This window comes from Leucoraja erinacea, chromosome 36 (assembly GCF_028641065.1).
Source record: "Leucoraja erinacea ecotype New England chromosome 36, Leri_hhj_1, whole genome shotgun sequence".
In the NCBI taxonomy this organism is placed as follows: domain Eukaryota; kingdom Metazoa; phylum Chordata; class Chondrichthyes; order Rajiformes; family Rajidae; genus Leucoraja; species Leucoraja erinaceus.
The window spans coordinates 3,164,519-3,236,607 of NC_073412.1; positions in this window are offsets into that span (position 1 = coordinate 3,164,519).

Below are 72,089 nucleotides of genomic sequence, written 5' to 3' on the forward strand. Positions count from 1 at the left end.
AAACTTGACTTGACTTGACTTGACTTGACTTGACACACCAGGGACATCCGCTGCTCTAGATGCCAGCTGATTTACATCGGTGAGACTAAGCGGAGGTTGGGCGATCGTTTCACCGAACACCTCCGCTCAGTCCGCAATAACCAACCTGAACTCCCGGTGGCTCAGCACTTCAACTCCTCCTCCCATTCCCAATCCGACCTCTCTGTCCTGGGTCTCCTCCATTGCCAGAGTGAGCAACACCGGAAATTGGAGGAACAGCATCTCATATTCCACCTGGGTTGCTTGCGTCCGGATGGCATGAACGTTGAATTCTCCCAATTTTGCTAGCCCTTGCTGTCTCCTCCCCTTCCTTAACCCTCGAGCTGTCTCCTCCCATCCCCCAGCCCTCGGGCTCCTCCTCCTCCCTTTTTCCTTCCATCTCCCCCCCACCCCCCATCAGTCTGAAGAAGGGTTTCGGCCCGAAACGTCGCCTATTTCCTTCAGGGTTTCGGCCCGAAACGTTGCCTATTTCCTTCGCTCCATAGATGCTGCTGCACCCGCTGAGTTTCTCCAGCACTTTTGTGTACCCACACCAGGGACAAGTCTGAAGAAGGGTCTCGACACGAAACATCACCTATTCCTTTTCTCCAGAGATGCTGCCTGTCCCGCTGAATTACTTTGTGTTCCATCCTCACTGTAGTCTTGCAAACATTGTTTTCAAGATTGTTATCCAATTCCCTTCATTTGATGCTCATTTTGTGTGGAGAGGAAAATATCTATCTATTTTTTTCACACAGAGAGTGGTGAATCTCTGGAACTCTCTGCCACAGAGGGTAGTTGAGGCCAGTTCATTGGCTATATTTAAGAGGGAGTTAGATGTGGCCCTTGTGGCTAAGGGGATCAGGGGGTATGGAGAGAAGGCAGGTACGGGATACTGAGTTGGATGATCAGCCATGATCATATTGAATGGCGGTGCAGGCTCGAAGGGCCGAATGGCCTACTCCTGCACCTAATTTCTATGTTTCTATGTTTCTATCTATCACTAAGTACTGCTGTTCCCAATCAAGAGGGTGGTGAATCTGTGGAATTCATTGTCACAGATGGTTGCAGGGGGCAAGTCAGCGGATATTTTTGATAGATTCAGATAAGGTTTGCTTGCTGAAGATAAAAGAATGTTCCTTTAGGATGGAAGGTGGACAAAAATGCTGGAGAAACTCAGCTGGGTGAGGCAGCATCTATGGAGCGAAGGAATAGGCGACGTTTCGGGTCGAGACCCGGAAGGGTCTCGACCCGAAACGTCACCTATTCCTTCGCTCCATAGATGCTTCCTGGTCTCGACCTGAAACGTCACCTATTCCTTCGCTCCATAGATGCTTCTGAAGACTGGTCTCGACCTGAAATGTCACCTATTCCTTCGCTCCATAGATGCTTCCTGGTCTCGGCCCGAAACGTCACCTATTCCTTCGCTCCATAGATGCTGCCTCACCCGCTGAGTTTCTCCAGCATTTTTGTCCACCTTCGATTCTTCCACCATCTGCAGTTCCTTCTGAAACGTTTCCTTGAGGAAGGAGATGAGCAGGAATTTCTTTAGTCAGAGGGTGGTGAATCTGTGGGATTCATTGTCACAGATGGCCGCGGGGGGCAAGTCAGCGGATATTTTTAACGGGAGAGATAGATAGATTCTTGATTAGTACAAGTATCAGAGGTTATGGGGAGAAGGCAGGAGAATTTTGGGGTTAAGGGGGGAGAGATATGTCAGCCATGATTGAATGGCGGAGTTGACTTGATGGGCCCTTCTCTTCAGCAAGCAAACCTTATCCCTACTCTGAGGTGACAGAGACATGGATGTGTGGAGGAAGGAACTGCAGATGCTGGTTTACACAAAAGATAGAGACAAAACGCTGGAGTAACTCAGCGGGACAGGCAGCGTCTCTGGAGGGAAGGAGTGGGTGACCAGAAGGAACGAGTGTGCAGAAAAAAATACTTCGATTTCTTAACAGTAACAGTTGCGGCACACCGCTGTTCCCAATCAAGATTCACATTGACACAGACAGCAGTGGAGGCCAAGTCAATGGATATTTCTATGGCAGAGATGGATAGATTCTTGATTAGTACGGGTGTCAGGGGTTATGGGGAGAAGGCAGGAGAATGGGGTTAGGATAGATTGAAATGGTGGAGTAGACATGATGGGCCGAATGGCCTAATTCTGTCCCTAGGACGACACAGTGGTGCAGCAGTAGAGTTCTTGCCTGACAGCGCTTCGATCCCGACTACGGGCGCTGTCTGTACGGAGTTTGCACGTTCCTCCCGTGACCACGTGGGTTTTCTCCGAGATCTTCGGTTTCCTCCCACACTCCAAAGACGTGCAGGTTTGTAGGTCAATTGGCTTGGTAGAAATGTAACGTGTCGCTAGTGTGTGTAGGATAGTGTTAGTGCGCGGGGATCGCTGGTCGGCGCGGACTCGGTGGGCCGAAGGGCCTGTTTCCGCGCTGCATCTCTAAACTAAACATAACCGGAACTTCTGAAATAGAGGGTACACAAAACAGCTGGAGAAACTCAGCGGGTGCAGCAGCATCTATGGAGCGAAGGAAATAGGCAACGTTTCGGCCCGAAACCCTTCCGGGTTTCGACCCGAAACGTTGCCTATTTCCTTCAGGGTTTCGGCCCGAAACGTCGCCTATTTCCTTCAGGGTTTCGGCCCGAAACGTTGCCTATTTCCTTCCGGGTTTCGGCCCGAAACGTTGCCTATTTCCTTCAGGGTTTCGACCCGAAACGTTGCCTATTTCCTTCAGGGTTTCGGCCCGAAACGTTGCCTATTTCCTTCATTTCTACCCGAAACGTTTCCTCTTTCCTTCAGGGTTTCGACCCGAAACGTTGCCTATTTCCTTCCGGGTTTCGGCCCGAAACGTCGCCTATTTCCTTCAGGGTTTCGACCCGAAACGTTGCCTATTTCCTTCAGCGTTTCGGCCCGAAACGTTGCCTTTTTCCTTCGCTCCATAGATGCTGCTGCACCCGCTGAGTTCTCCCAGCTTTTTTGTCCACCTTCGATTTTCCAGCATCTGCAGTTCCTTCTTAAACACTTCTGAAATAGAGATTTATTCTTCCTCTTTCCCAGTTTTCTGCAGTGGATTGTTCCCTGGGATTTTGATTCCAGGTTTTACTATTTATTTTTCGTGTAAACCGAGTTTCCCAGATCTTGCGCCTTGTTAGATGAGCAGATAATGGTTGGATCTTGTCAGTTCCTACATGGAACCTTGTCATTTCTAACATGCAGTTTCTTTAAGCACAGCTTACGATAAGACATTTCAGAGAAGCTGTTCCTGCCAACAGTTTTCTGAATTAATTGCATTTTTTACACAACTGTGTGCACGGTGTTTCATCACCACCAGTCTCCCGATCGAGTCGTGCTTGGGAACAGCCGCATTTGGTAATAATTCCCCCTTCTACATTACGCAGATGTCGCATGCTGTCTGTGTGGAGTTTGCATGTTCTACCCATGTCCTTTGTTTCTTATAGAAACATATCAAATTATAAAAGGACTGGACAAGCTGGATGCAGGAAAAAAATGTTTCCCAATGTTGGGCGAGCCCAGAACCAGGGGCCACACACAGTCTTAGAATAAAAGGGAGGTCATTTAAGACTGAGGTGAGAAAAAACTTTTTCACCCAGAGAGTTGTGAATTTGTGGAATTCCCTGCCACAGAGGCCAAATCACTGGATGGGTTTAAGAGAGAGTTAGATAGAACTCTAGGGGCTAGTGGAGTCAAGGGATATGGGGAGAAGGTTATTGATAGGGGATGATCAGCCATGATCACAATGAATGGTGGCGCTGGCTCGAAGGGCCGAATGGCCTCCTCCTGCACCTATTTTCACTGTTTCTATGTTTCTAAAAGGGAATTCGATTTTACTTTAGACGTTCAGAGATAGCATGTGGAAACAGGAACTTTGGCCCACCAAGTCTGCACTGACCAGTGATCACAAGGGGATATCATTGGGGTGGTGCAGCGGTAGAGTTGCTGCCTTACAGCGCCAGAGACCAGGGTTCGATCCTGACTACGGGTGCTGTTTGCACGGACTTTGCACGTTCTCCCCGTGACCTGCGCGGGTTTTCTCCGGGTGCTCCGGTTTCCTCCCACATTCCAAAGGCGTGCAGGTTTGTAGGCTAATTGGCTTGGTGCGAATGTAAAAAAATTGTCCCTAGTTTGTGTGTGTGTGTAGGGTAGTGTTAGTGTGCGGGGATCGCTGGTCGGCAGGGACACGGTGGGCTGAAGGGCCTGTTTCCGTGCTGTATCTCTAAACTAAACTAAACTAAACTCCACTGATGTACAGTCTTGTAGGTTAATTGGCTTGGCATTTTTCACACACAGAGAGAGTGGTGAATCTCTGGAATTCTTTGGTAGTTGAGGCCACAGTTCATTGGCTATATTTAAGAGGGAGTTAGATGTGGCCCTTGTGGCGAAAGGGATCAGGGGGTATGGAGAGAAGGCAGGTACAGGATACTGAGTTGGATGATCAGCCATGATCATATTGAATGGCGGTGCAGGCTCGAAGGGCCGAATGGCCTCTACTCCTGCACCTATTGTGTATGTTTCTATGTTTCTATAAATGTAAATTGTCCCCAGTATGTGTGTGTGTAGATAAGATTGTGTAAATGTGCGGGGATCGCTGGTCGGCGCGGACCCGGTGGGCTGAAGGGCCTGTTTCCGCGCTGTATCTCTAAACTAGACTAAACTAAACTAAACATCAAAGAGTTATGCTTGTGATGAGCAAGCAGTCAATAGTTCGTGATGGATGTTGGCAGTCCATTGTGATGTTAGATACTATTTATCCTAATTGAAAAAGCATTAAATTAGCTAACCTTCCTGACTTGCTCAACTCTGACCACTTAATCATCACTCTACACACCATTAGCTTACTATTAAAAGGGCTAAGCTTTGTATCAGTGGACATTCCTGGGGGGATTGTAGACTTTTCGGCAAATGATCGGGTGAAACGGCTTTCAGTGTCCTTGGATACTTTGGGCTGAAAACTTTCTTCTCATAGACTCCTGTTGAAAATCAAAGTCTACGAGAATGATCAAAGGCTCATCATAAGTTAGATAGGGCTCTTAAAGATAGCGGAGTCAGGGGATATGGGGAGAAGGCAGGAACGGGGTACTGATTGGGTCCGATCAGCCATGATCCCATTGAATGGCGGTGCTGGCTCGAAGGGCCGAATGGCCTCCTCCTGCACCTATTGTCTATTGTCTACTGTATATTCAATGATTGAGTTATAGACAATAGACAATAGACAATAGACAATAGGTGCAGGAATAGGCAACGTTTCGGGCCGAAACCCTGAAGGAAATAGGCAATGTTTCGGGTCGAAACACGGAAGGGTTTCGGGTAGAAACGTTGCCTATTTCCTTCGCTCCATAGATGCTGCTGCACCCAGCTGAGTTTCTCCAGCTTTTTTGTGTACCCTCTATTTCAGAAGTTCCGGTTACGTTTAGTTTAGAGATGCAGCGCGGACAATAGGTGCAGGAGTAGGCCATTCGGCCCTTCGAGCCAGCACCGCCATTCACTGCGATCATGGCTGATCATCCACATTCAGCACCCCCTTTCTCCCCATATCCCCTGACTCCGCTATCTTTAAGAGCTCTATCTAACACATGATGAGCCTTTGACGGCACTGGGGCCTGTACTCGCTGGGGTTTAGAAGGACGAGGGGGGGATCTCAATGAAACTTACCCAATAGTGAAAGGACTGGATAGAGTGGATGTGGAGAGGATGTTTTCTACCAGTGGGAGAGTCTAGGACCAGAGGCCACAGCCTCAGAATAAAAGGACGTTCCTTCAGAAAGATTTCTTTAGCCAGAGGGTGGTGAATCTGTGGAATTCAGTGTATTATCTCCACTCCCACCCTCAATAATATGGGTCAAACTGATATCAGTTTATCATCAATCTCCTTGTCTTTACTATAGAAACATAGAAACATAGAAATTAGGTGCAGGAGTAGGCCATTCGGCCCTTCGAGCCTGCACCGCCATTCAATATGATCATGGCTGATCATCCAACTCAGTATCCCGTACCTGCCTTCTCTCCATACCCCCTGATCCCCTTAGCCACAAGGGCCACATCTAACTCCCTCTTAAATATAGCCAATGAACTGTGGCCTCAACTACCCTCTGCGGCAGAGAGTTCCAGAGATTCACCGCTCTCTGTGTGAAAAAAGTTCTTCTCATCTCGGTTTTAAAGGATTTCCCCCTTATCCTTAAGCTGTGACCCTTTGCCCTGGACTTCCCCAACATCGGGAGCAATCTTCCTGCATCTAGCCTGTCCAACCCCTTAAGAATTTTGTAAGTTTCTATAAGATCCCCTCTCAAATCTCCTAAATCCTAGAGAGTATAAACCAAGTCTATCCAGTCTTTCTTCATAAGACAGTCCTGACATCCCAGGAATTAGTCTGGTGAACCTTCTCTGCACTCCCTCTATGGCAATAATGTCCTTCCTCAGATTTGGAGACCAAAACTGTACGCAATACTCCAGGTGTGGTCTCACCAAGACCCTGTACAACTGCAGTAGAACCTCCCTGCTCCTATACTCAAATCCTTTTGCTATGAAAGCTAACATACCATTCGCTTTCTTCACTGCCTGCTGCACTTGCATGCCTACTTTCAATGACTGGTGTACCATGACACCCAGGTCTCGCTGCATCTCCCCTTTTCCTAGTCGGCCATTATTATGTTTACTTCAATAACTGTGTCTATCTGTGATTCCACACCGCTGCTTTGAAGTATGCCGCGCATGCCTGCTGAGGCGGGCTCTTCACGTAATCCCTCATCGTAACTCCTCGTAAAATACAGATCAAACTTCAAACTGGTAAGTTTTCGTTTAATCTTACCATTAAATCATATTGATTTTATTACTCAAACTCCAGCTACTTGTCTCAACCAAGATACTACATCGATACTACAAGGGGCAAAGCAGAACCTTACCTGTTCCATTCCAGCACGGAGGTGCAGCGGGTAGTACTGCTGGCCCGTGATGCTTCCCGTTGTACTGTTCTCTGTGGAATCCAACACAGACACGTCTTGTTATCAGGAGTCAGAGCTGAGTGCTGTGCTCTGCACGCTCAAGCCTCAAGGAAGCCACATTAAAAGTCTTTGGGGCCTGATGGTTTGAACATAAGCCGAGAGGATTAATACCCAAATAGACCTCTGGACATTTTTAACATCAGTTGGTTCTTTAAAAAAAAAAACACTCTAAAGATTAATTATGGCTATTTGCTTTCCCAATGTTGCCCATAGATTACATTCAATTACAACTGAAGTGCCTGCAGAGGGTAAGTGATCACTTATGCCCCTGTCCCACTTAGGAAACCTGAACGGAAATCTCTGGAGACTTTGCGCCCCACCCAAGGTTTCCGTGCGGTTCCCGGAGGTTTTTGTCAGTCTCCCTACCTGCTTCCACGGCCTGCAACCTCCGGCAACCACCTGCAACCTCCGGGAACCGCACGGAAACCTTGGGCGGGGCGCAAAGTCTCCAGAGGTTTCCGTTCAGGTTTCCTAAGTGGGACAGGGGCATTAGTGTGCTCGCCACCATGACAACCGTATCGTGCCCTTCTGTGGCACTGCCTTAAGAACAATTGGACACATACAATGCTGAAGAAGGGTTTCGAATCTATGGAGCGAAGGAAATAGGCAACGTTTCGGGTCGAAACCCTGAAGGAAATAGGTAACGTTTCGGGTCGAAACCCACAAGGGTTTCGGCCCGAAACGTTGCCTATTTCCTTCGCTCCATAGATGCTGCCGCACCCGCTGAGTTTCTCCAGCATTTTTGTCTACGTACAAGTTTAGATAATGAGTTTACAAATCAAAAATGGTGGAAATTTAAACTTAGACTTGGCTTGATGGAAAAACAAGAACTTTTTGTTAAAATATGGTCTCCATTCATTAACTATTTGAAGGGATAGATTGGCTTGGCATGGAAACCTAACTGAGGCTTGAACTCAGGATTAGATGAAACTTTCATCCAAGATTAAGTTATACTTTATAATTTACGAACCTATCTCCAATGACGTGTTATTAGTAAATCATTCCCCTAGTGTTTCTTTTTTGACATTTGTATTTTTTTCTCTCTCTTTCTCTCTTATTTAAAGAAAATTTTTTTTTTTTTTTAAATGGTGGAAATTTATTGAAGTGTAAGTAAGGCAAAAGTTGATCACATTTCTGTTAGGAGAACTGAAGAAGGGTCTCGACCCGAAATGAGACCCTCCTTCACTCTAAACTTGTAAGGCTTATTTTTTAACAAACAAGTCCGATCCTTCAACAGCGGAGTTTTCATTAATAGTCTTCGTGAAGGGTTAGTTGAAGATTTGGATTGGAAGGAGAAGCTGTTTCTTGTAAATAGAAACATAGAAACATAGAAATTAGGTGCAGGAGTAGGCCATTCGGCCCTTCGAGCCTGCACCGCCATTCAATATGATCATGGCTGATCATCCAACTCAGTATCCCGTACCTGCCTTCTCTCCATACCCCCTGATCCCCTTAGCCACAAGGGCCACATCTAACTCCCTCTTAAATATAGCCAATGAACTGTGGCCTCAACTACCCTCTGTGGCAGAGAGTTCCAGAGATTCACCACTCTCTGTGTGAAAAAAAATGTGTAGGAAGGAACTGCAGATGCTGGTTTAACCCGAAGACAGACACACAAAAAGCTGGAGTATCTCAGTGGGACAGGCAGCATCTCTGGGGAAAAAGGAATGGGTGATTTTCAGGTCGAGATCCTTCTTCAGAGTGACGAAGGGTCTCGACTCTGAAACGCCACCTATTCCTTTTCTCCAGAGATGCTGCCTGACCCCCAATGTAACTTGAAAGTTCTCAAAGAGAAGGGAAAGGAAATGCAGCCAGTTTAACGTGAAAATGTGTTAGATCATAGGATTGGTATAAAAGGTACTGTATATTTTATAATGGAACAGTTTAGAGCACACACACACACACACACGCACGGCTGAGAATATTTCCCAAGTCTTCATCCGCTGTGCTATCCTTGGGGAATGTCGGAAGCCACTTTGATTCTCGTTTCCTCCCTGGAGAGACACCAGGAGGCAAAGGCTTTGGAACAATCTCTATGGTATTTCATTATGAATAAATGATTTATTTATGAATATTACAAGGATTCTGATGAGAAGTTTCACCCGAATGACACAGACAGAGGAGAGAGAATGGAAACGACAGAGGGATGAAAAGGCCATGGGTTTTTTTTTGCTGGAACTTGTCTACATTCTTCACGATGTCCTCTTGCAACTTTCAAACCTGTTGCAAACCTGAGGATTTGTGGAGCGATTCAGATACACCAGAGTTTATTTGCATTAATCAAGGCTCTTGTCTGGGGTTTTTTTCACACAGTGAGGAGGACTATTGCCTTGGAGATGCGGTGAAACAGCTGCGATCCTGACTTTGGGTGCTGCCTGTGTTACCACGAGTTTGATTTATTTTTAACTCGGGATCCCTCGTGGGTGGATCGCACCGTGAGACAGGGGTTTAAGGAAGTGTAAGGTGTGAAAACAGGGCAAAGGGAATGTGAAGGAAAATGTGGAATAGGCACTAGACACAAAATGCTGGAGTAACTCAGCGGGACAGGCGGCATCTCTGGAGAGAAGCAATGAGTGAAGGTTCGGGTCGACACTGAAACATCACCCATCCCTTCTCTCCAGAGATGCTCCCTGTCCCGCTGAGTTACTCCAGCATTTTTTGTCTACCTTCGATTTAAACCAACATCTGCAGTTCCTTCACACACTAAATAAAGATACTTAAACTGTGTCATCTTTATTTTGAAAGCACTAATATACTGCCCTCTAAAGTTACTTCCTGTGCTTATACTTGCATTTGAAAATGTATGTTTAATTCATTAAGAGGGTAGCTTCGATTTGCAACATTCGCCGTCTGCCAAGCAGTGACCATTAACTTGCTCATGTTGATGGTTCTCAGCTGTAATTGAAAGGCCGTTGCAAAATAAATTTGCTGCCTGATCTTTTGGATTGCCAGATACATCTGTAATTATTCCACTTGACACTTACATCGTTATCCAGAGCAGTTTTCTTCGCCCAAGTTTAACGCGTTAAAAGGCGTTTAAATAAAAAGTGCGTTCTGCTTCAGTGAGGAGAAACCGACGGAACGGTAGCTGGCGGCACGGTGGCGCAGCGGCAGAGTTGCTGCCTTACAAGCACTTACAGCGCCAGAGACCCGGGTCAAGTCAAGTCAAGTTTATTTGTCACATACGCATACGAGATGTGCAGTGAAATGAAAAGTGGCGATGCTCGCGGACTTTGTGCAAAAAGGCAAACAAACCAACAACCAAACAAACTACAAACAGAGTCACGTATTCTTTTACATATTGTGGGCAGAAGGAAAAAGGTTCAGTAAAGTCAGTCGCTGGTGAGATAGGAGTTTACAGTCCAAATGGCCTCTGGGAAGAAACTCCTTCTCAACCTCTCCGTTCTCACAGCATGGCAACGGAGGCGTTTGCCTGGCCGTAACTGCTGGAACAGTCCGTTGCAGGGGTGGAAGGGGTCTCTTTAAGAGGGAGTTAGATGCGTCCCTTGTGGCTAAAGGGATCAGGGGGTTTGGAGAGAAGGCAGGTACAGGATAATGAGTTGGATGATCAGCCATGATCATATGGAATGGCGGTGCAGGCTCGAAGGGCCGAATGGCCTACTCCTGCACCTATTTTCTATGTTTCTATGTAAATACATCCACTGACTTGTGGCCTCCACAGCCTCCTGTGGCAAAGAATTCTACAGATTCACCACCCTCTGACGAAGGAAATTCCTCCTCGTCTCCTTCCTGAAGGAACATCCTTTAATTCTGAGGCTGTGCCCTCTGGTCCTCGACTCTCCCACTAGTGGAAACATCTTCCCCACATCCACTCGACCCAAGTCTGCTCTCAATTCTTTCAGCACTGGCTGAATCTGTATGTGTATATATATATGATATATATATATATATATATATATATCTCCAGCATTTGCTAGTTTCCCTTCATCTTGATTCATACCCTGTCTGGCATAAGCAGCCAAAGTAAATGATAGGAGAAAATAACCACTTTATTAAAATTTAAATGGTCACAAAATCCATTTAGTATCATTCCCACATGCACAAATTTTCTGATTGTCACTCACGGCTAGAAGGCAGAAAATATCTTAAACCTAATTTATGGCAGTCAACTTTACGGAGTCTGCATTCTACAGCCTAAATATAATCTGACTATATGCATTAAGAATTGCCTTGGTTGACTATATAATACTGAGTCATGCATTGAATTGTATCTCTGGCGGACCGAGATTTTATTGCTTCTGCAGAGGGATTTTCATTGACTTATTGCTAAATAATGCAAAGATATTATTCTTTCCACATTTTTATTTAGCACGAGGAGGATAAATTCTAGGACGAGCAGTGTTTGCAAATGGGACTGATTCTACCTTGCTGGGAATTAGTGTCAAATGCAATGCAGAGCAAAAAGTGATTTGGAGTTGTAACCCTATTTCCGATGCTTAATTCTCGAGATAGAATGGCTCCCCACTCCTTGCAACTGCTCTCTTAATCTAATCAAGTCCAACTGCAGATTATCTGCCCACGTTACTCATGAAACTCATTTAAAGAGCTCGAGAACAAGAACAAGAATCTGCTGGAGAAAGAGTCGCAGATGCTGGAAAAATCGGTGGGCGAAAATGCTGGAGAAACTCAGCGGGTGAGGCAGCATCTATGGAGCGAAGGAATAGGTGACGTTTCAGGTCGAGACCAGGAAGCATCTATGGAGCGAAGGAATAGGTGACGTTTCGGGTCGAGACCAGGAATCATCTATGGAGCGAAGGAATAGGTGACGTTTCAGGTCGAGACCAGGAAGCATCTATGGAGCGAAGGAATAGGTGACGTTTCGGGTTGAGACCCTTTCGGAGTTTGGGAGATTGAGGGAGGGATCTTATAGAAACTTACAAAATTCTTAAGGGGCTGGACAGGCTAGATGCAGGAAGATTGTTCCCGATGTTGGTGAAGTCCAGGACAAGGGGTCACACAGCTTAAGGATAAGGGGGAAATCCTTTAAGACCGAGATGAGAAAAACATTTTTCACACAGAGAGTGGTGAATCTCTGGAACTCTCTGCCACAGAAGGTAGTTGAGGCCACACAGTTCATTGGCTATATTTAAGAGGGAGTTAGATGTGGCCCTTGTGGCTAAAGGGATCAGGGGGTATGGAGAGAAGGCAGTTACAGGATACTGAGTTGGATGATCAGCCAAAAACTCAGCGGGTGCAGCAGCATCTATGGAGCGAAGGAAATAGGCAACGTTTCGGGTCGAAACCCGAAGGGTTTCGACCCGAAACGTTGCCTATTTCCTTTGGGTTTCGGCCCTATTTGAAGCCAGTTGAGGCCACAGTTCATTGGCTATATTTAAGAGGGAGTTAGATGTGGCCCTTGTGGCTAAAGGGATCAGGGGGTATGGAGAGAAGGCAGTTACAGGATGACTGAGTTGGACGACTCACGACCGTACAGGCGACATGGGTGAGTAGTCGCCTAGAGAGTCGTACCTTGATCCGGTGACCTTCAACGACCTATGACAGGTGCCAGCAGTCACCGAAAAAGTTGCGTAACTGGGACAGGCCCTTAAGAATCTGCTTGAGCTCACTGTAAGATTGTGTCTCATTCTAAGCCGTTGCATTCCCTTGTCCCTTCGATCCCTTACTGTCCAAAGATGCAGACTACAAGCAACAGGCCCTTCGGCCCAACTTGCCCAGACCGACCCACCACCCACATCTTACCCTCTGTTATCATTTCAATAGACAATAGGTGCAGGAGGAGTAGGCCATTCGGCCCTTCGAGCCAGCACCGCCATTCAATGTGATCATGGCTGATCATCCCCAATCAGTACCCCGTTCCTGCCTTCTCCCCATATCCCCTGACTCCGCTATCTTTAAGACCCCCTATCTTGAAAGCATCCAGAGAACCCGCCTCCACCGCCCTCTGAGGCTGAGAATTCCACAGACTCACCACTCTCTGTGAGAAAAAGTGTTTCCTCGTCTCCGTTCTAAATGGCCTACTCCTTATTCTTAAACTGTGCGTGTGTGTGGTCCCTGGTTCTGGACTCCCCCCCAATTTAATATTGAATTTCATTTAAAAAAAAATGTGGATCTGAATTTATTTCAGTTCTAGGAAGTTCACACCACCCAGTAGGCGTGGTAACTAATTCTATCCTGGATAATGTGGTAATTATATATTTGGTCCCTCAGGGCATAACAGTCATTACCCGCCAATTCTTTGCATACTCAAGAATTACATGCATTCTATCCAAAAGAGTCTGGCAAATCTGTAATGTCAGTTTAAAGAAATTAATTCAATTCAATTCCTGAGTATCTCCCTCATGGTTATAGAAACATAGAAACATAGAAATTAGGTGCAGGAGTAGGCCATTCGGCCCTTCGAGCCTGCACCGCCATTCAATATGATCATGGCTGATCATCCAACTCAGTATCCCATACCTGCCTTCTCTCCATACCCCCTGATCCCTTTAGCCACAAGGGCCACATCTAACTCCCTCTTAAATATAGCCAATTAAGAACTGTGGCCTCAACTACCTTCTGTGGCAGAGAATGCCCTCAGATTCACCACTCTCTGTGTGAGAAAATGTTTTTTCTCATCTTTGTAGAGGAGATGGAGAAGATTTAGGAGATGTTTGCTCTGTTGCCACCTTCCCCGAGCTAGCAATGATCTATTCGACATCTTCCTCGTGCTTTGTCTCTGTTGATGTCTTGTTTTCACACCTTGCCCTTCCTTATCTCTGTGGCTCTCAGCCTGAAGATGGCTCTTGACGTGAAACGTCGCCCATTCCTTCTCTCCTGAGATGCTGCCTGTCCCGCTGAGTTTCCTCCAGCATTTCGTGTCCATCTTAGTTTAGGTTGGTTTAGCTTAGAGATACAGCGCAGACAAACAGAGTCTGGAGATCCCCGTACACTAGTACTATCCTACACACGGGAGATACAATGTGGAGACAGGCCCTTCAGCCCACTGGCTCCATGCCGACCCGTACACTAGTTCTCTCCTACACACACTAGGGACAATTTACAGAGGCCAATTAACCTACAAACCTGCACGTCTTTGGAAGGGTGGGAGGAAACCGAAACACCCGGAGAAAAGCCGTGCAGGTCACGGGGAGAACGTGCAAACTCTGTACAGACAGCGCCCATAGTCGGGATCGAACCCGGGTCTCTGGCGCTGCGAGGCCACTATCTAGAATGCAAGTTCACTTTAATGCCTGGGCGTGGTGAAGTACCTCGCTGAAGAATGGTCGTGGGTCTGCAATAGTTGGTGAGTTGGTGCCGACCAACCATTGAGGACTGTCTTATGAAGAAAGACTGGATAGACTTGGTTTATACTCTCTAGAGTTTAGGAGATTGAGAGGGGATCTTATCGAAACTTACAAAATTCTTAAGGGGATGGCCAGGCTAGATGCAGGAAGCATTGTTTCCATCTGTTGGGGAAGGTTAGTCCAGGACAAGGGGTCACAGCTTAAGGATAAGGGGGACAATCCTTTAAAACCGAGATACAATGAGAAGACACTTTTTTCACACAGAGAGTGGCCGACCCTCTGGAACGCTCTGCCGCAGAGGGTAGTTGAGGCCAGTTCATTGGCTATATTTAAGAGGGAGCTAGATGTGGCCCTTGTGGCCAAGGGGATCAGAGGGGGATGGAGAGAAGGCAGGTACGGGATACTGAGTTGGATGATCAGCCATGATCATATTGAATGGCGGTGCAGGCTCGAAGGGCCGAATGGCCTACTCCTGCACCTAATTTCTATGTTTCTATGTTTCTATTCCTTTCACAAGGCAAATTTCAGCGTTGATTCGAACCTTTCTGGCGCTGATATCCGCGCTGGAATACCGACCCTGACAATCCACCTCCCACTCCCACTCCCACCCCCACCACCGTACCATGTCTCAATGAACTCACCACTCGTTCGTTCCAGTTACACTGGGCGTAGACCAATATTCCACAACCTCTCCTCATAGATTAGCCTCGGAGACAATGGCTAACGGATGGAATCTCCCAGTCACTGTAGCACATTTGAAAAATATGACCAGATTAATAATTTTACTGTTACATTAAAGTAATACATTGCAATGCGATGATTCTCCCTCAATCACCATCTCTTCATAAGATTTGCAAAGACAATTTGAATATTCAGTTGATATGATTTTAATTAGGATGAGATTCATTGCTTGTCCATATCCAATTGAACAAACACCATTTGCCAAGTTAAATACACTTTCGAAGAGTATTTTCATAAAACTCTCAGCCATTACCAGAGCATTTTTCCTCTCAGCTGTGCTTGTCATTAATTTTTCTTGATAAATTAAGAATCAGTAAATTGCTATATTAATTACAGTTTGATTTATAAATATTTTCAGTCTGTTCAACATGTTCATAAATTATGTACAAACATTATTAAACATAATAATGAAAAGGTATAATCAGGATTTATGAGAACCTCAAGTAATTTTCTGGTCGTAGAATTTTGCAGATTGATCACCTGAAAATGATCTTCCCGCTAATTGAAGAAATCAATTATATTTTTGTATCCGCTGCGTCATAAACGCACGTGGATGTACAGACGATGTAATCTTTCATGATGACAGTTCCGACTTTGTTAACAGATTGTCTAATGAAGCTTTGTAAGGACACAGACACAGAATGCTGGAGTAGGCGTCATCTCTCGAGAGAAGGAATGGGCGATGTTTAAGTAAGTAAGTAAGTAAGTAAGTAAGTTTGCGGGTGCAGCAGCATGTATGGAGCGAAGGAAAAAGGCAACGTTTCGGCCCGAAACCCTGAAGGAAATAGGCAACGTTTCGGGTCGAAACCCTGAAGGAAATAGGCAACGTTTCGGGTCGAAACCCTGAAGGAAATAGGCAACGTTTCGGGTCGAAACCCTGAAGGAAATAGGTAATGTTTCGGGTCGAAACCCGGAAGGGTTTCGTCCCGAAACGTTGCCTATTTCCTTCGCTCCATAGTTACTGCTGCACCCGCTGAGTTTCTCCAGCATTTTTGTCTACCTTCGATTTTCCAGCATCTGCAGTTCCTTCTTAAACACAAGTAAGTAAGTTTATTGGCCAAGTATTCACATACAAGGAATTTGCCTTGGTGCTCAGCCCACAAGTAACAACATGACATACAGTGACAGTTACGAATGACTCAGAGAACACTAAACATTAATAATAATAAAACATTCATGATAAAACACCATTGATCAAGCATGTGAACCAACAAAATACCAGATCAAACAAAGGGAGGCTACAGATTTTTGGCTGTTGAGTGGAGCTTCTACTCGTGGATAAAAACAGTTTTTATGTCTGGCTGTGGCAGCTTTGACAGTCCGGAGTTGCCTTCCAGAGGGAAGTGATTCAAAGAGTTTGTGGCCTGGGTGAGAGGGGTCAGAGATGATCTTGCCCGCTCGCTTCCCGGCCCTTGCAGTGTACAGTTCATCAATGGAGGGCAGGTTGCAGCCAATAACCTTCTCTGCTGATCGGACGATTCGCTGCAGCCTCCGGGTGTCGTGCTTGGTGGCTGAGACAAACCAGACCATGATGGAGAAGGTGAGGACAGACTCTATGATGGCCGTGTAGAATTGGACCATCATTGCCTGTGGCAGATTGTGTTTCCTCAGCTGCCGCAGGAAGTACATCCTCTGTTGTGCCTTTTTGACTGTGGAGTCGATGGTAGCCCCCCACTTAAGGTCCTTGGAGATGATGGTTCCCAGGAACTTAATAGACTCCACGGATGTGACTGTGGTGTTGTTGATGGTGAGCGGGGTGAGGAGAGGGAGAGCTCTCCTAAAGTCTACAATCAATTCCACTGTCTTAATTCCATTGAGCTCTAGGTTGTTGCACACCAGGACTGTAGGCAGATTCCTCCCCATCCTGGATCAGTCCAATCAGGACAGGGTGACAAAACAGGACAAAGGGGATAGAGATCAAGGGAAATGTAAAATAGATAATCTTGATCTCCATTCCCTTTGTCCGGTTATCACACCTTGCACTTCCTTATCTATGTATCTCTCTCTCCCCCCTGACATCTCTCTCTCTCTGACGTTTCCACTCTGTATCTCTAAACTAAACTGCTTTTGTTTAGTTTGAGACACAGTGTCCTGCAGTAACAGGTCCTTTAATCCAACTGATCCATGCCAACCAGGATGCCCATCTAAGCTTGTTCCATTTGGCTGCGTTGGGCCTCTATCCCTTTATAGACCATTCCAATACAAGTACCTGCCCAAGTCCTTAGTTTAGTTTAGAGATACAACGAGGAAACAGGCCTTTCGGTCCTCAGGGTCCGCGCCGACCAGCGATCCCCGCACACTAACACTATCCTACACACACTAGGGACAATTTACAAATTGTAGAAGCCAATTAACCTACAAACCTTTGCACGTCTTTGGAGCGTGGGAGGAAACCGGAGCACCCGGAGGAAACCCACGCAGGTGACGGGGGAGAACGTGCAAACTCCGCACCGACAGCACCCGCAGTCAGGATCGAACCCGGGTCTCCGGCGCTGTGAGGCAGCAACTCTACCGCTGCGCCGCCCATTAGTTGGACAACAGACGAGTTACTTCACTGGAGAGCCGTGTGCGTTTGCAAGCAGTGAGCTAAGCAAGGGGGCTCAGAGGATATTGAAAATGGCTGTAAGCAAATCCCTGCTTTGATTCCCCTCTTCCTCACGCTCTGAGCCTTGAGTGCACTGTTTTGTTGATCTCAATCAAAAAACTAGTCTGCAATGGAGACCCTCGTTCTTTGGGTGGCTTACAGCTGTAAATCTGCTTGGGGATTTTTTTCCTTAAAGCCGTAAGAATACACTTGAGCTTGCTTATTGAATCTCACATTTAGTTTACCTTAGTTTAGTTTAGAGGTACAGCGCAGAGACAGACCTTTCGGCCCATCGAGTCCGCACTGACCAGCGATCCCCGCACACTAACACTCCCATACACGCACCAGGGACAGTTTTACATTTATACAAGCCATTTAAAGGGCCTGTCCGACTGTCCCAAATTTTTATTACTCGGGGACATTTTTCATCGGGATGAAAAAAACGTCCTGACTTACCTGATGCCCTGAGTACCTACAGCTGGCATAACGAGCCGCTACGAAACATCCACGGACTCCAACGGACTCGTTACGAACATTCTGCGTGTTCGAATCAGGGGAAAACTCGGGAGAATTTGTGAATTACCTCGTACAGTGGGACAGGCCCTTAAACCTGTACAATAGGCAATCGGTGCCATTCGGAGTAGGCCATTCGGCCCTTTGATCCAGCACCACCATTCAATGTGATCATGGCTGATCATCCCCAATCAGTACCCCGTTCCTGCCTTCCCCCCCATATCCCCTGACTCCGCTATCTTTAAGAGCCTTTATCTTTAGCTCTCCCTTGAAAGTAACCAGAGAACCCGCCTCCACCGCCCTCTGAAGCAGAGAATTCCACAAACGCACAGGTCTCTGTGTGAAAAAGAGAGTCTTTGGAGTGTGGGAGGAAACCGAAGATCCTGGAGAAAACCCACGCAGGTCACGGGGAGAACGTACAAACTCCGTACAGACAGCGCCCGTAGTCAGGATCGGACCTGGGCCTCTGGCGCTGTGAGGCAGCAACTCTACCGCTGTGCCACCGTCCCGCCCTTGGTTAAGTCTTCAGTTTATTCCATCCTTATATTTGCCCTTCTTACATTTTATTTGATCTTTCAATCATATTAACTGCATTATCTAAACATTGTGGGTAATGGCTGGACTGTTTTTATTCCATTAACCTGATTTAAGTCTCAGCTTTCATTTCATACTTGGTATTTGAATGACACACATTTAGTTGCCTAATATGCAATTTTTAACGTCTGTCTATATTAATTTAATTTACCATTTGCTTAATCAGCTGGGTAATTTTTGCTTGTGTGTATGCATTCCTGGGGCTTTGCGAGCATGTATTGGTCTTCCTTGAAATGGTGCCAACTTCAAAAGGGTAGATATACGCCAGCTTCCCTCATGCAAGGCATATTTTGGGCACATTTTGCCTTTACTGGGTAAACATGGCCAACTCCATTCCCATGGGATTACTAAACTAAATTGTGAAGGGGGTGTCCCACTGCGGTGAAGTAATCCGCAAGTTCAGAAGAGTTTGCCCTCGACTCGTACTCGCAGCATGGTCGACACGAGGTCTTTGTAACTCTCCTTCGTGCTCGAGAGTAGTCCCCGCGTACTCGAGGTCTCGGCTAGGTCGCGGAGTATTGTTCAACTTTGAAAAATGCCCGCGAGTAAAAAAAGGTCGCCATGGAAAAAAAACTATTTTTATTTTTACTCGTAGATTTAGTCGAAGTAGATTGTAGTAGGTCGGCATGTCAGTCGTAGGGTAGTCGAGGGTAGTCGTAGATAGTCTTCAACATAGTCGAAGGGAGGTCGAAGGAGATCGAAGGAGGTCTTCACTCTCCACTATTCGGTGTCCAATTTTCCCGAAGTTAGTTGTAGCTAGTCTTCAACATAGTTGAAGGAGGTCTTCAACATGACACTTTTTCAAACTCTCCTAAACTCTTCTAAACTCGCCAATTAGATCACCGCAGTGGGACAGCCCCTTAACCTTTGTGACAATCCAGTGGTTTAATGGCCCTTATTAATGCTACCTGTATTTTATTGCAGAATACTTTTCATCAATTTACTCTTGGGCGCGAGGCATAGAGCGTGAAGTCCCACACTATGAGAGGCAGGAGAACCTAGGGGCATTGCTCTGGTGCAGCGGTAGAGCTGCTGCCTTACCTTGAGACCCTGGTTCGATCCTGTACAGAGTTTGCTGGTTCTCCCTGTGATCACGTGGGTTTTCTCCGGGTGCTCCGGTTTCCTCCCACACCCCAAAGACGTGGAGGTTTGTAGGTTAATTGGCTTTGGTAAATTGGCAGTTCCTTCTAAAACATCTCTAAACACTTACTTTCCAACCAGTTTAGTTTAGAAATACAGCGCGGAAACAAGCCCTTTGGCCCACCGAGTCCGCGCCGACCAGCGATCCCCGCACACTAACACTATTCTACACACACTGGGGACAATTTACAATTATACCAAGCCAATTAACGTACCGACCTGTACGTCTTTGGAGTGTGGGAGGAAACCGAAGATCTTGGAGAAAACCCACGCAGGTCACGGGGAGAACGTGCAAACTCCGTACGGACAGCACCTGTGGTCGGGACCCGGATCTCTGACGCTGTGAGGCAGCAACTCTACCGCTGCGCCACCTTGCCGCACAGTTGGGTGACAGAAAGCCACTTAACTTTGGCCCCGCTTAAGGGCCTGTCCCACTTGGACGTCATTTGCGCTGGGGTGGGGAGATTGCAACCTTCACGTGGCCCGCCCTGTTTCGACGAATGCATTCAACCTGGCGTGCACAATCAAGTAAGATCAAATAGAACAAATTGACAGTCCGGAGTTGCCTTCCATAGGGAAGTGATTCAAAGAGTTTGTGGCCAAGGTGAGAGGGGTCAGAGATGATCTTGCCCGCTCGCTTCCTGGCCCTTGCAGTGTACAGTTCATCAACGGAGGGAAGGTTGCAGCCAATAATCTTCTCTGCTGATCGGACAAACAGATGGGATGAGTGAAGGTGAGTGTCCTACAACTTTAGGCTGTGCACGCCATTCGCAAGAAGACAAAGTCATTTGCACGTTACGCAGATGGTGCGCGAAGATTTTGAACATCACAAAATCCAGGGGCGCCGCGCCGACTGCGTGTCACTGCCTACGTCCCCACGCGTCGTGACACGTAAATGATGACGCGTAAATTACGCCCAAGTGGGACGGGCCAAAATTAAGTGTCAAAGTTAACGCGAAACTCCTCACCTCTTCAGTTTCGTCAATCTCCCGATTGGAATTACTCCCTGGGAGAACTGTTGACGGCAACATCTGCCTCTTCTGAGATGGCTGCTTCCTATTAAGCTGACGCGTTGAAGTAACTCCTTAAAAATGTTGCCATTAGCTTGCTCCCTGGGGAACGATAAAATAATCAGCCTGCGCTTTTCTGAGCTGGGTCAGTGGTACCAATTTAAACAATGTTCTCCTCCTTCCAATTTTGGAAAACCTCTACCTAAAAAAAGAACTAATTGGCAATTAATTTCACTGCAGTTGGGTGGATCCCTGTGTAAATTACGTACCAGCCATGCGTTGTGGATTTCTTTGGAAGGTCTATCGTAGCTGTTTCAATGGATGTTCCTTCACTCTGTGCTGTTCTCATCGTTGACTCATGTTAGGTGGAGTCATGGAGTGACACAGCTCAGAAACAGGCCCTTCGGTCCATCGTGTCCACACCGATCCTCAAGAACTCACCTTCACTCATCCCATCTGTTCGTCCGATCAGCAGAGAAGGTTATTGGCTGCAACATTCCCTCCGTTGATGAACTGTACACTGCAAGGGCCAGGAAGCGAGCGGGCAAGATCATCTCTGACCCCTCTCACCTTGGCCACAAACTCTTTGAATCACTTCCCTCTGGAAGGCAACTCCGGACTGTCAAAGCTGCCACAGCCAGACATAAAAACTGTTTTTATCCACGAGTAGTAGCTCTACTCAACAGCCAAAAATCTGTAGCCTCCCTTTGATCTGGTATTTTGTTGGTTCACATGCTTGATCAATGGTGTTTTATCATCAGTGTTTTATTATTATTAATGTTTAGTGTTTTCTGAGTCAGTCGTAACTGTCACTGTATGTCATGTTGTTACATGTGGGCGGGCGGAGCACCAAGGCAAATTCCTTGTATGTGAATACTTGGCCAATAAACTTACTTACTTACTTACTTACTTCTCTCTATACCTTAACATCGGGAGAAGAATAAAGAACAGGGGAGAGACAAGACTTTGTCTTCCATCACAGTGAGGAGGTGTTTGGAGATTCACTATGATGGATGTTTGTGTAGATTGTGTTAATTGTGTGTCTTGGTTTTTTTTCTTGTTCGTATGCCTGCAGAAACTAAATCTCTTCTGAACTTAGTTTCAAATGACAATAAATGGTATTCTGATTCTGATTCTGATTCTGATTATACACCATAAATAGATTGCTTGTAATCATGTGTAAGGGAGGAACTGCAGATGCTGGTTTAAACTGAAGAAAGAGACAAAAAGCTGGAGTAACTCAGCGGGACAGGCAGCATCGCTGGAGGGAAGGAATGGGTGACGTTTCTGGTCGAGAGCCACTGAAGAGACAGATTCTGAAGAAGGGTCTCGACCTGAAACGTCACCCATTCCGTCTCTCCAGAGACGCTGCCAGTCCCGCTGAGTTACTCCAGCTTTTTGTGCCTGTCTTCGACTGCAATCATGTGTTGTCTTTCTGCTAACTGGTTCACACGCAACAAAAAGCTTTTCACACACGGCAGCGAGGGTGGCTTTACCTCATCAATGCACGCTGCATCAATTTAGACCGAAGGATTTTCTCCGTGTTTGAGAAAAATGCATTCAAAGTGACAAGCCACGGGGGACCCGTGTCAGTTTAATTCCAAGTCACGGGCAAACTTCTAACATGCATGACATGCAATGTGTCATGCGTGTTAAAATAACAAAATCTGCGCCTCTGGCATATAATTGTAAGATAAAACAGCCACAAGCAGCGAGGCTAAACAAGGGGGGAAACATTTGCAGTTAGTATTTGGCGTACAGAGTCTCTCGCCCAGATTAGGGGAACCGAGGACCAGAGGGCATAGGTTTAAGGTGAGGGAGGGAAAGATTTAATAGGGACCCGAGGAGTAACTTTTTCACACAAAGGGTGGTGGGTGTATGGAACGGGCTGCTGGAGGAGGTAGGGACTAGTTGAGGCTGGTGATTGTTGCAGCAGTTGAGAATCATTTAGGCTGGTAGATAGACCCAAAATGCTGGACCTATATCTCTCGATTCCCTTTTCCTTAAACAGTCTGAAGGAAGGGTCTCGACCCAAAACTTCACCCCAGAGATGCTGCCTGTCCCACTGAGTTACTCCAGAGTCTATTTTCAATGTAAACCTGAGAAGCCGATTGCCGGCCAGGGATGGTGAGATCCCAAGAGAGAGCCAACATATAGCCAACGTTGAGCCTATCAGGGTAACCAGTGTTTCAGAAGGAACTGCAGATGCTGGAGAATCGAAGATACACAAAAAAGCTGGAGAAACTCAGCGGGTGCAGCCATCTATGGAGCGAAGGAAATAGGCAACGTCAGTCCTGCCATCAATCTGAAAGAAGGGTTTCGGCCCGAAACGTACCATTTCCTTCGGACCCATAGATGCTGCTGCACCCGCACTCATCTCCAGCTTTTTTTGCCTACCCTATCAGGGTACCACCCTGCCTCCGTTGCCTGCGGTGAACGTCCAGGTTGAGAAATAGTTTTCTTCCCAGAGGCCATTCGGACTGTAAAACTCCTATCAAACAAAACTCTGAACTCTAATGAACCCATTTTTCTTCCATTATTTATTATGTAAAAGAATATGTGTGTTATGATTGTGTTTATAATTTGTTTGGTTGTTTTGTTGTTTGTCTTTTGCACAAAAGTCCGCGAGCATTGCCACTTTCATTTCACTGCACATCTCGTATGTGTATGTGACAAATAAACTTGACTTGACTTGACTTGACTTTTTCTGACTGCCTAAGATCACCAGTTGCAGGTCCTGACCGGCTCCATGCTCTCCAGAGAGGGGATCTAAGAACGCAGTCGCTGCCTCAAAAAGGCGGCAGCATCATCAAGGACACTAAAATTCCCGGCCACACACTCAGTTGTCGAGTCCTTCCATCAGTAGAAGGTAGAGGAGCCTGAAATAAACGTCAACATCCTTCTCTCCAGGAATGCTGCCTGTCCCCTGAGTCACTCTGCCATTTTTAGTGGCTATCTTTGGTACAACCCGCCAATTCCTTGGTTATTATCGCCGGACTGTCTTATGAAATTACTGGATAGACTTGGTTTATACTCTCTAGAATTTAGGAGATTGAGAGGGGATCTTATAGAAACTTACAATATTCTTGGACACACTGATCTGTTCTGTATGCATGAAGACTATGTTCCTGTTGTGCTGGGGCAAGTCCAGGACAATTGTCCTAGCTGGGATACTTGACAAAAACTCTCTTGAATCTTGAATCTTGTTTTTTTTTTTGAACTTTTTTCACACAGAGAGTGGTGAATCCTGACCCCTCTCTGCTCTCCACAGAGGCTAGGATGAAGGCCACTGCAGATGGCTATATTTAAGAGCGAGATAGACACTAAAAATGCCGGAGTAAAGGGATCGAGGGGGTATGGAGAGAAGGCAGGTACGGGCCCTGAAACGCCACCCATTCCTTCTCTCCATATGCTGCCTGTCCCGTGCAGGCTCCGAAGGGCCGAATGGTGTCTACTTTGGTGCAACCTGCCTATGTTTCTATGTTTTATTACTAAACTTGGCCCTTGCGGTGTCTTTCTCGGGGACTGAGGGCAGCGTGTGAGATGACATCCAGATGGCTTCTGCCCTACATCTCATTTATACTGCAGGCTGGCTGGAGGGAGGGGAGGGGGGAGCGCGGAGGAGAGGTTCGTGCCAATCTGACATCTGCCGAGTTTTGACCGCTAACTGACAGTGTTGCTGCTGCAAGAGCGACACATCTCTTCACCACCTCTGCACAGCGAAACCACATCTGGGCTCGAAACCTAGTTAGAGGCTGCAAACTGAAAAGTAATAGCCGAGCTCGCTGCTGTAAGAAATCCCTCATGCCTCTGCAGTAACAGTCATAGAAACATAGAAAATAGATGCAGGAGTCGGCCATTCAGCCCTTCGAGCCAGCACCACTATTCAATATGATCATGGCTGATCATCCAGAATCAGTACCCCGTTCCTGCTTTCTCCCCACATCCCTTGATTCCTTTAGCCCTAAGAGCTAAATCTAACTCTCTCTTGAAAACATCCAGTGAATCGGCCTCCACTGCCTTCTGTGGCAAAGAATTCCACAGATTCACAACTCGCTGGGTGAAAAAGTTCTTCCTCATCTCAGTCCTAAATGGCCACCCCTTTATTCTTAAACTGTGTGACCCCTGGTTCTGGACTCCCCCAACATCGGGAACATTTTTCCTGCATTTAGCCTGTCCAATCCTTGAATATGTTTCTTTAAGATCCCATCCCATCCTTCAACTTTAGGCTGTGCATGCCACACGCAAGGAGAAGAACTCTCTCTTGAATACATCTTGTACAATCTCACAGCATTTTGTGTCCATATTCACAAAATGTTTTCAAAATGGATGGCCGTTGTTCTGAGCAGCCATGACCCACAAATAACGCTATCAATATTAAACTAAATGTTTAATTCAATTGCACACTTCCTATTGTCATGTTGTGCTGTTTGGTGTCAATATTTAATTAAAACTTAATTGAATTATAGAAATTTACAGCAGTGTTTCCATGAAAACAGAAGAGAATGTTCTCAGACTTATTCCCCCCTCAGGCCTTGCTCTTTAAGCCTCTTAAGGGCCTGTCCCACTTGGCCGTCTTTAGCGCGTCACGCAGATGGCGAGCGAAGATTTTGTACATCACAAAATGCCGCGAGGCTGTGCCCATGTCATCACGCACCATGCACGTGTTATGTGCACCATGCACGCATCACGTGCGTGTCATGACGCGTAAATTATGTCACGTAAATTAACGCTCAAATGACAACCAAGTGGGGCAGTCCCTTTAACCTTCAATAGGAATTCCAAAATTGAGGTCAGGATGTCATTAAGGGGCTGTCCCACTTGGGCGACCTAATCCGCCAGTTCAGAGTTTGCCCTCGACTCATACTCGCAGCATGTTTGACACGAGGTCCTAGGAGGCCTTTGTAACTCTCCTTCATGCTCGAGAAGGAGAGTAGTCCCCGCGTACTCCAGGCCTCAGCTCGGTCGCGGCGTATTTTTCAACACGAAAAATGCCCACGAGTAAAAAAAAGGTCGCCATGGAAAAAAATCGATACTTTTTTTACTCGTAGGTTTAGTCGAGGTAGGTCGGCACGTTAGTCGTAGGTAGTCGAGGGTAGTCGAAGGTAAACTTCATTGAAAAAAAAAGGAAGTAAACCGACCGGTAATGTTACATGCTAAATGCCCGCTAAACACTAGGTGTGTGCTGAAGAAAATTAATTTAAGACATGCTGCCCTTAAACAGGTGGCATGGTGGCACAGCAGTAGAGTTGCTGCCTCACAGCACCAGAGACCCGGGTTCGATCCCGACTACGGGTGCTGTCTGTACGGAGTTTGTACGGAAGTTCTCCCCGTGACCTGCGTGGGTTTTTCTGCCCAAGATCTTCGGTTTCCTCCCACACTCCAAAGACGTGCAGGTTTGTAGGTTAGTTTGTTTTTATCAATATCATCCCTTTATGCAAAGCAACAATTATACAGTGCAAAATGACAAGATGTTTCTCAGGGAATACCGGAGCATCGACAATAAAAACTTAAACATTTCACGCATAAATAAAAACAATCCAGTTCCTGATAAAACCAGTACGAATAGTTTTTAAAAAGTGCTGGTAAAAAAAAAGCAACATTAAAACACAAGAAGTCGGTGAAAAAAAAAGGCCAGTTCAATTTAAAAGGGAGTTAGCCCTTGTGGCCATAAGGGTATGAAAAAGGCAGGTACGGGATACTGAGTTGGAAGTCAAGTCAATTAAATGGCGGTGCAGGCTCGATACTCCTGCACCTAATTTCTATCATGTTTCATGTTTCTACACATACGGTAGAGTCAAGTGCAAGTTTATTTGTCAACACATACGAGAAGCAGTGAAATGCAATGCTCACGGACTTTTGTGCAAAAGACAAACAACCAAACAACCAAACAAACTATAAACACAATCATAACACACATATTATTTTACATAATAAATAATGGAAGGAAAAACGTTCAGTAGAGTTAGTCCCTGGTGAGATAGGCGTTTACAGTCCGAATTGCCTCTGGGAAGAAACTCCTTCTCAACCTCAATTGTCCCTAGTGTGTGTAGGATAGTGTTAGTGGGCGGGTGGAGGGGCCGAAGGGCCTGTTTCCGCACTGTATCACTAACTGAAAGCATTTTGCAGAGCCACACCAGCAGACATTAAACCCCATCGCCGTTCGAACACATTTTAATCATACTTAAAAGAAATACAAGTTCTAATCGCATTACTGCAGAGTTACTGATTCCTTATTCTTGAACCGGTTCAAAGAGATTGCTGTAGTCAATAACCCATTAGTATAATATCCACAAACCTCCTGCAAATAAAGGTCACCTAGTATAATGAAAACTCGGTAAATCTGGATGTGTAAGGTTTGACATTTTCTTAAAAGTTAATTGCCAGCCAAGAGAATTCACTCTTTGCTGCCTCCATATTAAAATACTTTCTCATAAGGTCATAAGTGATAGGGGCAGAATCAGGCCATTCGGCCCATTAAGTCTACTCCGCCATTCAATCATGGCTGATCTATCTTGCCCTCCTAACCCCATTCTCCGTCTTCTTGCGAATGGCGCGCACGGCCTAAAGTTGTAGGCCAACTTGTTCTATTTGAAGGTAGACAAAAATGGTGGAGAAACTCAGCGGGTGCAGCAGCATCTATGGAGCGAAGGAGATAGGCAACGTTTCGGGTCGAAACCCTTCTTCAGTTCTATTTGATCTTGTTCGTGCACGTCGGGTTGATTGCATTAGTTGAAACGGGGCGGACCACATGAAGGTTGCAATCTCCCACCCACCGTATTCTCCTGACTTCTCCCCATAACTGACACCCGTACTAATCAAGAATCTATCTATCTCTGCCTTAAATATATCCACTGACTTGGCCTCCACAGCCTTCTGTGGCAAGGAGTCCCACAGATTCACCACCCTCTGACTAAAGAAATCCCTCCTCTTCTCCTTCTTACTTACTTACAAAATTCTTAAGGGGTTGGACAGGCTAGATGCAGGAAGATTGCTCCCGATGTTGGGGAAGTCCAGGACAAGGGGTCACAGCTTAAGGATAAGGGGGAAATCCTTTAAAACTGAGATGAGAAGAACTTTTTTCACACAGGGAGTGGTGAATCTCTGGAACTCTCTGCCGCAAAGGGTAGTCGAGGCCAGTTCATTGGCTATATTTAAGAGGGAGTTAGATGTGGCCCTTGTGGCTAAAGGGATCAGAGGGTATGGAGAGAAGGCAGGTACGGGATACTGAGTTGGATGATCAGCCATGATCATATTGAATGGCGGTGCAGGCTCAAAAGGCCGAATGGCCTACTCCTGCACCTATTGTCTATGTTTCTATGTAAAGGAACGTCCTTTAATTCTGAGTCTGTGACCTCTAGTCCTGGACTCTCCCACCAGTGGAAACATCCTCTCCACATCCACTCTATCCAAGCCTTTTGCTATTCGGTAAGTTTCAATGAGGTCGCCCCTCAGAGTTACACATTGAAAACTATCATTGCAATTCCAATTAAAGTCCAAATAGATAATTGGGAATTCAATTACAATTACTGGGTTGCACTGCAAGTTGCCAATGTTACAAATTACACCCAAATAGTCATCGATCGCAACTCAAATAACTTTTCAGCTGCCTGACAAAGTCTTGACTTCAATCTGATTATCTTTTCTCCCTCCTTGTGAGGATAAGATCTGGGATTAGCATTTGAGCAAAGTAAGTCCATTTGAACGGGCGATCATTTTGTTGAACACCTCCGCTCAGTCCGCCTGGAACTATCTGATCTCCCGGTGCAGGTCGTAGCCTCTGAACTAAAGGATTTTTTTTGTTAGGAAGGAGATGAGGCGGAATTTCTTTAGTCAGAGGGTGGTGAATCTGTGGAATTCTTTGCCACAGACGGCTGTGGAGACCACAAGTCAGTGGATAGATTTAAGGTAGAGATAGATAGATTCTTGATTAGTACGGAAAATTTGTCAGAGGTTATGGGGAGAAGGCTGGAGAATGGGGTTAGGAGGGAGAGATAGATCAGCCATGATTGAATGGCGGAGTAGACTTTGAGTTATAGAGTCTTAGAGTGATACAGTGTGGAAACAGGCCCTTCGGCCCAACTCGCCCACACCTGGCCAACATGTCCCAACTACACTAGTCCCACCAGCTGTGCTTGGTCCATATCCCTCCAAACCTGTCCTATCCATGTACCTGTCCAACTGTTTCTGAAATGCTGGGAAGTAGACAAAAATGCTGGAGAAACTCAGCGGGTGCAGCAGCATCTATGGAGCGAAGGAAATAGGCAACGTTTCGGGCCAAAACCCTTCTTCAGACTGACGTAGGGTGGGAGGAGGGGGGGGGCAGGGAGGAGAAAGGAGATAGGAAGAGGAGATAGTCCCTGCCTCAACTACCTCCTCTGGCAGCTTGTTCCATACACCCACCACCCATTGTGTGAAAAAGTTACCCCTCAGATTCCTATTAAATCTTTTCCCCTTAACCTTAAACCCATGTCCTCAGCTCCTCGATTCCCCTACTCTGGGCAAGAGATACATAGAAACATAAATACATAGAAAATAGGTGCAGGAGTAGGCCATTCGGCCCTTCGAGCCTGCACACCATTCAATATGATCATGGCTGATCATCCAACTCAGTATCCCGTACCTGCCTTCTCATCATACCCCCTGATCCCTTTAGCCACAAGGGCCACATCTAACTCCCTCTTAAATATAGCCAATGAACTGTGTGGCCTCAACTACCTTCTGTGGCAGAGAATTCCACAGATTCACCACTCTCTGTGCATCTACCCGATCTATTCCTCTCATGATTTTGTACACCTCCACAAGATAAAATATACCTCAACTTGATGGGCCGAATGGCCGAATTCTAGTCCTACCAAGTCATGTCAAGTCAAGAGACTTTATTACCACTTATGATCTTAGTAAGAGCCAGTGTAGCTAATGCTAAATGACTAAGAGTACATCTCACATAGACACATGGGGACTTCCTAATTTTCAACTAGCCACAGCTGATTGGTTCCACTTGAAGCATCTTGGTTGTCGAAGTTTTATAGAAATGGATTGCACGGAGCGCGAGAAAGTTAAATGAGAAAACTAGGAAAAAGGATAAGAGTCAATGTAGCAAATAATTAGAGTGAACACTGTGTATAAAGCATTCAAAACAGAAGCAAAAGGCTGGAGAATTCATAAATATAGAGCAGTGTGAAACAGCCTCTCTAACTGAAAGGTGGCTGGGGAGTAGGATACTGCTGAAGTATGTCTAAGAAGATATAGCAAAAGTCTGGGGTAAATATATATTATTTAAACGATTAAGGTATTGATGCCAAATGACTGTAAAGACAACAAGAGGGAGGGGGTAACTTTTAAATCTCTCCCTGCACTGGAGACCCGACCTTTTCTTTGTTGGGTCTCCGTTGTCGTTGAGGCTGCAACGAGGAGCGGCCTCCAACAGGAGAAGACCGGGGACTCTGGTGCCGACGACTCACCGTCACCGTCGCGGAGCTGGCCGAGTCCGGAGCGGGTGGAGCGGTGGAGGAGCGCTGCTGCTGCTGCGGCCCGACCTCCGGAGATTCGGAGGCTGCAACTGCGGGTCTGGCGGACGGCGGCACCGGGAGCCCGCGGGTCCCTGGAGGGAGACCACTTTTCAGGGCTCCCGCAACGGCGACTTCTCCCGCCCGAGTTGCGGGGTCGAAGAGCTCCTGGAGCGGGGCCTCACAGCACCGCCCCGCGCGGCTTGGAATGGCCGCGGGACTCTGCGAGCGCACGCCGGGGGCTCCAACACCAAGACCCGGTGTGCGACCTCGCACCACCCGGCGTGGCTTTAATGGCCGCGGGACAATCGCCATCGCCAGCCGGGGGCTTTGACTTTGACTCTGACATGGAGGGGGGGGAGAGTGCAGTGGAGAGATAAGTTTTTTTGGCCTTCCATCACAGCGATGTGATGGATGTTGATGTAAATTATGTTGTGTCTGGGGTCTATTTGTTTGTAATGTATCGCTGCAGAAACAGCATTTCGTTTGGACCTCAAGGGGTCCAAATGACAATTAAATTGAATCTTGATCTTGAATCTTGATTACTCAGTGTTAAAGAAGGAACTGCAGATGCTGGGAACTTCTCTCCACCCACCCACATTCACTTCAGCCAATTCTGAGGCAAGGGGTAACAACTTACCTTAACGAGCTGTGTCAAATATCTCGGCTCTTCCATCTCACCACCCAAGCCTTTCCTGTTCTCCACTGCTTCATTTCTACTAGAAAAAGCATTGGAGATGGAATTCCTGGTTCTTGGTTCTTGGTCCTCCAAAATATTCCAAATGGAATTTAAACTGGAGGTGGTGGAGGGAGGACTTAAGCCAATCATTGTCTTTAGTTTAGTTTAGTTTCGAGATACAGTACGTAAACAGGCCCATTGGCCCACCGAGTCGATGCCGACCAGCGATCCCCACACACCAGCTTCAAGGTCAAGCTTCAAGAGGGTTTATTGTCATGTGTCCCTGATAGGACAATGAAATTCTTGCTTTGCTTCAGCACAACAGAACATAGTAGGCGTGAATACAGAACAGATCAGTGTGTCCATATACCATTATATAAATATATACACACATGAATAAATAAACTGATGAAGTGCAAATAGCAGATAATGGGTTATTAATGTTCAAAGTTTTGTCCGAGCCGAGTTTAATAGCCTGATGGCTGTGGGGAAGTAGCTATTCCTGAACCTGGACGTTGCAGTCTTCAGGCTCCTGTACCTTCTACCTGAATGTAGCAGGGAGATGAGTGTGTGGCCAGGATGGTGTGTGGGTCTTTGTGGTCACTAACGCTATCCTACACACACTAGGGACAATTTACCACTTTTACTTCAAACCTGTACGTCTTTGGAGTGCGGGAGGAAACCGGAGCTCCTGGAGAAAGCCCACGCAGGCCACGGGGAGAACGTACAAACTCCACACAGACAGCACCAGTAGTCGAGATCAAACCCGGGTCTCTGGTGCTGTAAGGCAGCAACTTACAGTGCCGCCCTATTGCGATGCACGAGGCATTTAAAAGGTTAATCACGACAGTAAAATGAAATGACAATATTTGTCAAGTTGACAAAGATATGGCAAGTAACAGTGAAGTATTTCTTTTTGTTCGTTTTCCAGCTATAAACAGTGATTCGTACCCATAAAACTGAATCATCATGGTAATTTTACGATCGTTCTCGCAGCTGCAGCCATTTTTCTCCTGTTTCATCAGGGCTGCATTTTATTTGTCTGCTTTGAGTTTTTAGTTTCTTTAAGTTTTTAGTTTTTAGAGATGAAATAGGCCCTTCAGCCCATCGAGGACGTGCCGACCAGCGTTCCCTGCACTCCCCGACACACACACACACACACACATAGAGACAACTTACATTTACACCAAACCAATTAACCTGCAAACCTGGAGGACTTTGGGGCTTGGGAGGAAACCGAAGATCTCAGAGAACGGGGGGATCGTGCAAACTCCGTAAAGACAAGCACCCGTGGTCAGGATTGAACCTGGGTCTCCAGCGATGTGAGGCAGTAGCTCTACATGTATCACCATCGTGCTGCCCAAATTTAGTTGAGATGGCAGGAACATCTATTAAGAAGGGAAGGTAGATAAAAAATGCTGGAGAAACTCAGCAGGTGAGGCAGCATCTATGGAGTGAAGGAATAGATGATGATAGTGGTGGGTTTATAGATGGAGATCCATACACCCACCACCCTTTGTGTGAAAAATGTGTTCAGGAATTTTTAATTAATGGTGTTCTATTTGCATTTCGTCCTTTTTTTTTTTATTAACGTTAATGACCTTGGAGACTGGAGGAGATGATTTCAGGACGTGCCAACTGCTGCCTGTCTTGGCACAGTGCCCTGTTATCTCATTTCTGGCCAGGTCTTCACCGAAGCTCACCACTCACTCTCCACTCTCCACTGAAGGGAAGAAGTTGGCAGAGGCCCGGGTCTCTGTCTGCCTGCAATCCGTCCCGCAGTTGCATTGTAGATGGTCCCACTTTGCTTGAAGTGGAGATGTTTAATCGGCCGATCATGGTCTCCTCGTTCAACGGTGACAGTTTCAATTGCGTTGCCCGCTTGGAATTTCTTTGTCGATTGGGCTGCACGACAGCCCCTTTTCTTCCACTGTCACGTTAGGCATCAGGGTATTTGTAATCATCTATGGCGGCAGAGTGGCGCAGCGGTAGAGTTGCTGCCTTACAGCGCTCGCAGCGCTAGAGACCCGGGTTCGATCCCGACCACGGGTGCTGTCTGTACGGAGTTTGTACATTCTTCTTGTGACTAACGTGGGTTTTCTCCGAGATCTTTGGCTTCCTCCCTTCCTCCTCAGATCCTGGTGAACTTCTACCGCTGCACCATCGAGAGCATCCTTACCAACTGCATCACAGTATGGTATGGCAACTGCTCTGCCTCCGACCGGAAGGCATTGCAGAGAGTGGTGAAAATTGCCCAACGCATCACCGGTTCCTCGCTCCCCTCCATTGAGTCTGTCCAAAGCTAGCGCTGTCTGCGGAGGGCGCTCAGCATCGCCAAGGACTGCTCTCACCCCAACCATGGACTGTTTACCCTCCTACCATCCGGGAGGCGCTACAGGTCTCTCCGTTGCCGAACCAGCAGATCGAGGAACAGCTTCTTCCCGGCGGCTGTCACTCTACTCAACAATGTACCTCGGTGACTGCCAATCACCCCCCCCCCCCCCCGACATTTATTATTATTTATTCAAATCGTTTGCTATGTCGCTCTTCCAGGGAGATGCTAAATGCATTTCGTTGTCTCTGTACTGTACACTGACAATGACAATTAAAATTGAATCTGAATCTGAATCTGAATCTGAATCTGAATCTGAATCAGGCAGGTTTAGGTGGACTGAGACAATATCTCACACGTTTGTGAACATTCATTTAAGTTGAGAAACTTCGACTCAAACCCTCAGCCTGTTTAATCGAGGTACTTCTTGACAGAACGGAAACCTGTTTCTAATTGAAATGCAGATACCTTATGGAAAATTTGCAGACAATTGAATCGGTGATTTTTTTTTCCACACAATACCTCGAAGGACCTTTTGATTTATGATCTCATTTGGATTGTTACAGCACTGTCAATGCCACATGTGAACTAATATTTACTTATTAAGAGTACAGCACTGAACATCTGTCAGCCATATTCATATCTCGTCAGTTGCAGTATTATTTGTGAGAGAGCTGAGTGGAGTTTTGTAATGGAAGGGGAGGCTGCTGGAGAAATGGCTCTAACTCCATCGGCTAGGACGATCAGTAAATAACTGTACCCTTTACACATCTCTGCGTGGGTTTTCGCCGAGATCTTCGGTTTCCTCCCACACTCCAAAGACGTACAGGTTTGTAGGTTAATTGGCTTGGTTTAAATGTAAAATTGTCCCTAGTGGGCGTAGGACTAGTGTTAGTGTGCGGGGATCGCTGGTCAGTGTGGACTCGGTGGGCCGAAGGGCCTGTTTCCGTGCTGTATCTCTAAACGAAACGAAACTGAATTAAACTAAACTAAACTTAGTACAGAAGAAGGAAGGCCAAGGTGCAAAGATTGACAGTCTGAAGAAGGTTCTCAACCCGAAACGTCACCCATTCCTTCTCCCCAGAGATGCTGCCTGTCTCGCTGAGTTACTCCAGCATTTTGTGTGTGTCTTCAGATTTCTTCTCAATTTTCCACGACCGACCAGCTCTCTTCTTATGAAGAATCTATCCAAATCCTTTGGTGAAGACTATAGTGTCGTTCCCCACAGGAGCTGCGATTGTGTGCTCCACAATAATCTGTAATGGGTAGTACCCTGGGCGTTTAATCCCTTCCTCTCTCACATGCACACACGCACACACACGTACACACACACAAGCACACGTGTACGCACATGCACACACACACACACACACACACACACACATGCACACACACACACACTCCACAGCACACGTGTGCGCACATGCACACACACACACACAGCACACGTGTACGCACATGCCACACACACACACACACACACACACATGCACACACACACACACACACACACACAAAGCACATGTGTACGCACATGCACACACACACACACACACACATGCACACACACACACACACACAGCACACACGTGCACATGCACACACACACACACACACACAAGCACACGTGTACGCACATGCACACACACTAACGCACATACAAGGCACACAAACTCAAACACACGCACACGCACACACACACACACGTACAAACACACAAACACGTGCACACAGACACAAACTGAAACTCATGCACACACAAACTCGCACACTCAAACACACTTACACAAACTCACAATCACTTTCACACTCTCGACCCGAAACGTCGCCTATTTCCTTTGCTCCACAGATGCCGCCTCACCCGCTGAGTTTCTATGGCATTTTTGTCTTCCTTCGATTTTTCCAGCATCTGCAGTTCCTTCTTAAACTTACAAACCTGCACGTCTTTGGGAGTGTGGGAGGGAACCGGAGCACCCGGAGAAAACCCACGCAGGTCACGGGGAGAACGTACAGAAACTCCGCGAAGGCAGCACCCCAGTAGTCAGGATCAGACCGCTGTACCGCTGCGCCAAGGGCGGAACTCGCTATCAAAACATGGGGGGGACGTGTCCCCTCTGCCCCCCCCCCGGGTTTTCCGCAACTGCACTGCGCTGCGCCACTGTGATAAAAGCGTGTGAGAAAGCAAACGGCAATCCCGGGAAGCCATTGAGGGATTATTGAGGGAATAAGGAAAGTTAAAAGGGGGAAAGTTGCAGAAAAGTGCCTTCGATTCTCTCCAACCTCGGAGAAGCTGGACAGATTGGGCCCACATTCCCCACAGTCACTGAGTAATACCAATATTAAAAGGACTCTTATTTCTTGTTTGTTGAGACATTAGTGATGAAAAATACCATCTGGAACAGAGTAATTATTCAGTAAGGCAATCTACTTGGATACATTTACAGAAATTGAAAAATTAGCTCTGTACTCTCAGTAGTGTATGGTCCAAGCTGCTGCTGGTCGCACCATTCACCCGGGTAAATAAATCTAGTAAGAAGGGTCTGTTTACCTACAATAAAATGATCGGGTATTTACATTTATTCATTTTAACAACGGAATGGCTATTTGCTTTTTTTTTTTTAAATGATTGCGGTCTGGTTGGTATCAGTTTAAGTTCCTGCTTTCACTATAAATGGGTTGTTGGTGGTTGACACGGACTTAGTATTTATTATATTTAAGAAGGAACTGCAGATGCTGGAAAATCGAAGGTAGACAAAAATGCTGGAGAAACTCAGCGGGTGCAGCAGCATCTATGGAGCGAAGGAAATAGGCAACGTTTCGGGCCGAAACCCTTCAGACTGATGTGAGGGTGGGGGGAGTGGGGGCGGGAGGCGAAGGGAAGAGACGGAGCCAGTGGGATGCCGCATGTCCCGCTGAGTTACTCCAGCATTTTGTATCTATCTACTATGCCCTGTGTAGGAAGGAACTGCAGATGCTGGTTTAATTCAAAGACACACACACACAAAGCTGGAGTAACATAGAAACATAGAAATTAGGTGCAGGAGTAGGCCATTCGGCCCTTCGAGCCTGCACCGCCATTCAATATGATCATGGCTGATCATCCAACTCAGTATCCCATACCTGCCTTCTCTCCATACCCCCTGATCCCCTTAGCCACAAGGGCCACATCTAACTCCCTCTTAAATATAGCCAATGAACTGTGGCCTCAACTACCCTCTGTGGCAGAGAGTTCCAGAGATTCACCACTCTCTGTGTGAAAAAAGTTCTTCTCATCTCGGTTTTAAAGGATTTCCCCCTTATCCTTAAGCTGTGACCCCTTGTCCTTGACTTCCCCAACATCGGGAACAATCTTCCTGCATCTAGCCTGTCCAACCCCTTAAGAATTTTGTAAGTTTCTATAAGATCCCCTCTCAATCTCCTAAATTCTAGAGAGTATAAACCAAGTCTATCCAGTCTTTCTTCATAAGACAGTCCTGACATCCCAGGAATCAGTCTGGTGAACCGTCTCTGCACTCCCTCTATGGCAATAATGTCCTTCCTCAGGTTTGGAGACCAAAACTGTACGCAATACTCCAGGTGTGGTCTCACCAAGACCCTGTACAACTGCAGTGGAACCTCCCTGCTCCTATACTCAAATCCTTTTGCAATGAAAGCTAACATACCATTCGCTTTCTTTACTGCCTGCTGCACCTGCATGCCTACCTTCAATGACTGGTGTACCATGACACCCAGGTCTCGCTGCATCTCCCCCTTTCCCAATCGGCCACCATTTATATAATAGTCTGCTTTCCCGTTTTTGCTAACTTGACGGGTCAGACAGCATCTCTGGAGAGAAGGAATAGGTCCTTCCATTCCTTGACTATTCAATGCTTGTTAGTCTGAAAAGGGCTTGTTTATGTATATCTGGTAATCAAATCTCACTGGGTACTGGAATATTACCTAATTCAATGGGAATAAAGGTAATATTTGGGCCAATCACAGGTGCTGCTTGCCCCGTAGAGTTCCTCCAGCACTTTGAGTTTGGCTCAACATTCCAGTTTCCACTGTTCATTGTTCCATGTGTAGGAAGGAACTGCAGATGCTGGTTTAAAGCGAAGATAGACACAAAAAGCTGGAGTAACTCAGCGGGACAGGCAGCATCTCTGGAGAGAAGGAATGGGTGACGTTTCGGGTTGAAACAAGACCCTTCTTTGCAGTGTACTTTGTATCGACATGCTCTAACCTTGCTGATCAACCCTCTCTAACCATATAACAATTACAGCACGGAAACAGGCCATCTCAGCCCTTCTAGTCCGTGCTGATAGTCCGTGCCGAACACATATTCTCCCCTAGTCCCATCTACCTGCACTCAGACCATAACCCTCCATTCCTTTCCCATCCATATAACTATCCAATTTATTTTTAAATAATAAAATCGAACCTGCCTCCACCACATTCACTGGAAGCTCATTCCACACAGCTACCACTCTCTGAGTAAAGATGTTCCCCCTCATGTTACCCCTAAACCTCTGTCCCTTAATTCTCAAGTCATGTCCCCTTGTTTGAATCTTCCCTACTCTCAGTGGGAAAAGCTTATCCACGTCAACTCTGTCTATCCCTCTCATCATTTTAAAGACCTCTATCAAGTCCCCCCTTAACCTTCTGCGCTCCAAAGAATAAAGCCCCAACTTGTTCAACCTTTCAGTTGCTGAAACCCAGGCAACATAGAAACATAGAAACATAGAAATTAGGTGCAGGAGTAGGCCATTCGGCCCTTCGAGCCTGCACCGCCATTCAATATGATCATGGCTGATCATCCAACTCAGTATCCCGTACCTGCCTTCTCTCCATATCCCCTGATCCCCTTAGCCACAAGGTCCACATCTAACTCCCTCTTAAATATAGCCAATGAACTGTGGCCTCAACTACCCTCTGTGGCAGAGAGTTCCAGAGATTCACCACTCTCTGTGTGAAAAAAGTTCTTCTCATCTCGGTTTTAAAGGATTTCCCCCTTATCCTTAAGCTGTGACCCCTTGTCCTGGACTTCCCTAACATCAGGAACAAACTTCCTGCATCTAGCCTGTCCAACCCCTTAAGAATTTTATAAGTTTCGTACATTCTAGTAAATCTCCTCTGTACTCTCTCTATTTTGTTGACATCCTTCCTATAATTCCTCTGTAGAATCTTATCACCAGCATTGTGGATCTATGCTGAAGAAGGGTCTCGACCCATAGCATCACCCATTCCTTCTCTCCAGAGACGCTGCCTGTCCCGCTGAGTTACTCCAGCATGTTGTGTCTGTCTCTGATCGAGCCCTTGTCCTGTGGTGTTTTTGTATCTTGAAGGAACTAATAGGCTGTTTGTCACACATTGCTTCTCTAAATGCTTTCCGTGGCTTGTTCTGTCCTCAATATACCCTTCAGTGTGATTTACTATCAACCACAAGTCAACGTAGCACATATATCCTCAACGAAATCCAATAAATGAGTCAAATTCAGTGCCCCTTTCATAAATCCACGTTGAACCTGCTCAATGCTATTATTATTTTCTGTGTGTTCTGATGTCACATCCATCCTTTTCCCAATTACAACGTCAGGCCCAACTGTTCCCTAATTTCTCATCCTCTCCGAAATCTCGCTTTGTACGGGGTGATTTACCGCTGCGCCACTGTGCTGCCCGACGTCGCTTTCGCCCGTATTGTTGCCCGGTTCACGGCAGGCTTCAATGGAGCTGCTGCACTCAGGAACACCAACATCTTGCCCCCTTGCCCCTTTTACGCCTGTCTTTTAGTTTACTTTAGAGATACAGCGCGGAAACAGGCCCTTTTCGGCCCACAAGGTCAACACCCTATCCCACACCCGCTAGGGACAATTTACTGAGCCAATTAACCTACAATCCTGTACGTCTTTGGAGTGTGGGAGGAAACCGAAGATCTCGGAGAAAACCCACGCAGGTCACGGGGAGAACGTGCAAACTCCGTACAGACAGCGCGCCTGTAGTAAGGCAGCAACTCTTTACCGCTGCGCCACCCTGACCGCCCTTAGAATATTTCATTCCCCGCTCTGGTGACATTGCAGCGACTGTATATTTAAACAGCAACCATGAAATCCTACTCCTTAAATCATCTGTCTCTCTGTGAATGCAGCCTGCATTTAGATGTGGCCTTTTTAACATTGATACATATTCCGACCCTATTTGTTCCCTGGCTCCCTGTGTCCGCTGCCTATTTACTCTGCTTATTCTATTTCTCATTTCTGTTTCCAGTTTTATGTTTTCTCCCACCTCATCCCCCACCCCCCCCCTTCAGATTCCCACGCCCCATCCAGAACTTCACACAAAGACATGATCACGATCATCAGATATAAAATAGTGCTGATCTTGTTCAGATGTAACACATTCTGCTTGTAATCCACTCTGGAAATGCAGTAGTCCTAAACATCTCAATAATCTGAAGCCTTCTTTAGACTTTAGGGCGTCACGGTGGCGCAGCGGTAGAGTCGCTGCCTTACAGCGGCAGAGACCCGGGTTCGATCCTGACTATGGGTGCTGTCTGTACGGAGTTTGTACGTTCTCCCTACGACTGCGTGGGTTTTCTCTTTGTACGTTCTCCCTACGACTGCGTGGGTTTTCTCTGAGATCTCTGGTTCCCTCCGACGCTCCAAAGACGTGCAGGTTTGTAGGTTAATTGGCTTGATATTATAGTAAATTGTCTCTAGTGTGTATAGGATAGTGTGAAGGGGCTGTCCCACTTGGATGACCTAATCCACGACTTCAGAAGACCATAGACCAGTTGAAAAAAATGTCAAGGTCGTGTTAACTCCCAAAGTAAAATAACTCCTACGACTTTGTCTACGACCTCCTACGACCTCAGTCTTTCACACCCATGACCAACTACAACTAGCTACGAGTGGAGAATGATCACATGATAAAATAACGTCATGTTTGCATTTTTTATCGGGACAGTTACCGACCTACCTCCACCTACGACTCTCATCGCGACCTACTACCATCTAACTACGACCTACCTACGAGTAAAAAGTATCCATTTTTTCCATGCCGACCTTTCTATTTACTCGTGGACATTTTTGATCAGGCTGGAAAAAAACGCCGCGGCCTACTTGGGGCCACGAGTACGCGGGCGGGGACCACTCACGAACACGGGGAAGAGTTACGAAGACCTCGTACGACCTCGTGGTGACCATGCTGCCAAGGGCAAACTCGGCAGAGGTCGCCAATGAGGTCATGAAAGTGGGGCAGGGGCTGGGATCACTAGTCCGCGGGGACTAGGTGGGCCGACAAGCCTGTTTCCATGCTGTACGTCTAAATTAAACTAAACTAAACTAAACACTACTTTGAGATACAGAGCGGAAACAAGCCCTTCTGCCAAAGATAGACACAAAATTCTGCAGTAACGGACGGCATCTACGGAGAAGGGTGAAGAAGGGTCTCGACCCGAAATGTTGCTCCATAGATGCTGCCTCACCCGCTGAGTTTCTCCAGCATTTTTGCCTACTTATTCGGATGTAAGGAGCATCGGAATATTCCGAGTCTCTCCCATGTTAGTATCCCAAGGGCGAAAATCATCAGCTTAGCACAGAGGGGGAATGAGGAGGGAAGAGACAGTAACTTAAGACTTTTGCCTCCATCGCAGTGAGGAGGTGCCTGGTGAACTCACTGTGGTGGATGTTAATTTGTTTATTGTGTGTTTTGTTATTTATCATTATATGTATGGCTGCAGGCAACAACATTTTGTTCAGACCGAAAGGTCTGAATGACAAATAAAGGAATCTAATCTAATCTAATCTGTTAATTACATTAATGAGCGGACTTTCAGGAAGTGTGTTTACTGGCTAGTGTCCGCCTTCACTGTTGTAGGACGTGACCTATGTAAAAATAAGGAGGTTAATATCTGTAATAAAATAACGGGAGGAATGTCAAAATAATAGAGCTTTCTTTTGTATCACTCATTTCACTTTGCTCACCGTAATCCTTTAAACCTGTCCACCATGTTAATATTCAGTGGCTATTTTTTACAGCAAAGGTGACTCTATCATCCTTGCTTACTTGTTCTGCTGGGTTAGGCGTTAGCATTACGGTGCTGCGGACTTATCTGAATTCATTGTCACTGAGGTTGTCTTCGATGAATGGAGCAGTCTAATGTTTGTGTCAATTGGATTCTGAACCATTACCTCAGCCACATGAGTCCACATTCAAACCATGGCTGAGGAGGAATTGAAATTCAAGGCAGTGAATGGAATGCAGATTATTTTCTTTGCAAAAAAAAAAAAAAAAAAAAAAAAGGACTTTTAGTAATATCGTGGCTTGGTTCGGCAACTGGAGCGCCCAGGAGCGGAAAATACTGCAAAAAGTTGTAAGCACTGCCCAGTCCATCATCGGCTCTGAGCTCCCTACCATTGAGGGGATCTATCGCAGTCGGTGCCTCAAAAAGGCTGGCAGCATCATCAAGGACCCACACCATCCTGGCCACACCTTTTCTCCAAGATCTTCGGTTTCCTCCCACACTCCAAAGACGTACAGGTTAGTAGGTTAATCAGACAATAGACAATAGGTGCAGGAGTAGGCCATTCAGCCCTTCGAGCCAGCACCGCCATTCAATGTGATCATGGCTGATCATCCCCAATCAGTACCCCGTTCCTGCCTTCTCCCCATATACCCTGACTCCGCTATCTCTACGAGCCCTATCTAGCTCTCCCTTGAAAGTATCCGGAGAACCGGCCTCCACCGCCCTCTGAGGCAGAGAATTCCAAAGACTCACAACTCACTGTGTGAAAAAGTGGTTCCTCATCTTCCGTTCTAAATGGCTTACCCCTTAGTCTTAAACTGTGTGGCCCCTGGCTTGGGTATAAGTGTAAATTGCCCAAAGTGTGTGTAGGATAGTGTTTGTGTGTGCGGGGATCGCTGGTCGGCGCGGACTCGGTGGGCCTGTTTCCGCGCTGTATCTCTACACTAAACCGAACTAAGGAGGAAGGAACTATATGTAACTGTGGAAACTCAGCGGGTGCAGCAGCATCTATGGAGCGAAGGAAATAGGCAACGTTTCGGGCCAAAACCCGTAAGGGTTTCGGCCCGAAACGTTGCCTATTTCCTTCAGGGTTTCGGCCCGAAACGTTGCCTATTTCCTTCAGGGTTTCGGCCCGAAACGTTGCCTATTTCCTTCAGGGTTTCGGCCCGAAACGTTGCCTATTTCCTTCAGGGTTTCGGCCCGAAACGTTGCCTATTTCCTTCAGGGTTTCGGCCCGAAACGTTGCCTATTTCCTTCAGGGTTTCGGCCCGAAACGTTGCCTATTTCCTTCGCTCCATAGATGTTGCTGCACCCGCTGAGTTTCTCCAGCTTTTTTGTGTCCCTCCGATTTTCCAGCATCTGCAGTTCCTTCTTAAACACTATATGTAACTGTGGTTGGTTTTCGCTGTCTCAGCACACGGCCAATTAGGGATGGATGTTCAATGTTGGTCTTGCCAGAAGTGTCCAAATTCGGTGATCAAAATTAAAAGAAAAAAGTCCCCTGGAGTTTAATTAGGAAGACGTGCATATATTCACACTTTGCAGTGCTCCAGGCAGCTGGATGATGGGACGCCTCAAAATAAATTGGGAATGAAGGTGTTCGGAAGATAAACACAAAACTCCGGGCTTGTATTCCAATGGAATTTTTTTTTTTTTTTTTTTTTTTTTTTTTTGCATACATCCAATGATAACAAACAGTGATAGTCAGGACATAATTGTACAACAGTATGTAAACGACCCTCAAAACCCTTACCCTTCCCCACCCTCGCCACCCGAACCAAACATGGACAAACAACACTCACATACGTACACATCCACACAAATACGATAAGATAAACTAAACGGGAAAAAAATGTGGGGAGGGAGAGGGGAGGGGGGGGGGTTTGTGGGGATAGCAGCTGCAATAAGACAGAGCAGTGACAGAGGGCACTCAGTCCTCTTCCGAGTCCGGAAACAAGTTGAGAGAGTTAACAAGTTCCAGGAAAGGGTTCCATGTATCTGGGAATGTCTTGGTGGAGCCTTTGAGAGAGAACCTAAGTTTTTCAAGCTTTAAGTTGTAGAGCACCTCCTTGATCCAGCGGGCGTGTGACGGGGGACAGGTAAGCCTCCAGTTAAGCAAGATCAGTCTCCGGGCTTGTATTCCAATGGAATATAACGGTACATTGTCCACAGACTATTGCAAAATCATGTGTGGGAAGGAACTGCTGAAGAAAGGCCTTGACCCGAAATATCACCTATTCCTTCTCACTGGAGATGCTGTCTGACCCGCTGAGTTACTCCAGCTTTTTGTGTCTATCGTGGGTGATCTGCTGTTCCTTCCTGCACATCCAATTAGCCAGGATTGGATCATGTCACCTATACTTTGTCAACCCTAAACTGAGGCATGTCCAGCCACTTGGAGGAGGTGGGTGAGAGGAACTGGAGTCCTTCCCTCCCCTTTGTTGCCATGTCTGAGATGCTGGGACAAGCCTGAGATGGCCAGTTCCTTAGCTTTGAGGTTAAGTTCTAGACTGAGCAGCCAGGCTGGGCCTAAGACTCCCAGCGCCTCCTCACTGCCCACAGACAATGAGAGAATGAGCCTCCCTTCTGAAGAGGAAGACTGAGCTGCCGGGACAATCCTGAGACAGCCAGTTCATAAGTGATAGGAGGACAATTAGGCCATTCGGCCCATCAAGTCTACTCCGCCATTCAACCATAGTCGATCTATATCTCTCCCTCTCAACCCCATTCTCCAGCCTTCTCCCCATAACCCCGTACTAATCAACAATCTAGCAATCCCTGCATTAAAAATATCCATTGACTTGACCTCCACAGCCTTCTGTGGCAATGAATTCCACAGATTCACCACCCTCTGACTAAAGAAATCCCTCCTCATCTCCATCCTCCAGGTGCATTCTTTAATTCCGAAGCTGTGCCTTCAGCCATTCCAACGTTGGTGTCCCGCTGTGCAAATGTTGATTGCATGGGTTTTTGAAAACATTGGGAAAAACATTTCTTTGAGTGTCTGTGAGTTTCTCAGGGTGCCGACTGAATGGGAACAGGTTCAATGCCATTACCACAGCAATATCCAGGCAAGTTATTAGAAGGAAAGAATTTCAATTTTTTCTTTTAGATAATTGAACATGAGTTTGCTGAATTAGTTCATGACAATAAAGGCATCTGAAGCCGCACACACTGTAAAAAGTACAAAGAATAATAGGCATGTACTTTGAGAAAGAAAAAAAGTCCGAAATGATGTCTGAAATAGTTTTAGCTTATTTTAAAACATTTCCACATAATTTTATGTTAATTGGAAATGAGTTTCATAATTGAACTGTTGTAAATGCAGACAGAGATTTGCCTAAATTACTTTCAATAGCAGGAAGTCTGCAATTTGCATGAGTAAATGATCTACTATAATGAAGTGACGCTGACCAGAACTGATACAATCTCATGGATAAGTGAAAAGGAACATGTTTATTAAAGCAGCCCCATAACCAGGTTTGAATCTCGGCACTTGCAGTTAATGACTTATTTCAACACGAAGCAATCTTCGAACTTCTGCCTCCCAACTTTTGTCTGAGATTGGTTTTCATCAAAGGTCTTAATTTGGAAAACGCTGGCTTTTATTGTTGCAAAAGCTCACCGACAATTTGCAAACTGATTAGAAAATATCGCATCATACAGCAGGCAAAGAATCTTCTCTTTCTAACTTGTCCATGCCCCATCCATGTAAAAGCCCACGGTACGAGTTCATTCCAAGAGCTCTCCCGAGTTTGCCCTGATTCCAACTCGGAGATTTACGGTAATGGCCGCTCGTCAGTACTCGGGGCTCTCGTGGACATTTTCCAACATGTTGAAAAATCTTCACGAGTCTTCCCGTGCTTACCTGCCATTAGCGAGTCTTCCCGAGTACCTGCCGTTAGCGTTACGAGCCGCTAAGAGACGTCCCCGAGCTCCGACGTACCCGCTACGTTCATTCTCCGTGCTTACTACGAGTTTGATTTTTTTTAAACTCGGGAGAGCTCTTGGAATGAACTCGTAGTGTGGGACAGGGCCATTAATCCAATTTGGCTATGTTAGACCCATTTCCCTCTGAACATTTCCGAATCATGTACCTGTCTAAATGTCCCTTAAATGTTGTTATTGTATCTATTAATATACTACTACTGTTGTCTCAAGTAGGGTCTCGACCCGAAACAACACCTATTCCTTTTCTTCAGACCCTGACTCTCTGACCCGCTGAGTTACTCCAGCTTTTTGTGTCTATCTTCACCATCAAACCATCGTACACACGGAAGAGGCCCACTCGGGTGGCGCCAGAGACCCGGGTTCGATCCCGACTACGGGCGCTGTCTATACGGAGTTTGTTCGTTCTCCCCGTGACCTGCGTGGGTTTACTTAGAGATCTTCAGTTTCCTCCCACACTCCAAAGACGTACAAGCTTGTAGGTTAATTGGCTTGGTGTAAGTGTAAATTGTCCGTAGTGGATGTAGGACAGTGTTAGTGTGCGGGGATCGCTGATCGGTGCGGACTCGGTGGGCCATCAGGCAACATGTGTGAATATTATGATCTTTGACCAGAGACAATAATTCAGTCTCTCGCTCTACAGAAGCTGCCTGACTTCCTCTCTTTACCACTTCTGACTTGCCTTGTCTGGAAAAGTGGAGAGCTAACAAATAAAATAAAAGGTAAAAACCTTTGCTTCGTTAACCAGAGATGATTGTGTAACCATGACAATCAGTCTTCAGATTATTAACGCCAGATCATTACTGGAGCAATGGAACTTCATCAGTGTCCAGTTACTGCTGACTATCAGCGGGAGACAAGGTCCATTTGTGTTCCAATATATTTATTTATTATGCATAGGAAGGAACTGCAGATGCTGGTTTAAACCGAAGATGGACACAAAACGCTGGAGTAACTTTGCGGGGGTAACTTAAGAGGCTGTCCCACTTGGGCGACCTACTCTGGCGAGTTTGCCCTCGACTCATACTCGCAGCTTGGTCAACACGAGGTCCTAGGAGGTCTTTGTAACTCTCCTTCATGCTCGAGAGTGGTCCCCGCGTACTCGAGGCCTCAGCTAGGCCGCGGCGTGTTTTTCAACACACTGAAAAATGCCCACGAGTAAAAAAAGATCGCCATGGAAAAAATGTTAGTCGAATTAGGTCGTGGTAGGTCGGCATGTCAAATGTAGTCGAAGGTAGTCATAGATAGTCTATTCCTCCTCTCCAGCGATGCTGCCTGTCCCGATGATTTACTCCAGCTTTCAATACTGCTCACAATGTGGTCTGGCAGTGCCTTATAAATCCTCAGCAAACCCCCCCCCCCATCTCCACCCCCACCTCAATTATTGTGAATGATTTAGAAACATAGACACATAGAAATTAGGTGCAGGAGTAGGCCATTCGGCCCTTCGAGCCTGCACCGCCATTCAATATGATCATGGCTGATCATCCAACTCAGTATCAAGAGTCAAGAGTCAAGAGAGTCAAGAGTCAATTTAATTGTCATTTGGACCCCTAGAGGTCCAAACGAAATGCCGTATCCTGCCTTCTCTCCATACCCCCTGATCCCCTTAGCCACAAGGGCAACATCTAACTCCCTCTTAAATATAGCTAACTCCCTCTTAAATATAGCAATTTAATTCAGAATTGACAGAATCTGAGCTTCTGTGGAGCACCAAACATTGGCACTAAATGAGTAGATGGTATGTGATTGTTACACACTTAAACGTTAGCTCATGGTTTACCACAGTTATTCTGTTAAAAAACTACACACAGATAGCAGAAGGATAATTCATCATTGATCTGTAAGTCTCAAAACTGCAAACTGGGTCAATTCCATCTTCTCTGCTTCCTAAATATATCCTCAGTCTCACAAAATATATGTAGTGTTACATGTCATGTCCTTACAAACAATGTCATGTTAAAGATTTTAAATCAATGTGTGTCTGGACTTCAGTAATGTCAAATATTGAAGCATTTTACCTCGATCTTGGCAAGATTTGTATTTGACATTAATAGTTCAGATGTGAAGTTTAGTTTAGTTTAGTTTTAGTTTAGAGATACAGCGTGGAAACGGGTTCTTTGCCCCACCGGGTCTGCGCCGACCAGCGGTCCACACACACTAACACGACCCTACACACACACACACACACTAGGGACAATATTTACATTTAAACCGAGCCAATTTAGCCTACAACACTGCACGTCTTTGGAGTGTGGGAGGAAACCGAAGATCTCGGATAAAACCCAACGCAGGTCAGGGGGAGAACGTGCAAACTCCGTACCGACAGCACCCGTGGTCGGGATCGAACCCGGGTCTCCGGCGCTGTGAGGCAGCAACTCTACCGCTGCACCACCTCCTCAGTGGGCAAATGGAGGTGGGTCACCCACAAACTAATTGAGCAGGGGAAATTGGATCAAGGAACCAGGCAATCTTTTACCATTCCTCTCTTCCCAGTCACATTCCAACTAATGTTATCCAAAGGCATTAACACTTGAAATATTAATACCGCACAGTGTGACAGCCCCACAGTGTGCAGTGTTTATCTGATTAGAAGTGTTGACATTCTGCTGTGGGATTTTCTTACCTGAGGTTATTTGAGTTGGCAGCACCGTAGAACCAACATTTGTCCTTGGCAGCCCACTCAACATGTGACGTTGGGGATTGGAGGTGACTTCTGTCTGTCCCTGTTCATTACTGTTTTGTTTTTGTGCCTTAGTTCATTTTAGTTTAGAGATACGGCATGGAGACAGGTCCTTTGGCCCACGGGCTCCGCGCCAACTAGCGATCCCCATGCACCTACACCACCCAACACACACTGGGGACAATTTACAATTTTACCAATGCCAATTAAGGGGCTGTCCCACTGTACGAGGTAATTCAAGAGTTCTCCCGAGTTTCCCCTGATTCGAACTCGGAGAATTACGGTAATGGCCGCTCGTAGGTTCTGGTGGACATTTTTCGCGGTGCTGAAAAAAACGTCACGAGTTACCGCGTTTCCTGCCGTTAGCGTTACGAGCCGCTACGGAACATCCACGAGCTCCGACGTACTCCGACGTGCTTGCAATCGGGCAAGCTGACACCCTGGCCAGTCCGTCGGGAACCTCCCGACATCCACGGCCTCTCCCGATGTAAAGACCGCAGGCCACAGTTGGAGCGATCCCAGACAAGGGATCAACTCTGATGTAAGTCATGGTTATATGGTTATAAGTCCAAGCCCCGCGGTGGGGCCCAAGGTCAGTCCAAGGAGATCTCCAGCTCCAGCTCCATCGATGGTAGGCCGCAGAGCAACCGGGGTATGCAATCCGAAAATTAATCACCTCTCCGGCAAGGTAAGAAACTGAAAAATAAGTTTCCCCCTCCCCCCCCCCCCCCCCCCCCCCCCCCCCCCCCCCCCCCCCCCCCCCCCCCCCCACTCCCCCCCCCCCCCACATAAAACAAACTGGAGAACACTTACACAAACCTTTAACACACAGGCTAAAAACAAACAGCTTGTTGGCGGGGCTGCCAAGCGAGCGCCGCTCCTGGATGTACTGTGGCTACTGTTTTCAACAGAGAGTTCGATTTAGCTCTTAGGGCTAAAGGAATCACGGGATATGGGGAAAAAGCAGGAACTGATTTAGGATGTAGACAAAAATGCTGGAGAAACTCCGTGGAGCGGGTGCAGCAGCATCTATGGAGCGAAGGAAATAGGCAACGTTTCGGGCCGAAACCCTTCTTCAGACTAGTGATTTTGGATGATCATACATGAATTGAATGGCGGTGCTGGCTCGAAGGGCCGAATGGACTGCTCCTGCACCTATTTTTCTATGTTCCTACGTTTCTATGCTGTCAGGATAATTGGAGAGACGCTGGCTGAGAGGGGAGCGTGAGTCTCCTCCGTCTGGCCCCACAAGACATCTCATGAACCATTCTCCTGGAGGCAACTTGAAGGAACATCAGCAAAACGGTGCATCGTAGTAAATTAAATCATGTCAAATTGAATCTGACAGCCTGTGACAGGGGAGTCATGAGCAGATGGTAGATGCTAGACAGTTGCTGTAGGGAGGTCTGTGTCCTTCAGATGTTCTTCTGCCCAATGGACTTTGCAGAACCACGATCACTAAACTATTTGCTTTGAAGATGGAGGTTTATCTCCTAGGCAGCACCATGCGCAGCAGTTAGATACATAGAATCATGGAAACATAGGTGCAGGAGTAGGACAATCGGCCCTTCGAGCCAGCACTGCCATTCAATATGATCATGGCTGGTCATCCTAAATCAGTAGGTAGACAAAAATGCTGGGGAAACTCAGCGGGTGCAGCAGCATCTATGGAGCATAGGAAATAGGCAACGTTTCGGGTCGAAACCCAGAAGGGTTTCGACCCGAAACGTTACCTATTTCCTTCAGGGTTTCGGCCCGAAACGTTGCCTATTTCCTTCAGGGTTTCGGCCCGAAACGTTGCCTATTTCCTTCAGGGTTTTGACCCGAAACGTTGCCTATTTCCTTCAGGGTTTCGGCCCGAAACGTTGCCTATTTCCTTCAGGGTTTCGACCCGAAACGTTGCCTATTTCCTTCCGGGTTTCGACCCGAAACGTTGCCTATTTCCCTCGCTCCATAGATGCTGCTGCACCCGCTGAGTTTCTCCAGCATTTTTGTGTCTACTTTCGATTTTCCAGCATCTGCAGTTCCTTCTTAAATCCTAACTCAGCACCCCGTTCCTGCTTTTTCTCCCCATATCCCTTGCTTCCTTTAGCCCTAAGAGCTGTATCTAACTCTCTCTTGAAAACATCCAGTGAATCGGCCTCCACTGCCTTCTGTGGCGGAGAATTCCACCAATTCACAACTCTCTGGGTGAAGAGGTTTCTCCTCACTAGTTTATTGCCACGTGTACTGAGGTACAGTGAAGCACTTTACATGGCTCGATTCTTATATGGAAATTGAAATTAATATTCCTATAATACAGGCCAAATGCAGGCATATCTCTGGAACTCTCTGCCACAGAGGGTAGTTGAGGCCAGTTCATTGGCTATATTTAAGAGGGAGTTAGATGTGGCCTTTGTGGCTAAGGGGATCAGGGGGTATGGAGAGAAGGCAGGTACGGGATACTGAGTTGGATGATCAGCCATGATCATATTGAATGGCGGTGCAGGCTCGAAGGGCTGAATGGCCTACTCCTGCACCTAATTTCTATGTTTCTATGTTTCTAAATGGGACTCATGTAGATGGGACATGTTGGTTTTAACTTTAGCTTAGAGATTCAACGTGGAAACAGTCCCCTCGGCCCACCGAGTCCACATCGACCAGTGATCGCCCCACACACTAACACTATCCTACACACACACACACTAGGGTCAATTTACACTTATACCAAGCCAATGAACCTACAAACCTGTACGTCTTTGGAGTGTGGGAAGAAACCAAAGATCTCCCATGCGGTCACGAGGAGAACATACAGACAGCACCCGTGGTCGGGATCGAACCCAGGTCTCCGGCGCTGTAAGGCAGCAACTCTACCGCTGTGCCACCGTGCTGTACCGCTGGTCGGTATGGGCAAGTTGGGCCGAAGGGCCTGTATGACTTTACGACTCCATGTTGATCTCACCATTCTTCCCCCATCACTCCCAGAATAATAACACTTTATTATAGACTTAAACACGAATCTTGAACGCAGTTGATTCAGCAAGCCGGCGTTGAGTGCTGTGGATAAGCCCCCTGACACATTAGGAAATTATATCCTTTTCCAGCTGAGAGTCTCAGGATAGACAACGCTCCAAAAGTTCAGCATCTCCCTTGGGACCCAGACCTGTGTCTCGTGCTCTAATCTCTAGTGTGATGCTCCAACCACCATCTCCTGATTTGAGGTGCTGTTGAGATGTACAATGTGTGTGGGGGAATCGCACATTAGTCGAGCTCAGTGCTCTCTGAGGTGAGATTAGCTCCAGGTTTAGTTTAGTTTAGTGTGGTGTAGAGATGCAGCACGGAAACAGGCCCTTCAGCCCATCGAGTCCGCACCGACCAGCGATGCCCGCACATAGAATGGCCTGTCCCACTTTCACGACCTAACTCACGACCTCTGTCGAGTTTGCCCTTGACCCATACTCGCAGCGTGGTCGTCACGAGGTCGTGGGAGGGTCGTGGATGTCACGTAGCGGCTCGTACGAGTAACGTTAGGTAAACTCGTGACGTTTTGTCAACACTGCGAAAAATGTCCACGAGTAAAAAAGATACTCGTGATGAAACAAATTGTTACTTTTTACTCGTAATGTACGTAGCGGGTACTGGCTAAGTACATTACAAGAGTTCGAATCGGGGGAGAACTCGGGAGAACTCTTGAATTACCTCATACAGTGGGACAGGCCCTTTACTCCAGCTTCTTGGTTCCACCTTCACTAAAGTAGATTAATTGGCCATTTATTGCATTTACTGCATCGGTTTGAAGGTATTTGCTGTTGAAAAAACATTACGATGTGGTCATAATTCAAGAACACTTTGACCACACATTAAGTTTTGGAAATAAATCTTCACCAACTAACCTCTAATTCTATCAATTTAATCTTATCACAACACAGAAGGACTTTCCTGGGCTTTATCTTGCATTAAATGTTATTCCTTTTATGCTGTATCTGTGTACTTTGGACACCTCGATTGTGATCTTGTGATAGTCTTTCCAATGACTGGTTGACACACAATAAGAAGTCACGGTGGCGCAGCGGTAGAGTTGCTGCTTTACAGCGATCACAGCGCCGGAGACCCGGGTTCGATCCCGACCACGGGTGCCGTCTGTACGGAGTTTGTGCGTTCTCCCCGTGACCTGCGTTGCGTGGGTTTTCTCCGAGATCTTCGGTTCCCTCCCACACTCCAAAGACGTGCAGGTTTAATAGGAATCTGAGGGGGTAACCTTTTCACACCAAGGGTGGTAGGTGTATGGAACAAGCTGCCAGAGGAGGTGGTTGAGGCTGGGACTATCCCATCGTTCAACAAACACAGTTAGACAGGTACACGGGTAGGACAGTTTTGGAGGGTTATGGAGCGAGCACAGGCAGGTGGGACTAGTGTAGCTGGGACATTGTTGGCCGGCGTGGGCAAGTTGGGCCGAAGGGCCTCTTTCTACATTGTATCACTCTAAGACTCTGTGACTGCCATTGGCTTCCTCGAGATAGAACCCAATCCAATATTACAATGAGAGGATTTGTGAGTACGTGTATATATACTGACACTGGACATTTTCTTTCTCATTTATTACATTGTTTAGAGTGAAAGGGCCAGTCCCACTTCGGCTATTTTTATGCAACCGGCGTCGACTGTCAAAAACAGCGACTGGACCCCCCCTTCGACATACAATTTGAAATAGAATCATTACTCCAACAACGAAATCAGCACCGTGGACAATCTACATTCACCTGGAGACATTTACGCCAACACCTACATCAGGAGAAGTCAAGCTATGCTCATTGGCATCAAACCCAGTCGCCAAAAAAGTTTGAACATTTCAAAATCCAGCGCCGATCAGAAAGACGCTACGATTCTTCGGCCGACTGAGTAGACGACTCACGACCGTACAGGCATCACCCCAGCGACCATCTGGTGACAGTCTAGTCGCCCAAAAAATCGTCTAAGTGGGACGGGGGCGTTCCGTCGTGCTGCTGCAGGTAAGAATTTCATTGTTCCATCTGGGACACATGACAATAAAACACTCTTGGCTCTTAGCTAACCCTCTTCAATATCTCTCCAAACCTTTCCCCATCCATGTACTTGTTCTAAGTGTCATTTAAAAGCTACCTGGATCATCAGTCTGGACAAGGGTCTCGACCCGAAACGTCTCTCCAGGGATGCTGCCTGTCCCGCTGAGTTACTCCAGCTTTTTGTGCCTGGCATCTACCTCCTCTGGCTGCTCGTTCCAGGTAGAGGCAGTCACCGCAACTCTCCGAGTCCAAAATGTACCCGCTCAGCCTTGCATTAAAGTTTATGATTCGATACGGTACGATCGGACTTTATTGATCCCCAGGAGAGAAATTGATCGGCCAACAGTCGTAGAAACACAAAACACGTGAAACATGAAATTAAAGTGACAAATTTGAGTTTCTCCAGCTTTTTTGTGTAACCAAGGAATATGATCTGCCGTTTGCAATATAGATGTGCCAGGATTTAGCTGCGGCTCAGCTCTGACAGATAGGAACCTGAAAGAAATGACTAAACCTGAAGGAGACCGAGTCTGGGAGGATGAAGTAACGGATGACATTGGAGGCCGGATGTTCTGCAGAAGGAGACACCATCGCCACAAAGATAAATTAAAGGTACAAGATTAAAAAATCATAATTACGAGATGGGATGTTCTGTACAGTCAGAAGAGGCATGGCTCATTTTGTTGTTGCCTGGAATTCTAATCAGCCACAGAAGTTAATGGTCCTTCAAGCACGCAAGATAGACACAAAATGATGGAGTAACTCAGCGGGATAGGCAGCATCAAGAGTCACGTCAAGGGAGGTTATTGTCGTGTGTCACAGATAGGACAATAGCACATCTCTTGAGGGAAGGAATGGGTGACGTTTCGGGTCGAGACCATTCTTCAGACTGATGACAGGGGAGAGGGAGGTGCATAGATAAGGAAGTGTAAGGTGTGAACACGGGGCAAAGGGGATGGAGATCAAGGATGATGTCGAAGAGATCGTTGCTGGCTGGGAGAAGGTGACAACGAAGCAAACAGAGATAAAATGTAGTCGGAGACAGACAGACTGGATGGAGAACTGGGGAGGGGGAGGAGAGGGGATGGAGAGAGAGGGGAAAGCAAGGGTTAGGGAAGTCAATGTTCATACCACTGGGGTGTAAGCTGCCCAAGCGAAATATGAGGTGCCGTTCCTCCAATTTGCGCTGGGCCTCACTCTGACAATGGAGGAGGCCCAGGACAGAGAGGTCAGTGTGGGAATGGGAGGGGGAGTTGAAGTGGTGATGAGGTAGGTTTAGGCGGTCTGAGCGAAGGTGTTCTGTGAAGCAACCTCTGGTCTGTTCTCACAGCCGACAGGCGCCACTCACTCTCTCCATCTGTAGATGTAGGTCAATCGAGGACATAGGTTTAAGGTGAAGAGAAAAAGATTTAATAGGAATCTGCGGGGTAGCTTTTTCACACAGAGGGTGGTGGGTGCATGGAACGAGCTGCCAGAGGAGGTAGTTGAGGCTGGGACTATCCCAACGTTTACGAAACTGCAGGAACAGGCCCCTTGACCTACTGAATCCATGCCACCCATCGATCACCTTTTCACCTGAGTTGAGTTGAGTTTATTGTCATGTGTACCGAGGTACAGTGAAAAGCTTTTGTTGCGTGCTAACCAGCCAGCAGAAAGACCATACATGATTACAATCGATCCGTTTACAGTGTACAGATACATGATAAGGGAATAACGTTTACTCCAAGGTAAAGTTGTTTTTCACTCCCTCCAAGTCAAAGGCAGTTTAATTTACAGAGGGATCATCGCAACGTTTAAGAAACATTGAGACAGGTACATGGATAGGATAGGTTTAGAGGGATATGGGACAAGTGTGACTGGGGAATGTTGGTCGATGGGGGCAAGTTGGGCTGAAGGGCCGGTTTTCACAGCATAGAACCAGGTCTTACGGCCCGCCACGTTTGTACGTACTATCATGCGCCCAATCCTATCTTATTAGAACATATGATAGTACAGTACAGAAACAGGCACTTCGGCCCACAATGTCCGTGCAAGTTAAACTAATCTTGTCTACCTGCAGAAGATCTGAAGAAGGGTCTCGACCCGAAACGTCTCCAGAGATGCTGTGCGGCCCGCTGAGTCGCTCCAGCCGTTTGTGTCAATCTATACAGCACGTGAACAGGCCCTTCGGCCCACTGATTCCGTGCCGACCAGCGATCCCCGCACACTGACACTATCCAACACACACCAAGCCAATTAACCTACAAACCTGGAGTGTGGGAAGGATTGGAAGATCTCGGAGAAAACCCACGCAGGTCACGGGGAGAACGTACAAACTCCGTACAGACAGCGCCCGTGGTCGGGACGGAACCCGGGTCTCTGGCGCTGCGAGCGCGGTAAGGCGGCAACTCTACCGCTGCGCCACCGTGGATCTCCTCTCGGGCTCTCGTGAAGACGAGGCGTTCATGTAACATTTTCTCCCTTTCACCCCCAAACTCTTTTTCCTGGCTTCTGCTTCTCATCTTCCGTTGTCGGGCAACTGTTTAACCAGACTGCACTTAGGAGAAGCTAATAAAGAACAGGAATTAGCGAAAACAACCTTTAATGTGCTGCTGTTTCCTTCTGACTGGTGTCAGAGGTTTACAAGCATCTCCCAAAAAGTGAAGAGCACCCTTTGCAGCAGCAATTAACTTATAAGTCGACCTCTAGATGTGTGTTAATTAAGTATTCTGTGGCCCTGCAACAAGGTTCACCACTCTTCACGAGCGCTAGAATAATGCAAGCCATGCCTGGCATACAAAATGAGGGCAGACGGAGCGTTTGCCTGTTGCTTAGCAGCTCGCCAGTTCCGTGGCGGGGAAGGAGAGAGGGAAGTGGAGGGCTCTCAAAGTCGTGGAGGTGGGAGGATGCTCCTGAAACTGCGGAGCATCCTGAACAATACAGTTCACACACACACCCCCTCCGTGACACACACACTGGACAACCTGAGGAGCACCTTCAGCAACAGTGTTTAAGAAGGAACTGCAGATGCGGGAAAATTGAAGGTCTGAAGAAGGGTTTCGGCCCGAGCATTGCCACTTTCATTTCACTGCACATCTCGTATGTGTATGTGACAAATAAACTTGACTTGACTTGACTTGAAGGAAATAGACAACGTTTCGGGGCCCGACACCCTAGAAGGAAATAGGCAACGTTTCGGGCCGAAACCCGGAAGGAAATGGGCAACGTTTCCGGTTCGAAACCCGGAAGGAAATAGGCAACGTTTTGGCCCGAAACCCGGAAGGAAATAGGCAACGTTTTCGGCTCAAAACCCGGGAGGAAATAGGCAATGTTTTTGGCTCGAAACCCGGAAGGAAATAGGTAACGTTTCGGGCCAAAACCCGGAAGGGTTTCAACCCAAAACGTTGCCTATTTCCTTCGCTCCATAGATGCTGCTGCACCCGCTGAGTTTCTCCAGCTTTTTTGTGTAACCTTCGATTCTCCAGCATCTGCAGTTCCTTCTTAAACACCGATCATATTCCTTCTTCTTTTTCTCCTTCTTGCGAAAGAAACATAGACCAAAGGAATTTGAAGAAGGGTCTCCACCCGAAACGTCACCTATTTCCTTCGCTCCATAGATGCTGCTGCCTCACCCGCTGAGTTTCTCCGGCATTTTTGTCTACCTTCGGTTTTCCAGCATCTGCAGTTCCTTCCTAAACCAAAGGAATAGTTAGATCTCAAGCCGGGTGTAGAGCAGCCAGGTTGTTGCCTCTGTTGGCGTCAATGCCTGCCAGGCCCTGAGCTCCATTCGGTGGGTGGTAGAGCGGGCACCCAGAGATGACATCGATAGTGTTGCAGCCTTGAGCCAAGCTTCGCCCTCTTTTCGGAGCGGGCGGCAGCTGTCGTCGAAGGCAAGGATGCCGGGATGAAGGTCTCACCAGGTGCTGCTATCATAGACCTTGAAAGCATCTTGCTGAGGTACAGGTCGACACAAAACGCTGGAGTAACAGGCAGCATCTCTGCAGAGAAGGAATGGGTGATGTTACATAGAAACATAGAAACATAGACAATAGGTGCAGGAGTAGGCCATTCTGCCCTTCGAGCCTGCACCGCCATTCAATATGATCATGGCTGATCATCCAACTCAGTATCCTGTACCTGCCTTCTCTCCATACCCTCTGATCCTTTTAGCCACAAGGGCCACATCTAACTCCCTCTTAAATATAGCCAATGAACTGGCCTCAACTACATTCTGTGGCAGAGAATTCCACAGATTCACCACTCTCTGTGTAAAAAATGATTTACTCATCTCGATCCTAAAAGATTTCCCTCTTATCCTTAAACTGTGACCCCTAGTTCTGGACTTCCCCAACATCGGGAACAATCTTCCTGCATCTAACCTGTCCAACCCCTTAAGAATTTTGTACGTTTCTATAAGATCCCCCAAATTTCTAAATTCTAGCGAGTACAAGCCGAGTCTATCCAGTCTTTCTTCATATGAAAGTCCTGGCATCCCAGGAATCAGTTACGGGTCGAGACCTTACGGGTCGAGGTCAGTACTGCTCACTGGTTGTGGTGGGATGATTCAGTTGCCCGATAACAGCTGGGAAACCTGTTCACCAGCAAAACAAGACAGGCAAAGTTGCTGAATCTGGGGGGCAATTTCCGTGGGCTAATTCCTGTATTTGCTTTTCCAGTTATCGCCCAAACATTTCACTGCTCCATGAACCCATAACAAAGTGTAACTCGATTAGAAATTAGAAATAGAACTTAAAAAATGCATTCTTATTGCAGAAAATGGGCTCAGGTTTTCATAAGCATTCATCGATGAGTAACGTCTCGAAACAATCTTCACAATAGCGGAATTCTAAAGGATTACGGAATTGTGAAACTATCTAGAGAAGTTAATTGATGTCAATGTGCTCCAAGATATGGATAAATACAGGGGCCCACAATGCTTGGAATGTCGCAATGTTTAGAGCTATTATTTCCGAGTTGAATAACATTGGAGTTCTTTTCAACTCTTGTTCAATTTCCAGCAGAGCAATTTAAACAAGTGAATGAGTCGACCTTTGTACAGTGTCAGCTTCCTGCAGCAGAATTTCATCTGCATTCGAACAGGCCCTTTGTTGCGAGTTTTTTTTAAGATATTATTAATTTTGTTCTGCATTTACAAGTTCATTAGCTTCTGTGATTTGTTCTATGCATGTTGCCGGGACTGTCGGTCACAGGGATATTGGCTTCCACACTTACTGAATAAATAATCAGACCTTTTAAAGAGTAGTTAGTTTTAATTTTAGTTTTTAGAGATACAGCACGGAAACAGGCCCATCGGCCCACCGACCCGTACACTAATGCCCCTGTCCCACTTAGGAAACCTGAACGGAAACCTCTGGAGACTTTGCGCCCCACCCAAGGTTTCCGTCCGGTTCCCGGAGGTTTCTGTCAGTCTCCCTACCTGCTTCCACTACCTGCAACCTCCGGCAACCACCTGCAACCTCTGGGAACCGCACGATCCTGCCCACAGGTGCCGCCTGTACGGGGTGTGTACGTCCTCCCCGTGACATCCGTGGGTTTTCTCCGGGTGCTCCGGTTTCCTCCCACACTCCAAAGACACAGAGGTTTGAGGGTTAATTGGCTTCTGTAGATGGTGTAGAATAGAACTAGTGTACAGGTGATTGATGGCCAGCATGGACCCAGTGGGATGAAGGGCCTGTTTTCCTCGAAAACTAAAACTAAGATGCTGCCTAATCCGCTGGGCATTTCCTACTTTTATTTCAGATCCCATGTTCTGTTTTTATTTCATATTTCCAGCATCTGCAGTTTCCCTTTTTTGATTTGTTGACAGCCCATAATTAACGATATCCAGATGTAATCTAACAATCAGGTTTCCATTCGTGGCAGTATTTCGATTTTTCTTGTCAACATCTCTCAATATCGAAGAAATTTAATACCGATCTTTACTCAAGAAACTATCACCTTGCTTGATGTGAGTTTTACAAATGATTTTCATTAGTTTATTGAACGATAATGAATGTGTTATCAGTGAACCTTATCCTTTGTGACTTTTTTAAGTAAACCAGTTGCCTTGTGATGTCGGTAGATGCTGGTTGATCAAGGAAAGGCACAAAGTATTGGAGTACTCAACGGGTCAGGCAGCATCCCTGGAGAACATGGATAGGTGGCGTTTTAGGTCAATACTCTTTTTCAGACTGATTGCAGTGAGCGGTGGGAGAGAGGTGAGTGCAGGACAAATCCAGGCTAATGATAAAACAAGGAACTGCAGATGCTGGTTTACCAAAGAAAGACGCAACATGCTGGAGTAACGCAGCGGGTCGAGCTGCATCTCTGGAGAATATGATTCAAGATTCAATAGAGTTTATTGTCATGTGTCCCTGATAGGACAATGAAATTCTTGCTTTGCTTCAGCACAACAGAACATAGTAGGCGTGAATACAGAACAGATCAGTGTGTCCATATACCATTGTATAAATATATACACACATGAATAAATAAAACAGATGAAGTGCAAATAAACAGATAAAGGGCTATTAATGTTCAGAGTTTTGTTTGAGTTGAGTTTAATAGCCTGATGCTGTGGGGAAGGAGCTATTCCTGAACCTGGATGTTGCAGATTTCAGGCTCCTGTACCTTCTACCTGAAGGCAGCGGAGAGATGAGTGTGTGGCCAGGATGGTGTGTGGGTCCTTGATGATGCTGTCAGCCTTTTTGAGGCAGCGACTGCAATAGATCCCCTCGATGGTAGGGAGGTCAGAGCAGATGATGGACTAGGCAGTGTTTACTACTTTTTTTAGACTTTTCCTCTCCAGGGCACTCAAGTTGCCGAACCAAGCCACGATGCACCCAGTCAGCATGCTCTCTTAAGTAAGGATAAGTAAAGTGTAGGAAGGAACTGCAGGTGCTGGTTTACAACGAAGATAGACACAAAATGCTGGAGTAACTCAACGGGACAGGCAGCATCTCTGGAAAGAAGGAATGGGTGATGTTTCAGGTTGAGACCCTTCTTCAGGTTTGAGTCAGAAGAATGGTCCCAATACAAAACATCACCAATCCATGTTCTCCAGAAATGCTGCCTGTCCCGATGAGTTACTCCAGCATTTTGTATCTTGTCTTGGGACCTTATTGTCCACTACCACTTTATAGCAAGAACAGTCCATCAGCGCTTTGGCAGGGTGTATCTTCATTAGTAATGGACAATGCAGTAATCTTGTATATTAAGGCTCATTATCAATGCTCTTGGGAAGAAATCATGTGCGTTATATTTTACTGCCTCTTCAAAAATCATAATGAATTAATTTTGGAGTTGAATTAGCATTGTGCTTGTGAAAGCAGACATGTACTGTAGATTAAGGCTTTTGCGAGAACATTGAATATTTTAGCCTGCTTTCAAATACCACGAAACAAAGACTTTCAACCCACTGTTTATGTTAATATTGACTTTAGGATGAGAGAGGAGGCAACTTTAAAGAAATCTGGAATATGATTTATGTTTGATCTTCGTGAAGATTTGCCATCTACGCCTCACGCTGCCTCGGCAAGGCCACCGGCATTCCCAGGGTCCAGTCTCACCCCGGTCACTCCCTCTTCTCCTCTCTCCCATCAGGCAAGGGGTACAGAAGTTTGGGAACGCACACCTCCAGATTCAGGGACTGTTTCTTCCCGGCTGTTATCAGGCAACAGAACCGTCCTCTCACCAGCTAGAGAGCGGTCCTGACCTCCCATCTACTCCATTGGAGATCTACGAACTATCTTTAATCAGACTACTGGACTATCTTGCACTAAATGTTGTACCCTCTATCCATCATGTGTTCACTGTGGGCAGCTTGGTTGTAATTGTGTGCAGACTTTTCTTTGACTGGATAGCACACAACAACATAGCTTTTCCCTGTACCTCAATACACTGACAATAATAATAGACTAAACTAAACTAGAACTACCTAAACTAAACTAAACTAAACTAGAACTAAAATAAACTAGAACTAAACTAAACTAAACTAGAACTAGAACTACCTAAACTAAACTAAACTAAACTAAACTAAACTAAACTAAACTAAACTAAACTAAAACTAAAACTAAACTAGAACTAGAACTAAACTAAACTAAACTAAACTAAACTAGAACTAAACTAAAACTAAACTAAACTAAACTAAACTAAACTAGAACTAAACTAAACTAGAACTAAACTAAACTAAACTAGAACTAAACTAAACTAGAACTAAACTAAACTAAACTAAAGTAGAACTAGAACTAAACTAAACTAGAACTAAAACTAAACTAGAACTAAACTAAACTAAAACTAAACTAAACTACTAAACTAAACTAAACTAGAACTAAACTAAACTAAACTAGAACTAAACTAAACTAAACTAGAACTAAACTAAACTAAACTAAACTAAAACTAAACTAAACTAGAACTAAACTAAACTAAACTAGAACTAAACTAAACTAAACTAAACTAAACTAGAACTAAACTAAACTAGAACTAAACTAAACTAAAACTAAACTAAACTAGAACTAAACTAAACTAAACTAAACTAAACTAAACTAAAACTAAACTAGACTAGAACTAAACTAAACTAAAACTAGAACTAAACTAAACTAAACTAGAACTAAACTAAACTAAACTAAACTAAACTAAACTAGAACTAAACTAAAACTAAACTAAAAAACTAAAACTAGAACTAAACTAGAACTACATTTAAACTAAACTAAGCTAAACAAAACGAGAACTAAATTCTTCACAAGATCCATCAGATTTAATGATGATGGAATAAAGGGGAGATAAGGGAAAGATGATTTAACCAGGACATTTGCAACACTTGAGGCAATTCTCTCCTTGTAAAAGGTCGGGACACTTTCCTTCCTTCCACTGCACCCAGCGTACCCCCTCTATTCCCCCCACACCTCACCCCGCACACAGTGCAGACGCCTCCCCGCACTGTGAGGAAGAAGGGGGGAAAAGTAGACAAATTATGCGCAGGCGCTTCAAGTGGTACGAGGGATTTAAGATAACGTTCTGTACCCACTGGACTCTGAAATGAGCATTTTAGCCACTACATGTCTTCAATTCCAGATTAATTTTTAATGTTCTTGTTAAGCAAAAGCCTGTCACTGCCGACCCCATGCATCGCTGGTATCTCTGTTAATAATTTAAGCATTGTGGCTCTGTTTCTTGTGTTGGGATTAACACACAATTCTGCAAAGGACAAGGCAAAACTGTGCAGTTATATTATTGCTCACCAATCCTGGCTGAATTATATCATCCGATTAACCCTTCGAGGGTTGAACCAAACTTTCATGGCAAGACCATATGTTATTATTTCACAAAACAGCATAACTCCGGTGGGCCGAAGGGCCTGTTCACTTGCTATTCTGCTCTGCATTCTATTGCCAGTTACAAAATACAGAAAATAACCATATAACCATATAACAATTACAGCACGGAAACAGGCCATCTCGGTCCTACAAGTCCGTGCCGAACACGTATTCTCCCCTAGTCCCATCTACCTGCACTCAGACCATAACCCTCCATTCCTTTCCCGTCCATATACCTATCCAATTTATTTTTAAATGGTAAAATCAAACCTGCCTCCACCACCTCCACTGGAAGCTCATTCCACACAGCTACCACTCTCTGAGTAAAGAAGTTCCCCCTCATGTTACCCCTACACTTTTGTCTCTTAATTCTCAAATCATGTCCTCTTGTTTGAATCTTCCCTACTCTCAATGGAAAAAGCTTATCCACGTCAACTCTGTCTATCCCTGGTGCAGGAGTAGGCCATTCGGCCCTTCGAGCCAGCACTGCCGTTCGATAGGATCATGGCTGATCATTCAGAATCAGTATGAGAAAGAACTGCAGATGCTGGATAAAATCGAAGGTAGACACAAAAAGCTGGAGTAACTCAGTGGGACGGGCAGCATCTGTGGAGAGAAGGAATGGGTGACGTTTCAGGTCGAGACCCTTTTTCAGGCTGAGAGTCAGGGGAGAGAGAAACGAGAGATATAAACGGTGATGTAGAGAAACATAGAACAAATAAATGAAAGATATGCAAAATATGCAAAAAAATGATGGAGTCATTTATGGCTATATCCTAAATTTTTCAACAGCAACAAAAAGTACAGCAAATTATTGAGTTTGCAATGTCAGTTATTAATAGTTGTCTTGTCCATATAAAATATTTAATGAGTTTAATCTACCATGGGATTGCAAACCATCTGTTAATGACTTTGTCATAATTCTCACACTTATAACATTCTTATGAAACATGTGCTCATGTTAGTAGTAGATGCACAGAATACCTTGCCCAGTGTAGGGGAATCGAGGACCAGACAACATAGGCTTCAGGTGATGGGGAAAAGATTTAATAGGGATCTGAGGGGCAACATTTTCACACAAAAGGGGGTGGGAATATGGAACGAGCTGTCGGAGGAAGTAATTGAGGCTGGGACTATCCCAACGTTTAAGAAACAGTTAGATGGAGACATGGATAGAATAGGTTTGGAGGGATGTGGACCAAACGCAGGCAGGTGGGACCAGTATAGCTGGGACATGTTGGCCGGTGTGGGCAAGTTCGACCTCTTCTCATTCAATCACTCTATCAGAGAAAGCCCCTAAAGTTGTTTTATCACCATGGTAATAATGTGTTTGGCCAACCAAATGATGCCTTGGAAACAATTAGGAGAGATTGGAGCTTTAAGGTGATGTATGTACATGGATTTAGTGTCAGTACTAGCAGTCCGTAGCTTCGAGTCACCACCAAATGCATGAGAATTGGACAGGAAGCAGCTTGTACAACTTTAATGTTCAAGAAGGAACTGCAGATGCTGGAAAATCGAAGGTAGACAAAATTGCTGGAGAAACTCAGCGGGTGCGGCAGCATCTATGGAGCGAAGAAAATAGGCAACATTTTGGGTCGAAACCCTGAAGGAAATAGGCAACGTTTCGGGTTGAAACCCGCAAGGGTTTCGGCCCGAAACGTTGCCTATTTCCTTCGCTCCATAGATGCTGCTGCACCCGCTGAGTTTCTCCAGCATTTTTGTCTACCTTGTACAACCTTAATGCCAGATTAGGCGGAATGGTGACGCAGTGGTAGAGTTACTGCCTTACAGTGTTTGCAGCGCCAGAGATCCAGGTTCTGTCCTGACAACGTGTGCTGTTCGTACGGAGTTTGCATGTTCTCCCCGTGACCTGCGTGAATTTTCTCCGAGATCTTCGGTTTCCCCCCACATTCTAAAGACGTCCAAGTTTGTCGATTAATTGGCTTGGTATAAGTGTAAATTGTCCCGAGTGCGTGTGTGTGTGTGTGGGATAGTGCTAATTTACGGGGCGGACTCGGTGGGATGAGGGGCCTGTTTCTCTAAAGCCTAACGTCTAAAAAGAATCCTTTGGTTTGTCCCTGAATGCGCACATTTCAGTTTATTTCAGTATAAAGACTGGATAGACTTGGTTTATACTCTCTAGAATTTAGGAGATTGAGAGGGGATCTTATAGAAACTTACAAAATTCTTAAGGGGTTGGACAGGCTAGATGCAGGAAGATTGTTCCCGATGTTGGGGAAGTCCAGGACAAGGGGTCACAGCTTAAGGATAAGGGGGAAATCCTTTAAAACCGAGATGAGAAGAACTTTTTTTCACACGGAGAGTGGTGAATCTCTGGAACTCTCTGCCACAGAAGGTAGTTGAGGCCACAGTTCATTGGCTATATTTAAGAGGGAGTTAGATGTGGCCCTTGTGGCTAAGGGATCAGGGGGTATGGAGAGAAGGCAGGTACGGGATACTGAGTTGGATGATCAGCCATGATCATATTGAATGGCGGTGCAGGCTCGAAGGGCCGAATGGCCTACTCCTGCACCTATTTTCTATGTTTCTATGTTTCTATGTTTTGTGAATCACGACTTCTGTAATTGTGTGAAGTTTGTTGTCCCTGTAGTTTGAGCTCTGTGATGCATTCTCAGTAAGTTAGGGCAAATACAATGTGGAAAGAAAAACAGAAGGCAAGATATTTTAGTGGGCATTTTCTGGCATGGGCCAGAGAGATGTTTATTCAATCTCTTTATGGTTGGTTAATTTGCACATAAGCTGGATGTTCAATTGCCTGAGGATCCCGCAAATGTGTCAGCTTATCCTTTCTGTTTGTCTCTCAGTAGAATCATTAACAAATTTCATTCTGTTTCCCTGAATTTACTTGGACACCAGCAGAATTCATCATCATGTGCTATTTCTATTTATCGGTGCCTTGCATCCTAAGCAGAAAAAAAACACTGGAGTAAAGGGCCTGTCCCACTTAGGAGACCTAAACAGCAACCTCTGGTGACCTTGCCCGTCAAGGTCGAGGTGACCTGCAACCTCCTACCACCTCCCACGCAAATGTTGAAAACCTTCCTCAACTATGAAAAAAAACGGCTTCGACTAGACCTGCCACTAAAAAAATGATCGGTGTTTAAAACAGCAACCTATTTGTAGTCGAGGCCGGTTTTAATCGCGATGAGAAAATAGCAGCAACCTAGATGAAGCCTCAACCACACGGAAACCACTTTCCACCATTAGGGAGAGTGACCAAAACCTCCGGTGACCTCATGGAAACCTTGGGTTGGCGGGCAAGGTCACCAGAGGTTGCTGTTTGGGTCTCCTAAGTGGGACAGGGCCTTTTACTCAGCGGGTCAGGCAGCATCTCTGGATGAAAGGAATAGGCGATGTTTCGGGTCCAGACTGAAGAAGGGTCTCGACCAGAAATGTCGCCCATTCCTTCTCTCCAGAGAAGCAGGAGAATCAGGAGTTCTTTGGCATGTCAGAGCTAATAGGTTACCTCTGACATGCCAAAGGGAATGTCTTTGGACTTTGGCCTCTGACAACTTGAGAGGGAGCCAATGCAATTACTCTAACTCCAAATAATCAAGTCAAGTCAAGTCAAGTTTATTTGTCACATACACATACGAGATGTGCAGTGAAATGAAAGTGGCAATGCTCGCGGATTTTTGTGCAAAAGACAAACAACAAAACAACCAAACAAATTATAAACACAATCATAACACACATATTCTTTTACATAATAAATAATGGAAGGAAAAACGTTCAGTAGAGTTAGCCCCTGGTGAGATAGGCGTTTACAGTCCGAATTGCCTCTGGGAAGAAACTCCTTCTCAACCTCTCCGTTCTCACCGCATGGCAACGGAGGCGATTGCCTGACCGTAGCAGCTGGAACAGTCCGTTGCAGGGGTGGAAGGGGTCTCCCATGATTTTGTTTGCTCTGGAGTTGCACCTCCTGTTGTATAGTTCCTGCAGGGGGGCGAGTGAAGTTCCCATAGTGCGTTCGGCCGAACGCACTACTCTCTGCAGAGCCTTCTTGTCCTTGGCAGAGCAATTCCCAAACCAGATGGTAATGTTCCCGGACAAGATGCTTTCCACCGCCGCTACATAGAAGCACTGGAGGATCCTCGGAGACACTCTGAATTTCCTCAATTGCCTGAGGTGGTAAAGGCGCTACCTTTACCACCTCAGTGGTAAATAATCCTTTATTGTTATCGAGAATATATAAATCATAAACCCTTGTAGCTTTTCATTGTTTTGGTTTTGAATATTGGAATGGTCCAATATTCGAGGAATACTGCTAAATTATTTTAATCTCTTTTAAAAATGTATTTATATTCTACTATTAACTGTACATATGTGCATTGGTGTCGTGTTGTATTTCTTTTAACGGAGGAGAAGCAAATGAAATTTCGTTGCTCAGTTTTGTGCAATGACAATAAACATATTCAATTCTATTCTATCAATGTTCATTTGTAATTATGTTCTCTACCCAGCAGATATTTTAAAATATATATTTTTGTTCTGTGGGAATAATGAGAAGACTTTCCATCTGCACTGGCCCCATGTAATGGAAGACATATCGACACAAACCTAAACAGGTTCTATTTCTGTGCTTATAAAATATTAAGAGCCTAGAATAGAAATTAAAACAAACAGGGGAGCAATGAAATATTTAGTCCAATATTCAGACTACCACAAGACATGTTTACCGCCATTTTATTCCACTAAGATTCTAGATTCAAATACACTCTTTCTTGATGACTAGATGAAGATAGTAGCTAATCGCTCTTAAAATTGTTACTGTATAGAATGCTAAGATGCTCTCTTCTGTCTCCAAATTTAATTGGACACAACTCAAATCCACCATGAGATAGGACCATGACGTTTCGGGCCGAAACCCTGAAGGAAATAGGCAATGTTTCGGGTTGAAACCCTTTCATGATACGACATGAAACTAGTGCAGATCAGATAGATTTTCTATGTTTTTAAGAAGGAACTGCAGATGCTGGAAAATCGAAGGTAGACAAAAATGCTGGAGAAACTCAGCGGGTGCAGCAGCATCTGTGGAGCGAAGGAAATAGGCAACGTTTCGGGACATAGAAAAGTTAAAGAAACATACTTTTAAAACTAACTAAAAATAAAAAAAAGATAGAAAAACAAACAGACTGTAGGTCGAGACTGCCTTCAGTGCAGCGCCCCTAGTTCCTGCCTTCTCCCCATATCCCCAACGTTCATTATTGAAAGACAGTATCATAGACAAGAGGTGCAGGGGTAGGCCATTCGACCCTTCGAGCCAGCACCGCCATTCAATGTGATCATGGCTGATCATCCCCAATCAGTACCCCGTTCCTGCCTTCTCCCCATAATCCCCTGACTCCGCTATCTTTAAGAGCCCTACCTACCTCTCTCTTGAAAGCATCCAGAGAACCGGCCTCCACCGCCCTCTGAGGCAGAGAATTCCACAGACTCGCCACACTCTCTGTGAGAATAAGTGTTTCCCCGTCTCCGTTCGAAATGGCTTACCCCTTATTCTTAAACTGTGTGTGTGGCCCCTGGTTCTGGACTCCCCCAACATCGGGAACATGTTTCCTGCCTCCAGCGTGCCCCTTAACCCGTAACAATCTTATATGTTTCAATAAACCCCTCTGATCCTTCTAAACTGAAATATTTAGTCCAATATTCAGACTACCATATAACCATATAACCATATAACAATAACAGCACGGAAACAGGCCATCTCGGCCCTACAAGTCCGTGCCGAACAACTTTTTTTCCCCTTAGTCCCACCTCCCTGCACTCATACCATAACCCTCCATTCCCTTCTCATCCATATCCCTATCCAATTTATTTTTAAATGATACCAATGAACCTGCCTCCACCACTTCCACTGGAAGCTCATTCCACACCGCTACCACTCTCTGAGTAATGAAGTTCCCCCTCATATTACCCCTAAACTTCTGTCCCTTAATATGACTACCACAAGACATATTTACTACCATGTTATTCCACTAAGATTCTAGATTCAAATACACTCTTTCTTGGACTGGAGGGGTGTGCAAGCCCAGCCGCTCCATTCTCTCTTCACAGGGAAGAACGTGCAAACTCCACATGGACAGCACCAGAGGTCAGCACTGAGCCGGGATCTCTGGCGCTAGGAGGCACCACTGAGTTACTCCAGCACTTCTCTCCAAATCCTAGCACCTACAGTTCCCAGTCTCTCAGCTGCAGATTCTATTTTCTAAGCCACAGCTAGACTTTCGAGCTTCGAAGTAATTCTCCAAGCACTGCCCATGTATTCTGTGAACAAGGCTACAGAGAACCATTTAGATTTAATTTTTTTTCACTTGTCGAATTAGAAACTTCATTATCTCTGATAATCTAAAAATTGGCAAATGTAATCTTTGAATGTGCTAAAAGCTATCACATTGTTTATTTGTGAAACGGAATTGTAACAGTTCATCGTAATAGCTGAGCTAAAGTATATGTTATGGTTAATATCCAAGTGACAAAATTCTATTTTGTGACTCAAAGGCTGAAAACTAATTTGACTTTCATTTAAAAACTAATTTAGCTTAGTAGCCCACATTTATACACTAATTGTGTTCCTTCTAATGTAAAATAAACACCAATGCTTGGCTGACTCCACTGTTAATCTGAGTTCTCCGACACTTTCTTAATAAGGTATTGTTAGGCGATGGTGTTTCGAATTTCGGACAGGATTGGTCATTGTGCAATTAAATGCTGATTAAAAATACCGTTGAAGTGTGTCGCGGTGGTGCAGCGGGTGGAGCTGCTGCCTCCCAGCGCCAGAGACCCGGATTTGATCCTGTCCTCGGATGCTGCCTGGGCGGAGTTTGCACGTTCTCTCCGTGACCGCGTGGGTTTCCTTCGGGTGCTCGGGTTTCCATCGGGTCGGGAGTAGAATTAGGCCCTTCGGCCCATCACGTGTACTCCGCCATTCTATCACAGCTGATCTATCTCTCCCTCCTAACCCCATTCTCCTGCCTTCTCTGCACATCCCAAAGACGTGTGGGTTTGGCGGCCTAGTGTGTGGATTGGAGTGGTTGAGAGAGTGGGATAAAATAGAACTAGTGTGAGCAGGTGATCGATTATGGGCCTTGACTCGGTGGTCCAAAGGACCTGTTTCCATCTGTATCTCAAAACTAAATTGTCCAACGATGTAAGCATATCGGGCGGCACGGTGGCGCAGTGGTAGAGTTGCTTGCCTTACAGCACCTGAGGAGGCAGTTGAGGCTGGGACTGTCCCAACATTTAAGAAACAGTTAGACAAGTACATGGATAAGACAGGTTTGGAGGGATACTGGCCAAACACCTTACAGGTGCGACTAGTGTAACTGGGACATGTTGGCCGGTGTGGGCAAGTTGGGCTGAAGGGCCTGTTTCCATGCTGTATCACTCTATGATTCAATGTAAAATCAGCCTGATTCATTTCAATACATTGTCTGTGGAATTCTCTGCCTCAGAGGGCTGTGGAGGCCGGTTCTCTGGATGCTTTCAAAAGAGGGGCTCTTAAAAATAGCGGAGTCAGGGGATATGGGGAGAAGGCAGGAACGGGGTACTGATTGGGGATGATCGGCCATGATCACATTGAATGGCGGTGCTGGCTCGAAGGGCTGAATGTCCTACTCCTGCACCTATTGTCTATTGTCTAAACTTATGGTGAAACCAATATATCTCTAATGAGTTAAAATATGCGCCAACACTTTCTTCGTCTTCCTTTTCCTCATAAACGAGTTCCTCCTTCTCCCATCGCTTTCTGTGCCTGTTATTACGACTAATATCTAATTCAGTAATCCCTCCTGAGAGAGCAGTTCTGCTCCACAATTCTTAAAAGCATCGCTGCTAACAACGGACTAATCTGGATGCGTCGGCTTATATAATTTGCTGATGGAAAGATAAAAACAAGCTCCAGTTTTAATTCCGAGCGCTGGAAGTTGAAATGGAGTGAGGGAGCTTATATGGAGCGTCCCAGAGGTGCCACTCGTGAATTCTCATTTCCATCTGCTAATTAGTCCCTTCCTTTGCAACTTGAGTCGAGGATTGGATCGGCGAGAAATCTGCGCGGGAAAAATTCGGGATCTTTGTGAGTTGTGAGAACGAGGGGAAGAATTGGGCGCAGCGGTAGAGTCGCTGCCTCACAGCGAATGCAGCGCCGGAGACCCCGGGTTCGATCCCGACCACGGGTGCTGACTGTACGGAGTTTGCACGTTCTCCCCGTGACCTGCGTGGGTTTTCTCCGAGATCTTCGGTTTCCTCCCACACTCCAAAGACGTGCAAGGTTTGTAGGTTAATTGGCTTCGTGTAAATGTAAAAATTGTCCCTAGTGTGGGTGTAGGATAGTGTTAGTGTGCGGGGATCGCTGGTCGGCGCGGAGCCGGTGGGCCGAAGGGCCTGTTTCCGTGCTGTAAACTAAACTAAAGAAAACAATGAAATACAAGGATCTCCTGTGGCGTTCTGTGCTGCATCTTGGTGGGACCAGTCTGTTGCTGAAGGTGCTCCTCAGGTTGCCAGAGGAGATAATTGAGGCTGGGACTATCCCAATATTGAATACACAGTTAGTCAAGTCAAGTCAAGTCAAGTCAAGCCACATTTACTTCTATAGCGCATTTAAAAAACAACTCTCGTTGACCAAAGTGCCTTACATTGGTGGGGGTACTAGCATTATATTTAGGACAGGTTTGGACAGGTTTGGAGGGATATGGACCAAAGGCACGCAGGTGGAACTAGTGTAGCTGGGACATGTTGGCCGGTGTTGGCGAGTTGGGCCGAAGGGCCTGTTTCCACGCTGTGTCATTCCAAGAATGTGTCTGACTTGTAAAATTCTGCATTTGAGCATATTTTCTGCAGATGTGAAATGTGTATACAGGGTTGTGAAATGATGCCAAATTTCAACACAAAATATTGCATTGAGGATCAGTAAAACCTGCTTAATTATGAATAAGCCTCTCTCAATATTCATACTTTTTTTTCAGAGTTGCCTCGAAAGACTAATTAATCACAAGTATATCGGAGCTTAAAACTGCAAGACATGCAAACGTCATAGTGTGTTGTTTTAGAATGAGTGATATTGTGATGGTGTTAGCTGACTTTAATTGATGCAGCATTTCACAGGGATATGAAGGCTCCCTATTATTCTTGAGTTACAAGGCAGCATGGAGTGTTGCTGGCTGCACAATGGGCTACTTAGTGTAAGGTGCAGGTTCAAATCCCACCACGGCAGCTAAAGATTTTAAAATAGATTAGTTGAATCATTTTTGTGAAAATAGATGATATCAGTGATGGTGAATAATTTTTCAAAAACAGGGCTGAACTGGTTCGTTAGGGAAGCAATTGGCACAAACCGATCACATATTGTGTGGGAAAGGACTGCAGATGCTGGTTGGCATTGAAGATAGGCACAAAATGGAACATAGAAACACAGAAAATAGGTGCAGGATGAGGCCATTCGGCCCTTCGAGCAAGCACTGCCATTCATTGCGATCATGGCTGATCATCCCCAATCAATAACCCGTGCCTGCCTTCTCCCCATATCCCTTGACTCCACTAGCCCCTAGAGCTCTATCTAACTCTCTCTCAAATCCATCCAGTGATTTGGCCTCCACTGCCCTCTGTGGCAGGGAATTCCACAAATTCACAACTCTCTGGGTGAAAAAGTTTTTTCTCACCTCAGTCTTAAATGGCCTCCCCTTTATTCTAAGACTGTGTGGC